Genomic DNA, 72,089 nt, shown 5'->3' with positions numbered 1-72,089 from the left:
GAGACAGAAAAATAACAAAGCAGCGCTTCAACATGAATTCCTGTGTTTGGAGATTTCTCACATGTACTCCTATGTCTGTAAGAGTGTAACTACTACCCGTGCGGTAGTCAGGCGCAACGTCAACCAGCGACACATTTGAGGAAGAAACCAAACGGTTGAATTTCTCGTTGGAGAGAAAGTTGAGCAGAATATTTACGTTCGTGTCGCTAGCTATAAAATACTTGTTCTTCGATTCGAGACTTAAGAGGACAGTTTAGAAGATCGCCAACATGCTTACTTTTAAGGTGTTTGTTGTGGACATAAATTAGTCACTTTTAGTAAAGCGATTTCTCTCTATGAACACACATTGCACTTGATTATCTTCACTATTGTTGGATGTAAGTACCAAGGTTATGTTGTTGTTGTTGTTATTGTTGTTGTGGTCTTCAGTCCAGAGACTGGTTTGATGCTTCATCTCCCTGTACCTACTACAACATACATCCATCGGAATCTGTTTAGTGTATTCATCTCTTGGCCTCCCTATAAGATTTTTGCCCACCACTACTAAATTGGTGATCCCTTGATGCCTCAGAACATGTCCTACCAACCGATCCCTTCTTCTAGTCAAGTTGTGCGACAAATTTCTCTTCTCCCCAATTCAATTCAATACCTCCTCATTAGTTATGTGATCTACCCTTCTAATCTTCAGCATTCTTCTGTAGCACCACATTTCGAAAGCTTCTATTCTATTCTTGTCTAAATTATATTTCATCCACGTTTCACTTCGATACATGACTACACTCCATACAAATACTTTCAGAATCGACTTCTTGACACTTAAATCTATACTCGATATTAACTAATTTCTCTTCTTCAGAAACGATTTCCTTTCCGATCCCAGTCTACATATTATATCCTCTCTACTTCGACCATCTTCAGTTAGTTTGTTCCCCAAACAGCAAAACTCATTTACTACTTTAAGTGTCTCACCTCCTAATCCAATTCCCTCAGCATCACCCGACGTAATTCGACCACATTCCGTTATCCTTGTTTTGCTTTTGTTGATGTTCATCTTATATCCTCCTTTCAAGACACTGTCCATTCCGTTCAACTGCTCCTCCAAGTCCTTTGCTGTCTCTAACACAATTACAATGTCATTGGCGAACCTCAAAGTTTATATTTCTTCTCCATGGATTTTAATACCTACTCCGAATTTTTCTTTTGTTTCCTTTACTGCTTGCTCAATGTACAGATTGATTAACATCTGGGGAGGCTACAACCATGTTTCACTTTATACCCAACCACTGATTCCCTTTCATGCCCCTCGACCCTCTTAACTGTCATCTGGTTTCTGTAAAAATTGTAAATAGTCTTTCGTTCCCTGTACTTTAACTCTGAATTTACCTTCAGAATTTGAAAAAGAGTATTCCAGTCAACATGTCGAAAGGTAGTCTACAAATGCTAGAAACGTAGGTTTGCCTTTCCTTAATCTACCTCCTAAGATAAGTCGTAGGGTCAGTATTGCCTCACGTGTTCCGATATTTCTACGGAATCCAAACTGATCATCCCCGAGTTCGGCTTCTACCAGTTTTTCGATTCGCCTGTAAAGAATTCGCAATAGTATTTTGCTGCCGTGACTTATTAAACTGATAGTTCGGTTGTTTTCACATCTGTCAACACCTGCTTTCTTTGAGATTCTAATTATGATACTCTTCTTGAAGTCTGAGGGTATTTTGCATGTCTCATACATCTTGCTCACCAGATAGTAGAGTTTTGTCAGGGCTGGCTCTCCCAAGGCTTTCAGTAGTTCTAATGGAACATTGTCCACTCCCGGGACCTTGTTTCGACTTAGGCCTTTAGTGCTCTGTCAATCTCTTCACGCAGTATCGTATCTCCTAATTCATCTCCATCTACATCCTCTTCCATTTCCATAATATTGTCCTCAAATACGTCCCCCTTGTACGGAACCTCTGTTTACTCCCCCCACCTTTTGCTTTCCCTTCTTTGCTGAGAACTGGGTTTCCATCTGAGCTCTTGATATTCATACAAGTGGTACTCCTTTCTCTAAAGGTCTCTTTAATCTTCCTATAGGCAGTATCTACCTTACCCTTAGTGAGATATGCCTCCACATCCTTACATTTGTCCTCTAGAAATCCCTGCTTAGTCATTTTGCACTTCGTTTCGATCTTGTTTTTGAGACATTTGTGTTCCTTTTAGGCTGCTTCATTTACTGCATTTTTATTTTTTCTCCTTTCATCAATTAAATTCAATATTTGTTGTGTTATACAAGGATTTATACTAGCCTTCGTCTTTTTACCTACTTGATCCACTGTTGCCTTCACTATTTAATCCCTATATGCAACCTATTCTTCCTCTACTGTATCCCCCCCCCCCTTTCCATTCCTGTCAATCTTTCCGTTATACTCTCCCTGAATCTCTCTACAACCTCTGGTTCTGTCAGTTTATCCAGGTCCCATCTCCTTAAATTCCCACCGTTTTGGATTATTTTCAGTTCTAATCTACAGTTCACAATCAATAGATTGTGGTCAGAGTTCACAGCTGCCCCTGGATATGTCTTACAATTTAAAACGTGGTTCCAAAATCTCTGTCTCACCGTTATATAGTGTATCTGAAACCTTCCAGTATCTCCAGGCTTGTTTCACGTATACAACTTTCTTTCGTGATTTTTAAACCAAGTGTTAGCTATGATTAAGTTATACTCTGAACAAAATTCCAGGAGCCTTTCCCTTTCATTCCTTACCCCCAGTGCATCTTCACCTACTACTTTTCCTTCTCTTCCTTTGCCCTACTGTCGAATTCCAGTATCCCATGACTATTAAATTTTCGTCTCCCTTCATTATCTGAATAATTTCTTTTATCTCATCATACATCAATCCCTTCGACATCTGGGGAGCCAGTTGGCATATAAACTTGTACTACTGTGGTAGGCGTGGGCTTCGTGTCTGTCTTGGCCGCATTAATGTGTTCACTATGCTGTTTGTAGTAGCTTACCCGCACTCTAATTTTTTTATTCATTATTAAACCTACTCTAGCGTTACCCCTATCTGATTTTGTACTTATAACCCTGTATACACCTCCAGAAGTCTTGTTCCTCGTGCCTCCGAACTTCACTAATTATCACTATATCTAACTTAAACCTACCCATTTTCCTTTTTAAATTTTCTAACCTACCTGACAAATTAAGGGATCTGGCAGTCCATGCTCCGATTCGTAGAATGCCAGGTTTCTTTCTCCTGATAATGACGTCCTCTTGAGTATTCCGCTCCCGGACATCCAAATGGGGGACTATTTTATCTCCGGAATACTTTACACGAGAGGACGCCACCGTCATTTAACCATACAGTAAAGCTAAGCTGTATGCCCTCCGGAAAAATGACGGCTGTAGTTTCCTCTTGCTTTCAGCTGTTCGCAGTAACAGCACAGAAAGGCAGTTTTGGTTAGTGTCACAAAGCCAGATCAGTCAATGATCCAGACTGTTGCCCCTACAACTACTGAAAAGGCTGCTGCCCCTCTTTAGGAACCACACGTTTGTCTGGCCCCTCAACAGATACCCCTCCGTTGTGGTTGCACCTATGGTACGGATATCTGTATCGCAGAGGCACGCAAGCCTCCCAACCAACGGCGCGGTCCATGGGTCTTGCGGACGGGGGGTAGACATTATATCAGACCGTGTTTATGCTTCCACTCTATCACATCATTTGTTATATCTATTGTGTCTTATACTTACGGAACTGGTGATAGTGCTTCGTTTGAGCCAAACCTCCGAAAGGAGGGAGGTATTGCAGCCAAGGTAAGCTGGTCGTCAGATACCGGAGTGGTGAGAGGAAACACAATCCCCTTAAGCAGAGTTATAATAATCGGCACGTAACAGTACCAAATGCATGATAAAATGAGTAATAGTGTGCACTATTAATGGAGCTTATGATGACTAACACCAATGAAACTTAATTGCTTACGTACTACGTTCGCCACGCAAACCGCAGTCGGTTTTCGGCCACCAAATTCTTCGGTCCATGTACTCTTATCCATCCAGTCCCGTGATACAAATATATGTCACCTCTCATCCCGTCAGTCTGTCGCTGCCGAGGTCTTCCCCTAGGAGTCTTGTCTCCGTGATCTGGCATTCTCGACACATTACGTGACCGCACCACCTAAGTATCCTCTCTCTAATCACAGCCACAGTGCCCAAAAGCTGTCGTACCAGCTCAGTCTTCTCGCTCTATTCGCAGCCACAGTGCACAGTAACTTGTACAACTCCCGCAATTCACGGTTTTTTTTCTCTCCAGCGGTCTACATCCCTCATTAGCCCAAAAATGTCTCTCAGAACAGCATTCTCAAATTTCAGGGGACCTCTTCCTACTTTTGTGTCATAGCCCAGTTCTCTGCTCGGTGTAGGATGACAGATTGTGTTAATTTCCTGTACATCCTCATCTCCGTATATCTTTATAGAAGCCGGGACTTCGTCAGCTTTCCGAGTGGAAACTTGCTGTTTCCTGTGTTATCTCCACTATTTCTTGGTCTATCTCATTACTTTCTCTGAGCACTGTCTCAAGGTATCTGAACTCATTTAACCCTTTCAAGGATTCTATAATCCACATATAAATGTCTGTCACCGTTCTTTTTGCTCTGTAAGAAGTATTTATTCGTATCCATGTCCATTACCAAGCCTGCTTTCATTTTCTTTTCCATTAACGCTTTGCATTCTGACTAGATATAGCACATTCTGCGCCATTAAAATTACGTCATCCGCATACCCCAGAGTGTTGACTCTTCTGCCAAGCTATATTTCTGTCTCCAAGTTTGTTACCTTTCATATCGTTCCTTTCCAGTCTTCACTTCGAATTTTTTTGACATCTTTCCACCAATTTCCACTGGGCATGTTGTATCCTGTGTACATGCTGTGTTAGTTTTATTTTTTTCTGGGTATCTGTGCCCTTTCCAGTTCTTGCGATACTGCTTTCCTCTTCACATTACCCTATCCTTTTCGCAGGTCCACAAAAAGACAGTGAACATCTCTGGGAAGTTCCCAGCTCTTTAACTGCTTTTTCGTCAATGTATGTAGTTGGCCTACGGTTGATTCTTCCGTTCTAAGCCCTGCTTGTTGCAATCCAAGTACCTAATCGATGTATATTGTTAGAGGCTTCAGTAACACTATCGCCATAATCTTAGAAGTCATGCGTAATAGGGAAATTTCTCCGTAGTTGCAGCATCTCATTGTGTTTCCTTTCTTCAGTATTGGGGAGATGACAATGATATGACACTAAAATGCTAAAAAAATTTAAATAGTATTATGATACTGCAGAAATTGCTCGCGTAAATAAGAAACAAAGAAGGTAAATAGCATCAAACAAGAAATTAATAATAATGTGACGTGAAACACCAAAGTTGTTGGTAAGTTATAACACCAACGATGTGATAATTAATTACTAAATAAAAATGGAAGTAAGAGTAAATTACTACAGAAATGTAAAATGTAAATAAGAACTAAAAACAGTTATTATTAAGACAAAGTAAAACAATTAACATATTATTAAATTATGGCTAACTATGTTCTACAGTAACAAAATAAACACATAGACAGAAGAATAGCAGCAAGAGAAATTATCGTTACCAAAGGCCAAGCAAATTCTGACAGCTATACCTGGGGACAGGGATCTTACACCCCACGACCTCAGCAGATGCTCTGTTTCAGATATCATCAGGGCATCTTTGTATAATGGGATGAAATTACAGCAAACAACCACTGAAATGATCGTGGGCAAAACAGAGCATATGGACATACGGCCGGAAAATGATGGTGTCTGTGTTACAGCCTACTTGTTAAGTCGTCATGTCTTTACAGCAAAATACAGTGCTCGACACGCAGTGATGAGACCACCGTAAGACAATGTGTTCGAAGTTACCCCCATTGGTTTCTGAGAATGCTTGAACACGACATAACATCCACCGACATACACATTCAAATGTGCCAAGAAGCGATTTAAAATCGTCAAAAGTGGCATGTGTAGGTTGTTCCAGTGTCTGTAGCTCAGAGAAGTTCTCCAAATACAGGGCTTATTTCCGATGCCACGACAGGTATAAATCTGAAGGTCCTGCGACCAGGTGGCCGTGCGACTGCACCACCTCCTCTGTTCCATCCGCTGAGGTAGATTCTGTGGAGATGCCGCCGCAAGGAAATGTGGATGTCAGCTGGAGCACTACTTGTAGTAGCCACACTACCCTTCTTACTACCAAAGGCACGTCTTCGAGCAGGGAAGGCCGAGTTATCAGCAGGATGTGCAGATATGTCTCGCTCCTGAGGCGTTGTGGAAGATCGTAAGAGGCCCGTCTGCATATGGAGGCTGAAGCGGTGCTCATTTTTCTCGATAGCTTTGGCTACGATGTCATAAAGTTTGACGATACCATCCCTTGTGCCGGTAGGCTCACCTGGGGGATGACAGATATTCCAACCTGGTGATGGCCTGTGAACAACCAGCTACAAAACCGTCCTCACGGGAGGAATTCGGTGAGTAATAAAGGCCTGCATGTGTTGTGATGCAGACAGTGGCAGTTGTCAGGGAGAGAGCCTCACGTGGTCAATCTGCGTGCTACTGATACCGGGGTCACATTCTCCAAGATCAATGTTGGTCCCCGGTGCATTCGACTTTCTTGGGTACCCATACTTTTAAACAAACATGTCACACAAACGCTGTTGCTAACACCTTGCGGTGCCATGCAGGCGGCAGGGATACTTTTCGCAGAACAGCCGTTCCCATGTAAAGACTATCTCGGCCTTTTCTTGATTAGTATACCGAGTCATCGTCTTGTAACGCATCTGAGTGGACTTAGACATTTCGTTAGAAGATGGTTTATGAATACTGCATCGGTCAATGATAATTACTACTTTCACCATTTTTCCTAGCACGACTTCTAATTCTATGAAAATCAAAGGAAGGATGTGATTGATCTAGTATTAGTGAGCTCTATAATATCTTTGAAAGAAAGTAAAAAGCGATCACCGACTCTTGTTATCTTCCCTTCAGAGTCTTGAGCCAAGCACGTAAGTATCTGCTTTAATGCACTGCTCTAATTCCTTTAGTTGAATAATAATTAATTCATGTAATGACTTGTTTTATTTCAAGGAGTGTGACGTTGTATGCTATTGATAAATATTACCAAGAACCTCTTTGTAGCTCAGCAGTATTCGGTAGCATTAAGTTGCACAGAACATTCGATCAGGTGCCAACAGCCACAGATCGATTCTTATGATAGTATAAGTCATGTTCAGAAGGTAAATACACTTTTTATGCAGGAGATAATAATCAGATCTTCTCTAAGTCAATGTTCAAACAGCGCGGCTGTTTAAATTTACCGCGCGTGATTAATTATTGACCTACTGCTTACGATGTGTTTTACGCCCAGGCAGGCCTAGCTGGATAGAAAGTACAGAGACTTTTCACTTCAACTTTCAATGAATGTAATCAGTAGATGAATCATATTAAATTTTAGCAGATCTGTGTCTAAGAGAGGCCAAATTAGGTACTTTGAACATACGTTACGAGATTGCTAATTATAACGTCCGCCTTCCCGTAAGTTAGATACAAATTCAAACGTTCCTTAAAGAAACGTTTGTTTCCCTATTGCTTTACTTGCGAATCGTTGTAAGAGGCGCCCAAAGTAGGACGCGATTCACATAGGTAATTTTATGTAAATATATAAGGATAAAATTTTATCTTGTCTTCGTACTATAGCTTCGTCACATTTTTCATACTCTACGATTGTAAACACTGCCGGAGAAATTATTCACAGTATAGTTGTAGAAATGGAGTGTCGATAAGAAGCTGGTATAATTTTGCTGATTTTTAAGAGTTTGTCTCAAATAAGGATTTTATCGGGGTCCAACTTCGCGGCACAGCGCGAATGTAATAATAACTTGTATTCTGGTTTTTCTTTGCTGTCCGCGTGTGGTGCTTCTCCCTTCAGGAGAATACGTACGGGACATAATTTTTTAATGCTCGTAGTAACCGTATACGAATTTATATGTTTGTTTTCCACAACATTGGGGAAATAGTGGTCAGAGATATTCTTGTTGTGTTGAGCCAGAGCGTGTAATTCAGTTGATTTTCATCATGGAGGTAAAGAAAGAAGCGAGATGGCACCACAGACTTACGCTGTAGGCTATTTTGAAGCTAGAGTGGATACTATTTTACACAACATTAGCAGACTAGTGTTTACGAATGCTGCTTGTATATTATTTCTGTTGTACGCGCGTAACAACTGTTTTAAATACTAAACATTATAGAGCATACAAGGATAACCTAGTGTCAGGAAGGCAATTTTAAACATTTTTGTTTCCTTGGAAGCATATTTGCTCAAGTTATACGACACAGTCAGAGTGACGTCACGGGAAAATATCACCGCTGTGAACTATGGGGGTATGAATGCGGTGAACCAAATATTTAGCGCTAGTTACGATGGCGGACATCGGCTTCAGGTTTGTGACGTAATGCCACCTCCCTTTTTGTACCTATATGATTTACATGTTAATAGTAAGGTAAACCTCTGAAACTGTTGACATACTAAACACGAAACCTAAAGTGATAAATGTTTGTATACTGGTGTTGCATTTATTAGCATGCAATGGACGCATTGGCAGTTAATAGCGACGATGTCTCAAGTATCGAATGGTAATAATTATGAGGTAGCAGATGGCGAATTCGCCGAAGATAGAAACGAAAACATGAACGCTACCGTAGATGAATATGAATCACTCGCGGATTGCTATCACGTTGCAATAGCAAACACAGATCTCTGTTACGGTTTACCTGAAAATACTTTCAAAGGCCGAACAGGCGTCACCTTTGGTAACTCTCATGAAAACGGTAAGATAGCGGTCGGATCACAGAAGACTGCAGCTGGATCAATTCAGAAGTGATAATTAATAGCTGTTGGATCATTTTATAATCGAAATCTGTACACGTTTTGACTCTCAATTGAAACAAATAAAAGATGAACCTACCGAACGTGTAGCTACCCAGTTTACTGAATATGTACTTTGGGAACTTTCTCCGTTAACAGCCGCACAGTCGCGTAGAAAGTCATGGCACCTCAATTAGCCAAAATGAACAAGGAACAACAAGAGAGTAAGTCAGCACAAATGAAGATGTTAGCGTCAGAACTGGTCAGGTTCATAATCATGCAAAATATAGTGGAAACAGTGATGTGCAACTTCGAGGTTGCTTACCGTGATTTCCGGAAACAGCTAGAAAACTTTCCGAAGAGGTACTACTACACAAACTGAACAACGGTCGATGAAAACTAATATGCAGTAACGTAGCGAGACCTAGAAAGGCTTTCTGCTAATCAAGAACAAAAGTTTATTGAGTTCTTGAAGCGGAAAGAAACAAACTCAACGAAGTAGTTACTTCAGAGGGAAAGTAAGATGTACGCAGTTCTGTTGATGGCATATCTACAGAAAAGACAGAAGAGCAGAAGTCACTTAGGACTGATCTCAGTCACATTGGGGAAACTCTAAGCAAAGAGATTTCCGGAATGGAGAGACAGAATTAATACCCAGCTGGATAATTTACAAAAGGAACTTTTTGGCGTTAGTAAAGTAGGTAATGATAGGCCTACTTTCGCAAACACATGGGAATTGTTCCGGAGAAACGAAAGCGCCGGCTGCGAAGGTGAAGAATGCAAAAGTAGAGTAGGCTGTGAGACGATGTCAGCCAATAGCCACGACAAGAGCCGCCTCCACAAGAAGAGAATATAAGCGCCGCTCCTGACAACCTCTGCCGTCCATTATTAGGGCACTTTTAGCACAGTTAGCAGAACGTACAGTAATAGACTGTCACTATGATAGCAGTTATTAGTGATCCATGTCAATTGCTTTCATGGACTCTGTATACAGCAAAAGACTTTGATTATTTCTGTGTCGCCAATCGCTTGCAACACGTTCCAGTAAATCCCATGTTAAGTGTTGTCAATGTTTTTATTGTAATGAGAACTATTAATGACATTTGCTTGAATTGTTGCATAGCTTCCCGAGAATGCAGCATCCTTATGCACCCTATAAACGACGAGTTGGCTGGACCCCACATTTGGCGACGAGGACTTACAAAAGAACCAAATACCTGGCGACCACGAAATTTTATGTGTTCTTTGCTGGTGCCCTAACTTTCTCTTGTCTTTACTTTGGAGGGGCGCTTATTTGCTTTAACAGTTTCTTGTCGTTTTTGCTAACCAGTGTTTTCAGGTGGGCGTTGCAGAGATTTTCCTTTGTAATTTTACTGCTTGCTTGCCTTATCTGTTTGTTGCATTTGTGTCTACCAAAATGCTCATCTCATCCCCTACTCATGCGCCAATGCCGCAAGGATTAGATGCCACACAGCTAACGCAGATGTATCAGTTCCAGACACAGCACGTATGTGCCCTAATGAACACGGTGCAGCAACTACTGACCGACGCTGCGCGCCCGACGAACAAGCTCCACCTACAGCAACACTTAACTGCTATACCAGCTTTTGAACAGTTTCGTGAACGAGAGAAGGAGTGGCTCGAGTGGTTGTCGCAGTTCGAAGCGCACCGCCTTTCTCATAATGTATCAGGTACTGTGAAACTTCTATATCGATTATCAACAGTAGGAAGTGCCGTGTTCAGGCTCCTACAAGTACTTTTTCCTAACGCCACTCCAAGAGAACTTGCTTACGACCAAGTGGTCGCCTCATTAGTAAACTATTATGACCAACAAGTGAATGTGGTAGCGGCTAGGTATCAATTCTTTAATTGCAAAAAACGGTCAAAACAAGCTTATCACAAGTGGGTAACGGATTTTCAGGGTATGAAAAGGGAATGCAGATTCAAATATCCTTGCGGTGCTTTATATTCAGATGTTATGTTGCGTGATGCGATCATGTACAATGTGCCTAATGTCAAACACAGAGAACTGATTTTGAATGTGTCCGATCGATCATTTGAGCACGTAATGGAAATACTAGATAAGTACGATTCTGGTGCCTTCTCAGCTCATACATTTGAGCAGGCAGATATTTTTCGGGTAGAGTCCCTTGTTTCCGATTGTCCCATTCGGCGGTTTCAACAGCTCACCACGCCGAGTAAACACCTCTCCACGTCGCATAAGCAATTTGCTAAACAGGCGACTACAAAGGAGAACTGAATTAAGTCTTGCCCTAGGTGTTATTCACGGCACAGAAGCCAAGAATACCCTTCCTGACAAGCTCAGTGTTACGCGTGTGGCAGGAAAGCACATGTACAATCAGTATGTTTGCAACGGAACAAACACAAGAATTCAGCCCACTCACAAAAATCTAGTCACAAGGCCCTTGTCATTGACGCAGTATATTATAAATCGGCAACAGGCGTTTGGAAACCTAGCAAGCGAGCAGTTTCTACAGTGATACACCAAGCAAAAAAAAATTTTTTTCATTTACTTATTTGTGGGAAACGTGGAAAATTTCAGTTGAACATGGGTGCCACTATCACACTGCTAAATCGTCACAAAGATGAACTACTAGGTTCCCCACGCCTGTCTAAAACTAGCACTAAACTGAGAGCTTATAGTAGACAAGACATTCCCGTTCTCGGAAAATGTACATTGCCTGCCATGTAACGTTCACATACGTGAACAGTGACATTTACAGTGCAACAATCAGGCGATTGTGAGAACGTATTTAGTCTTGATTCTTTTGATCTCTTTGGCTTTTACATTCAGGAAAATGTGTTGTCAGTGTCTGCAAAAAATGACTCTGAGCACTATGGGACTCAACTGCTGTGGTTATAAGTCCCCTAGAACTTAGAACTACTTAAACCTAACTAACCTAAGGACATCACGCACATCCATGCCCGAGGCAGGATTCGAACCTGCGACCGTAGCGGTCGCTCGGCTCCAGACTGTAGCGCCTAGAACCGCACAGCCACTCCGGCCATGTCAGTATCTGCATTCTATACCAAAGACACTGTAGCTATCCTGTTAAAAGAATTCCCGGAACTCTTTTCTGAAGGCTTAGGTAAAGCTAACAATTTTGTTAGACATAATACGCTGAAAGACAATCCTCAAGCAACATTTTGCCGAGCCTCAACTGTTCCCATTGCATTGTGGGACAAAGTCGCCACTGAACTTAAAGAATTGCAAGATAGCTGAGTTATTGCGCCGATATCAATGAGTAAGTCCGCTGGTTTTCCTCCCCAAACCTTAAGGTCGAATTCGCCTCTACGTTGACTTTCAGTCTACAGTCAACCAACAAACTGTCACTGATACTGTATGTAGGCTGTTTAGGTTTTTATGTTGGCAACGCCACGTAGCGCTCTATATGAAAATCACTGACTGTGCTGTGTGAAGTCTGTGGCTGGTTTGCATTGTTGGAATATTCGCTATTACAGTGTTGGGCAGCTGTATGTGAACAGCGCGTACCATTGCGCAGTTGCAGGTGAGCCTCCGGCACTGGTGGATATGCGGAGAGAGAGAGCAGAATTTTGAGAGTGGACGATGTGGACGTGTGTCCATCAGGAAGAGTATATTTGTAAAGTTGGATATCATGAACTGATATATATATATATATATATATATATATATATATATATATATATATGTATATGTATATATATGATGACTTTTGAGCATTATTAAGGTAAATACATTGTTTGTTCTCTATCAAAATCTTTCATTTGCTTACTACGCCCATCAGTAGTTAGTGCCTTGAGTAGTTAGAATCTTTCATTCAGCTGGCAGTATTGGCGCAGGCTGTATTGCAGTAGTTTGAGTAACGAAGATTTTTGTGAGGTAAGTGACTCATGAAAGGTATAGGTTATTGTTAGTCAGGGCCAATCTCTTGTAGGGATTATTGAAAGTCAGATTGCGTTGCGCTAAAAAAATATTGTGTGTCAGTTTAGTGATGGTCAGAATAAGTAAAGAGAGAAATGTCTGAGTACATTCAGTTTTGCTCAGCTGTTTGAAAATCAAATAACGCAAGAGGTTTATCAGCACAGTGATTCATAAATGTTTCAAAGGGTACGTTTGAATCTATTGCCATGCCCAGAGGATCTCATCGACAGATTGGGCGAAGGACGCTGCTTCTCAAAAATCGATTTGCGAGACACATTTCTTCAAAAACCGCTCAATGAAAAATCTCAAAAACTGTGTGTAGTCAATTCTCATTTGGCCTTGTTTAAATATTTGCATTTGCATTTTATCAGAGCTCCTCTACCCGCGATTTTCCAGTGGTATTTGGAACAGCTAACTGCACATGTGCCAAACTGTTCAAACTATTTGAACGCTATTGTTGTAGCAGGTCGTACACCTGTAGAACATATTGCAAATTTGCATGTTTTGTTTTGTATGTTGTCTGATGCATGACTAAAATGTAGATTTGAAAAGTGTGATTTTTCTAAACCTGAGTTGCAGTATCTTGGTCATGTCATAAACTGTCAAGGTTTACACCCTCTTCAGTCGCATTTGTTAGCCGTACGAGATCTGCCAGTTCCTCGCAATGTCACTAAATTTCAGTCAGTCTTAGGGAAGATGAACTATTATATTCAGTTCATACCGTATGCTGCAGAAATAGCGGCTCCACTGCATCGCTTGCGCCGCAAGACTGTCCCTTTGTTTGGACAGACAAGTGCCAACTAGCTTTTCAAAAATTTAAAGATGTATTGCCCAGTGATCGATGCTTATTTCACTTTGATCCTGACAAGGCAGCTGGATTGCAATTTGACGATTCCTCTTACGGAATCGGTGCAGTGCTTTCGCACAGAATTGATGATAACGACACACCTACTGCTGTCACATCAAAAATGTAGTCATAACTGTTATAACTATTCGCAAATTGAAAAAGAAGCTTTGGCTATTGTGTATGGTGTCGCCAAATTCCACCACTATTTGTATGGCAGAAAATTCTGCTTAGTAACGGATCAGAAACCTTTGCAGTCCTTGTTTCATCCGACGAAACCGGTTCTTGTACGAACTGCCCAAAAATTGCAAATATGGGCTTTGTTGTTGTCTCAATACCAGTACGAGATTGTGTATCTTCCAATAGCTCAACATGGTAGCGTGGACGCCCTTCCACTCCTTCCGATTGGTGCTGATACAGACTTTGACGCTTCTGCTGCATCTTGTTGTCACATCGGTGATTATGGTTCGGAAAAAATGCACAGGCTACGGAAGCTGCTATTTGGGGAGCAAAATAATTGATGATGGTCGAAGTAAAGAGGATATAAAATGTAGACTGGCAATGGCAAGGAAAGCGTATCTTAAGAAGAGAAATTTGTTAACATCGAGTATTGATTTAAGTGTCAGGAAATTTCTGAAAGTTTTTGTGTGGAGTATAGCCATGTATGGAAGTGAAACGTGGACGATAAATAACTTAGACAAGAAGAGAATAGAAGCTTTCGAAATGTGGTGCTACAGAAGAATTAGATCACATAACTAAAGAGGAGGTATTGAATAGAATTGGGGAGAAGAGGAGCTTGTGGCACAACTTGACTAGAAGAAGGGATCGGTTGGTAGGACATGTTCTGAGACATCGAGGAATCACCAATTTAGTATTGGAGGGCAGCATGGACGGTAAAAATCGTAGAGGGAGACCAAGAGATGAATACACTAAGCAGATTCAGAAGGATGTAGGTTGCAGCAGGTACTGGGAGATGAAGAAGCTTGCACAGGATAGAGTAGCATGGAGAGCTGCATCAAACCAGTCTCAGGACTGAAGACCACAACAACAACAACGGAAGCTGCTTCAGATTTGAACATTTTGTTAACATACATTCGCACATCTTGGCCTTCTTCCTTACATAGCATAAATACGTCTGTAGTGCGCCGATATTTCGCCCGTCGGCATAGCCTTGCTGTACAGGAAGATGTGATTCTTGTTCAAAGTGACAATGTCCAGCCCCGTGTTTTGATCCCTAAAGCTTCGTAGAAAGAAGTGTTGTAGTTACTTCACCAAGGACACAGGAGATTGTTCTCACGAACCAGTTAGCGCGTCGACTCTGTACTTGGAAGGGTGCGGGCACCCAAATTGAACAGATGACATCACAGTGTCACGCATGTGCAGAAAATAAGGCTGCTCTATGCTTGGCCTAAGTTGCAATCGCCATGGCAAATTGTGCACATAGAGCTAGTGGGACGGATCTTTTTGGATCACTCGCCTGTTGATCGTGGTTGATTCATATAGCAAGTTTCCTTTTGTTGTGCCAATAAACTCGACAACGTCACTTATCACAATTCAGGTGCCGTCATCGATTTTTTGCCTCGAACGTTTACTTGGAGTCATAATGTGACACAGTGGCCCCCAGTTCACGTCAAATGAATTAAAAACATTCTGTGAATGCAATGGCATATAGAAGAATCTAAATAGTTCACAGTTCCATCCACAGTCAAACGGCGAAGCGGAAGGTTTTGTCAGAAGCTTCAAGTTGCAAATGGCCAAATTTCGTTCCACACACCAGGGATCAAGCATTGCAACTGTTTCTCGCCTTATATCGTTCGCACCCATGAGATGGACCATCGCCGGCGGAATTGCTTCTCGGATGCCGCCATCGGAATCTGCTCCAGTTGCTCCACCCTCCTCAGGATCCAGGGACGAAAATAGGCCGTAATTATCGCATCTCGCCGCGTGATATTGTCTTCTACCGGGTTTTAGCGGCAGCAGATGATGGGCGCGAGGCCAGATCGTCCACCAGCTTGGCGCTACCATGTATCCTATTTCAGGTCCAGATGGCTTACAGTGCCGGCATCAAAATCAACTTCGCCTCTGTCATGTGTACGATGTTCTTCCAGTGTCTCCTCCCCCAGATTCACCGATTCAGAGGATATGAAGCCCACAGCAGCCGCCAAAGGGTGTCATCACAACACTCGCGGGACGAGCCCATGGAGATGGAGCCTTCGTCTCGTCTGCCTCTTCTCGTCCTACCGATGGAACTCGACCCGCCCATACCGCAGCAGTCGATGCCTTCTTCATTTGGTTTATGGCATCAACAGGTGGATGCGTACCCTTCTGGTCGTTTTCCGGGGGACGTTTGCGGCAGAGCAAAGACCGGATGGTGGGGTACGACCGGAAGCTTGAGATCCCTTGCAACCACAGCTTCCGGTATTGCTATGCGCCCACCCTCCTGCCTCCTCCGCCGTGGTCGCACGCCCTACACGACGACGGGCCGTCTCTTTGGGGGGGGGGGGGGGGAGGAATGTTCCGACACAACTAAAGTACCGGCACGAAGATGAAGAACGCAAGGTTAGAGAAGGCTGTGAGACGACGTCAGCCAATAGGCCGCTGACTAGGACCGCACCACGGCAGGTGCGGCCTCTACAAAAAGAGATTATAAGCGCCGCTCGCCGGCCGCGGTGGTCTAGCGGTACTAGGCTCTCAGTCCGGAACCGCGCGACTGCTATGGTCGCAGGTTCGAATCCTGCCTCGGGCATGGATGTGTGTGATGTCCTTAGGTTAGTTAGGTTTAAGTAGTTCTAAGTTCTAGGGGACTAATGACCACAGATGTTAAGTCCCATAGTGCTCAGAGCCATTTTTAAGCGCCGCTTCTGCCTGACTCGGCCGCACAATATTAGGACAGTATTAGCAAAGTTAGTAAACCGCACAGTATTAGACCGTCACTGCGATAGCAGTTATTAATGATCTATATCAATTGCTTACACAGACGTTGTATAAAGCAAAAGACTTTTATTATTTGGTTGTCCCCATCGCTTGCGACTCGTTCTCTTATATCCCAACTTAAGTATTGTCAATGATCTTTATTGTAATAAAAACATTTAATGCGATTAGATTGAATTGTTGTATAGCTAGCCGCTATACAGTCTAGCGCATGGTTTCCCTGCATACAATGTGGGGGGGGGGGGGGGGAGAGCCAACATTATCTTCATTGCTACTGGAAGAAAGTCTTTTAAGAATCGACAGTCACGAATTTTCATTTCTGAAAAACGTAAATTACATCCTGCAGTTTTTGTTCTACCCTTCATGGGTGTTTTACAAATTCACGCTCAGTGACAGAAAATACAATACGTGGCAGATGTGGCAGGTGACTGGGTTCTCTGGGCAATTGAAGCTACAGAATACTGTCAAGCATTTGAACAATCTGAGTAAGTGGTCGCTATGTATTGTTCTCAAGTTATTCAGGAGCGATTGCGACAACAGGTGTGCAGCCCTGAGAGGTATAATAGCAAGAATAGTTATTTACGGAAATATTTTGCGAAGTATGTGAGCAAGATAAAGTATTAAAGTGAGCCAATTTGACCACGAGATGTATTGAGGATACTACAACTGAATTATCTTTCGATACCAGGTGAACGTACATCCTTTAACCAATGCACAACATTTACTTTTTGTGCTTGACTCCTTTGGTAAGTAGTATGTAAATATCAAACGTGTGTGAAATGATGAGTATGCTAATGGCAATAGTTAAAGTTACTGATAAGTTCCGTGTCCACCAGATAACAAGCAAGACAGCCAGTGTGAATGGTGGTGAACCGGTTTTTAATTCTGCATGGCAAAATTTATTCCCCGCGAGTTAATGGAAGGAATCCTAGTAAAGATATATATCTGACAATAAGGTTCAACAAGGATATCACAAGACTTGGGGAGGGTTCATGGTGTAGCAGTAGTAACAATGGTAATTATGGTCAAAAATGGGCCCCCTGGAGGAAATCTAACACGTCATAACAGTAACAATACTGAAATTCACTTGGTACATTAAACAGAGGCGAGCAACAATTACAGTCACCACTGGGAATCGCTCAGTGAGTCCGTGAACACAACTGAAGTGGCTAAGGGGTCACGTCCTCAGGTGAACAATTCGAAAAACTAAGCTTGGTCACCTCTTGCCCTCACATGTTGCTCAAGGAATGGGACAAGGGCGAAATTATTAAAGAGTTTAATATTTTGCTATACAATGTCAATTCTGATACGAGACAACAATTATTGGGAGGATATAACAACGGTGTAGACAGACCCAAACGCATTACGCTAGCAAAAATGAAATCAGTGGTAATCAATATCCCTACAGTTGTCGTTCCCGGTACAGGTGCGGCTGTCAGTGTGGTTTCCCAGCACTTATTTGAGTAAATAAAAGATACTAATAAAGTCCCCTGTAGAGTTGTTGGTACTTTTGGCACAGGTCACAACCTGTAAAGTGGCATGCCTAGATAAAAGTAGAACTTGGAAACGGTGAAATTGAATTACTATTCATTATAGTAGATAAAATGATTACAGGCTGTATTTTTAGGCTTGATTTTCTTAGAGAAGGTGCTGCAAAGACTGACCTTTCTTTGAGTGAAAGCTACCTGTTGGCTAAGGCCAAGAAATTGTTGTAGATTTTTTACGTACTCAGGCTTTGCATGGGAAATATTGTGAGGAATAAAGATTAAACTTGCAATGAGGTAGAGGTCTAAAAAATGACAGTTGCAGAGAAAGTATCAGAGTCTTTAGGGATCGACTGGACCAAACAGAATGACCTAGAGGAAGTATTGTTGAAATATCGGCACGTGTTTGAGGAAAGTAAACAGGTATTATCAAAACGTCTGTAAATAATATGGATGTAGTTCCATATCAGACCTATTGAAAAACACACTGCTCAGTTACTCGGTCGAAACGTGTAAGGAAAAAAAGGGCTTATCCCTCTCAGGGTCTTAAGATATGTTACTCATAATGTAGTACTAAAGAATCAATACTTCTTAATCATATGTATCATAAGAGTATTTTTTTGTGATTTACGTAATTCTATGTGAACTGTTTATCGAACATAGTAAGGAATGGTATAGCACAAATATGCCGTAGTATGTAAACAGTCCTTGTGGGATAGGTTTTTTTAATTATGCATATAATACCATCCTCTTTATTTTAATGTTTTTTTTTTGGATAACAGTAGATGAATATTCAAGGTAATTATGGTCCTCGCGGGACATTGTACAGTAATTATAAGAAGAAGCCATAGATTTGACCTTAACTTAAACTGTGTCACAGATATTATTGTTCCATAGAAAGTAGGAAATAAGAGGTTGTTGTGTTTGCTTGGGCTTGCCTCTTAGATATTCAGTAAAAGATACGCACTTGAGAGACTTAGACAGAGAAGACTATATTACAGACATATAGTTCTAGATATCTGTAAATATGTGTACATTACCAGGTGATTACTTTCTTTAGTTCTTAATGAATATGATTTAGATCAAGGAATGTTTCTTTTCCAAAGACCTTCCACATAATGCTGTGTGTAGAGATTTGCATTTATTTCCCATAATTGAAATTTACAGAGGGGACAGCATTATGGGCACTAACGAATTTAGGCATCCTTGGTCCACACGTAGCACAGCTGTGGTAAGGAGAATTACTTTATGTCACAGTGCCTTTACTTGTGATAGGCAGTTTATGTTTCTACGTAAATATCTGAGGGTAAACCGCCGCAGGCGAATGGGTGCATTCCCTTGGGGATACTACGACATAGTTATCATGCCTTCCGCCAGTACAGCCCATGACTAACATTACATTAATTAAATGTAAATCTGGAGTAAAAAATACCGATGAAGTTGATGAGTTTGATGATAAATAATTTGCTGTGTGAATCAGATGAGACAGAGAAAAATTAATCTGCACTGATGTCTATACATAGCGCGAAATTGTATGTAATTATTGTAAGTACTGTTAATACGTAGGCTTTTGCTCACCGCTGGTCACAATTAATAAGACAGTAAACTAGAAAGATATTGAAAAGCAAACAATCTGTACCAGACTGTAAGGTGACTAAAGTGGAACACTGTAAACATGGAAAACAGAAAGTAATATACGCGTAGCGGACGTGTACTGTTACCCTGACACGAGATAAAGTTATTGCTTGTAGTGTGAGAATTGCGGGAAGGATATTTTTCGTTCTGATATCACTGAGCGTGTTATCTGTAACGGTGATTACGGTGACACGCCCTGTGGTTGATATAAGCAGATTGTGGCGAAGCTAAAAGAAGTTAAATTGGAGTGATAGTTGGCAGACTGTTTCTGGATTACTCCAGCGAGAATAATTCAAGCTACACAGACAGCCTGCTGGGGGCCGACTCACAAGGTCTCATATAGCCTGAACAATGAACATGCCTCGATGAACATGTATGGTAGCATCAAATAAACTTTTCTTAATGTATTATTATATGTGTGATGCAGTCTACAATATAGATAACTAAAAACCTAATGGTAGTATAGACTATGCCAGGAATTATATATATTAACGAAGTTGTGTGTTGTTTCTAAGGGTCTTAATGTGATAGCCCACGTTCTCTTCCAGACCACAATATACTGGCTCTCAGCACTATGTGACTTAACTTCTGAGGTCATCAGTCACCTAGAACATAGAACTAATTTATCCTAACTAACCTAAGGACATCACACACATCCATGCCCGAGGCAAGATTCGAACCTGCGACCGTAGCGGTCGCTCGGCTCCAGACTGTAGCGCCTATAACCGCATGGCCACTCCGGCCGGGAACACAATATACTGTAAGAATGCTGTACACGTCAATGCCCTTGTGTGATCGTACATGTACTGTATGGCTGTTGGCAAGCGGTGACGGCAACTAGCCATAACGTAGATAAATCTGCAAAGACGGCGTAAATTATTGGTGGGAGGAAAACCCGTCATTGTCCGTGCTATGAGCAGATGGCTGAGCCTCTACCTCACATGACTTCGGATGCCAGTATCCACGGCGCACAGCTCCAAGTGACTATCCACCTGCTCCATTCGTTTTCCTGCGGAGTCTTCCGTTAAATGCAACCCATTTCATAAACGTAAGCAGTTGCACTTAATATGTTACAATTATCTACCCATCATTGTACACACTTGAACAGAAAGTGTAAGAGTATATTTAAAATCACACAGCTTTTGGCGAAAACCTTGTGAATACCCTACTATAATGTAAATTTGATGAGTTTGTTGAACGAAATTGTTAAACATCTGTGGTAAATATGGTCTCGCATAACTATGTTATCAAGGTAAATTACTGAATATAGAATTTCAGAATGTTCTGATCACAACAGACCAATGAGGTAAATTCAAATTACTTTACCTTTATCAAAGTAAATTAATGAATGTGTAACAATTGAAATTAGTACTATCAAATGTGGAAGAAAACCTGTCCGTTCCGATGACTTGGATTTCTTCTAAAATGTCAAGGAACCTGTAATTAATTTTAGTTTATTTTATTGCTTTTAAATATCAGTTGAAATTATGTCCTACTGTAGAATGTTGTGACCAATGAATTGGAAAAAAAAGATACCTGACTGGTCAGCGCTACGGAATGCCGCGCAAAGGGGCTCATGTTCGATTCCCGGCTGGGTCGGGAATTTTTTTCCGTTCAGGGGCTGGGTGTTGTGTTGTCCTCGTCCTCGTCATTGTGTTGTGTTGTATTCATCGTCATCTCATCCGCCGGGTTGGTGACAGCAAGGGCATCCGGCCACCCCTTAAATTGACCTTGCCAAAACAAACCATAACCAAGCCGACGCTGCGACAGAGCGGGACTAAGGCTCAAGGAAAGAGAGAGAGAGATGAAGAAGCTCTATAAAAAAATCTGTAAATCTACCTGTCTTTATTGGTAAAAACTCAATCTGTAAAATATTTATGAAACGTACAGTCACAGTTACTGCATAAGAAAGCCGTCCCTCTGCAGGCCACAAGAGGCCCATCGGGACCATTCGACCACCGTGTCATCCTCATGTCAGGATGCAGATAGGTGGGACGTGTGGTCAGCACACCGCTCTCCGGGTCGTTATGATGGTTTTCTTTGACCGGAGCCGCTACTATTCGGTCGAGTATTTCCGCAATTGGCACCACGAGGCTGGGTGCACCCCGAATACTATATATAACTAGGCTATTATTCTCTGATTTCTCTATGTTGTGTTTATTGTAAGTGCACCGACTTACTCTGCGTAATCTAATAATTGGTGATAAATAATTTCTTACTTGGAGAAAGGAACAACCTAATGGGATAAAAACCTTGTTGATTTTGCATATAATTTTGGATAACGAAGGTATTAGTTTGTAAAACTGAGCCAAAATTACATTTAGAGTATAGTACATAACATTACTTTCAGCTCAGTTGTAAGAGACTATACCTCCGTATAAATCCACAGTACTGATATTTCTATACTGGTTTGAGCAAACGTATAGGCAAGTTATAGTAACTGTTGTAAGTAGGCTGTTTAGGTTTTTATGTGGGTAACTCCACGTAGCGCTCTGTATGAAAATCACTGACTGTGCTGTGTGCAGTATGTGGCTGGTTGGCTGGTTTGCATTGTTGGAGTTTTCGCTATTGTAGGGCTGGGCAGATGAATGTGAACAGCGCGTAGCGTTGCGCAGTTGGAAGTGAGCCGCTAGCAGTGGTGGATAGTGGGGAGAGCGATGGCAGAGTTTTGAGCGGACGGTCTGGACGTGTGTCCATCAGAAAAAGGAAATATGTTTAGTTGGATGTCACAAAATTTGAACGCTATTAAGGTAAATACATTGTTTGTTCTCTACCAAAATCTTTCATTTGCTAACTATGCCTATCAGTAGTTAGTGCCTTCAGTAGTTAGAATATTTTATTTAGCTGACAGTATCGGCGCTCGCTGTATTGCGGTAATTCGGGTAACGAAGATTTTTGTGAGGTAAGTGATTCATGAAAGGTATAGGTTATTGTCAGTCAGGGCCATTCTCTTGTAGGGATTATTGAAAGTCAGATTGCGTTGCGCTAAAAATATTGTGTGTCAGTTTTGTGATGATCAGAATAAGTAAAGAGAGAAATGCCTGAGTAAGTTTAGTTTTGCTCAGCAGTTTGAAAATAAAATAACGTAAGAGGTTTTCCAGCACTGTCATTTTTAATTTTTTCTAAGGGGGGGGGGCGACGTTTCACTGTCACTTGCAAAAGTGTACTAAGTGTTACGGTAACTTTTATGTCTTCAAACACTAGCTGAGAACTGATGGTATGTGTAATGATGTACTGAACTGGTATCACAGTGTGATTATGAAGCTGTTATCAAATTGTTACGTGTACAATGAGAGTCATACAAACGGAACAAGTGAATGACAGTATAAAAGAGACACAATGCCGTGTCTAACGCTTCCAAAATGTCTTTTATCATTTTCCCTAATATGAATTGTAATTCCATGAAAATCAAAGGAAAGCTGTGATTGATCTAGTATCAGTAATACCATAATATCTTTGATGGACGACGAAAAGCGAACACCGACTGCGTTTCTCATGTCTTTGGTACCCTGAGCCAAACATGTAAGCACCTGCTTTAATCCACTAGTGTAAATCATTAGCTGAACAATTATTAATTCATATAATAACTAATTTTATTTCAAGGAGGTTGATACCGTTTTCTCTTGATAAATGATAGCAAGAATCTCTGTGTAGGTCATCAGTATTTGCTATCTTCATGTTAACTAGAACATTCGGTCAGACGCCAACAGCCAGCGCGGCAGTTCAATTTCCCGTGCATAGTCGGCACAGTTGGATACAAAGTACAGAGCATTTGTCCTAACTTTCAATAAATTGATTAGTTGAGGTACCATTTTAATTCTTAGCTGTTCTGTGTCCAACCGAAGCCATATTAGTAACTTTGAACTTACGTAACGGGCTTGATAATTATAGCGCTTCTGTCCTCCAATATCTTAAATAGAAATTCAAAAGAGAAGGTTGTTTCCCCATACGTATGCTCACGAAAACGTTATGGTGTGCCAGCGATTCAGCGACGCAGTATACTACACACGTCAATACCAGAGTCAGTCTGCACAGGCAGAGAATCGGATACCACCTAGTTTCCATGCGTGGTCGCACTGCCGTCATAGACAAAATTACTTTCCTATTGATTCTAGTTCTAAGATACTACCACAGAGGGAATATTCCCTCTGGCCTCGTGTGTTCTCTTGCGTCATTCAAACCTAAACTACCAAAGATCTGTTATCTGCAAACTGGTTGCATGTTCCTCGGAGGGCATTTACGGCCACAAGTCCATACGGCCAATCGGCTCATCGTCTCACAGAATTTTTGCCCATTTAGCTAAATGACCTCTTATACGCCACAGCTAAGAGTGCACGGATTTATCAGGAGAGGGCATCCTATCTGCTACAGTGATTGTATCTGTTGTATTAATGTCGATAGATTAGTTCATGAGATTAGCAGCAGAAGACACTTCAGGCATATTATTGGGCGATAAGCGAACATGCGATACTTCAAGCACGAGCTGATGACGCCTGTAGTTACCCGGCACAGAACTCATAATCATCTCAACCACACATAGCATTTACACTCAGATTACGGCCTACTGTTATAGACAATCAGTTTACAGATGTGGTGCATTGACGAAGTTCGCTAGTGAGTATAGGTTTCTGTGGATACCTAGTCGACAGAATCACGGTGGCTTACGGAGACCACACCAGATCGTGGATGGTATTCTGCATAACTTGTGAACTATTTCCCTTCAACAGTGTATACCGTTACGCACTATGTTACATAGCCCATAGAACTAGGTGTTTATGAAGATATCATCCACAACAATTACATTTGCAACCGACGACAATAGCAAAATATGAATGGAATGTGAAATCAAAACTAGACAAGTAGGGAAAAAGGTACGTAAACTCTTTATGGTTTCAAAAGTAATTGCAATAACTGTTAATACGTTTATCCCATTGAGGGACACGATGAGTAATCCCTTGGTGGAGAAAAGATTTACCTTTCCCTACTGAACCATGATTCTACCCAAGAGTACACATCTTTTCCCGTAGCAAACCAATAGTCTCGACGGTTTTCTTCATATAGAAATCGCATAGGATGAGATCGGGACAATATAGATAACACGGGGAAAAGTCATGATGTTTTCCTTCAAACGCTAGAGCCATCTGGAACACTGCAACACCATTAACGTAAAGCCGCAGTGGAAAGCTTGCAGAAAGTTAAGCTCCTCATACAGTACAAACGCCCAGGGAAGTTGAAAGGCGACTTCATACCGCTACAGGAAAATGCCCTTCCACGTGTTGAATGGGTTATTTCGACTATGCTTTCTCTCAGAACTCTTACACATCATCCATACAATCTCACCCTCTGATTCTACCTCATGGTCTCTTCGCGAGATATACGTGGGAGGGAGCAATATACTGCGTGACACTTCGGTGAAGGTATGCTCTCGAAACTTTAACAAAAGCCCGTACCGAACTACTGAGCGTCTCTCCAGCAGAGTCTTCCACTGGAGTTTATCTATCATCTCCGTAACGCTTTCACGATTACTAAATGATCCTGTAACGAAGCGCGCTGCTCTCCGTTGGATCTTCTCTATCTCTTCTATCAACCCTATCTGGTACGGATCCCACACTGCTGAGCAGTATTCAAGCAGTGGGCGAACAAGCGTACTGTAACCTATTTCCTTTGTTTTCGGATTGCATTCCCTTAGGATTCTTCCAATGAATCTCAGTCTGCCACTTGCTTTACCAACGCTCAGCTTTATATGATCATTCCATTTTAAAACACTCCTAATGCGTACTCCCACATAACTTATGGAATTAATTGCTTCCAATTGCTGACCAGCTACTTTGTAGCTAAATGATAAAGGATCTATCTCTCTATGTATTCGCAGCACATTACACATGTCTACATTGAGATTTAATTGCCATTCCCTGCAGCCATGCAGTTTCCAGTCACAGTAGGATGGCTGTGTCAACAGCTGTGGCAATTCCTTTCGAAATTATAAACACTTTACAGACTTAATTTCCATATGTCTCGATTTCGTTTGACTGTGTCTTATATATCTCCCTGTATGACATGGCTACTGTAAAAAGGAGTGTGATTTAATATATCCCTGAGCACGAAGCACATTTTCTGTGGTAGAGTATTTTATTTCACGTCATTGCCATCAGTACTGTAGTAATTATTGGTAATCAAACAACGGTCTTGTAGAACACAGTGCCTATTTGTCATGCATATTAACGTTAATATCAATTCGTTCATTGGTGTTATTCATACGTTTTTATTCTCTGAAATTATCTTTTCCATGTTGTTTGTGTGGGATGATGGTAGATCTACGAAGATCACTGTGTTGAGTAAGAGTGACATTTGATAATGAATAGCCCTCTGAGGCTCATGCAGAGAAAAAGAAAGAAATCAAGTTCTCTTAACGTATGTGGTTCCATTGTCAGAGTTATATTGAATCATAATCCGTGCACGTAGTTGCTACAACATCGCGCACAGCGATAAGGAAAAAATAACTTCTATTCTGGTTTTCCTTAGCTGTTAGCGTGTGGTGCTTTCCCATCAGGACCATATGTTAGTAAAATTATTTCTCAGGGTTCATAGTGACCGTTTACAAAATTTTAACATTTCAATCTTTTGATGCCTTTTCTCACAACTTGGCGGAAATAGTAATACGCAGAGAGAGATCAGGGTTATTCTATCTGTGTCCAGCCCGAAAGACTATATAATTTGTGATTTCCATGTTAATAGTGCTGTAAACGTCTACGACGTTGTTGGGATATCAAACACAAAACAGGAAGCGACAAATATTTGAGTACTGGTGTTGTGTTTATGAGTATGGTAAGGACACCAAGATAGTCAATAGAAATCATGTCCCCAGTGTCGAATGGTGATAATCTAGAAGCAACAGATGGCGAATTCGCCGAAGATAAAAACGAAAACATGTTCGTTGAATATGAATCACTCGCGGACAGCTGTCACGTTGCAATAGCAAACACAGATCTCAGTTGTGATTTATATTAGGATACTTCGGGGGCTGAAACGGCTTCTCCTTTGGTAACTCTCAAAGAATAATGTGACAGTAGTTGGATCAAGTAAGACAACAGCTGGACCATTGAAGGAATGAAAACAAACAGCAGGTGGATCATTTTCGAACCGAACTCTCTACACATCTGGATTCCCAATCGAAACAAGTAAAATATGAGCTGAGAATATGCACCTAAATAGGTTACTGAAGAAGTACTTTCTGAACTATATACTTTAACACACGTACAGAAAGGCATCACGTATTAGTTACCGAAAATTAACCAAAAACAACAGATTATGTCAGTAGAAATGGCGACCATAGTGTCAGATATAGCTGAAAGTAATATGTGTAATTTCCAAGTAGCTTACCGTGAAGTTCCGATTACAGTTACAAAGCTTTCTGAAAATGTGACTACTATAAGAAAAGAAGAACAGTCGATGAAAACTAATATTCACGAATGTAGCGACACACTGGTACGGCTTTCTTCTGACGAAGAACAAATATTCTGGTATTCTGGTAGCAAAAGGAAACACAACTAAACGAGCTAGTTGCTTCAGAGATAATGCAAGCTGTAAGCAGCTCTGTTGATGACATACCCTTAGAACAGACAGAAGTACAAAGTTAATTACGACGGATCTGATTTTAGATTACGGAAACTCTAAATAAAGAGATACTGCAATGCAGAGTTAGAGCTAGTACCCAACTCGGTAACTAAAAAAGGGATTATCAGTGGTTAGAGAAGTAGGTAACAACACTCACAGTTTAGGAAACAGAACGTGGAATTTGAATGATCATGTGATGCCAAGTAGGCGTTTCCGTATGGTAACAGTAAATGATTCCAACCTAGACCTTCTTTCTGTTGTTGTCGTGGTCTTTAGTCCTGAGACGGGTTTGATGCAACTCTCCATGCTACTCTATCCTATGCAAGCTTCTTCATCTCCCAGTATCTACTGCAACCTATATCCTTCTTAATCTGCTTAGAGTATTCATCTCTTGGTCTCCCTCTACGATTTTTACCCTCCACGCTGCCCTCCAATACTAAATTGGTGATCCCTTGATGCCTCAGAACATGTCCTACCAACTGATCCCTTCTTCTGGTCAAGTTGTGCCACAAACGTCTCTTCCCCCCAACCGCATTCAGTACCTCCTCATTAGTTATGTGATCCACCCATCTTATCTGCAGCATCCTTCTGTAGCACCACATTTCGAAAGCTTCTATTCTCTTCTTGTCCAAACCATTTATCGTCCATGATTCACTTCCATACATGGCTACACTCCATACAAATACTTTCAGAAACGAATTCCTGACACTTAAATCTATACTCGATGTTAACAAATTTCTCTTCTTCAGAAACGCTTTCCTTGCCATTGCCAGTCTACATTTTATATCTTCTCTACTTCGACCATCATCAGTTATTTTGCTCCCTAATAGCGAAACTCCTCAGCATCACCCGACTTAATTCGACTACATTCCATTATTCTCGTTTTGCTTTTGATGATGCTCATCTTATATCCTCCCTTGAAGACAGCTTCCATTCCGTTCAACTGCTCTTCCAAGTCCTTTGATGTCTGTGACAGAATTACAATGTCATCGGCGAACCTAAAAATTTATATTTCTTCTCCATGGATTTTAATACCTACTCCGAATTTTTCTTTTGTTTCCTTCACTGCTTGCTCAATATATAGATTGAATAACGTCGGGCAGAGGCTACAACCCTGTCTCACTCCCTTTCCAACCACTGCTTCCCTTTGATGTCCCTCGACTCTTATAACTGCCATCTGGTTTCTGTACAAATTGTAAATAGCCTTTCGCTCCCGGTATTTTCCCCCTGCCATCTTCAGAATTTGATAGAGAGTATTCCAGTCAACATTTTCAAAAGCTTTCTTTAAGTCTAGAATTGCTAGAAACGTAGGTTGGCCTTTCCTTAATATAGCTTCTAAGATAAGGTCGGAGGGTCAGTATTACCTCACGTGTTCCGATATTTATACGGAATCAAAACCGATCTTCCCCAAGTTTGGCTTTTTCCATTCGTCTGTAATGAATTCGTGTTAGTATTTTGCAGTCGTGAATTATTAAACTCATAGTTCGGTAATTTTCACATCTGTCAACACCTACTTTCTTAGGGATTGGAATTATTATATTCTTCTTGATGTCTGAGGGTATTTCGCCTGTCTCATACATCTTGCTCACCAGATGGTAGAGTTTTGTCAGGACTGGCTCTCCCAAGGCTGTCAGTAGTTCTAATGGAATGTTGTCTACTCCCGGGGCCTTGTTTCCACTCAGGTCTTTCATTGCTTTGTCGCTTTGTCAAACTCTTCACGCAGTATCATATCTTCCTCTTCCATTTCCATAATATTTTCCTCATCTACAACACCCTTGTATAGACCCTCTATATACTCCTTGCACCTTTCTGCTTTCCCTTCTTTGCTTAGAACTGGGTATCCATCTGAGCTCTTGATATTCATACAACTGATTCTCTTTTCTCCAAAGGTCTCTTTAATTTTCCTTTAGGCAGTATCTATGTTACCCCTAGTGAGATAAGCCTCCACATCCTTACATTTGTCCTCTAGCCTCCCAGCTTAGCCATTTTTCACTTCCTGTCGATCTCATTTTTGAGACGTTTGTATTCCTTTTCGCCTGCTTCATTTACTGCATTTTTATATTTTCTCCTTTTATCAATTAAATTCAATATTTCTTCTGTTACCCAAGGATTTCTATTAGCCCTCGTCTTTTACCTACTTGATCCTCTGCTGCCTTCACTACTTCATCCCTCAAAACTACCCATTCCTCTTCTGTTGTATTTCATTCCCCCATTTCTGTCAATGGTTCCCTTATGCTGTCCCTGAAACACTGTACAACCCGTGGTTTAATCAGTTTATCCAGGTCCCATCTCCTTAAATTCCCACCTTTTTGCAGCTTCTTCAGTTTTAATCTACATTTCATAACCAACAGATTGTGGTAAGAGTCCACATCTGCCCCTGGAAATGTCTTACAATTTAAAACCTGGTTTCTAAATCTCTGTCTTACCATTATATAATTTATCTGAAACCTGTCAGTGTCTCCAGGCTTCTTCCATGTATACAACCTTCTCCTATGATTCTTGAACCAAGTGTTAGCTATGATTAAACTGTGCTCTGTGCAAAATTCTATCAGGCGGCTTCCTCTTTCATTTCTTACCCTCAATCCATATTCACCTACTATATTTCTTTCTCTCCATTTTCCTACTGCAGAATTCCAGTCACCCATGACTATTAAACTTTAGTTTCCCTTCGCTATCTGAGTAATTTCTTTTATCTCATCATACATTTCTTCAATTTCTTCGTCATCTGCAGAGCTAGTTGGCATATAAACTTGTACTACTGTAGTACGTGTGGGTTTCGTGTCTATCTTGGCCACAATAATGCGTTCACTATGCTGTTTGTAGTAGCTTACCCGCACTCCTATTTTTTAATTCATTATTAAACCAACTCTTGCATTACCCCTATTTACTTTTGTATTTATAACGCTGTATTCGCTTGACCATAGGTCTTGTTCCTCCTGCCACCGAACTTCAATGATTCCCACTGTATTTAACTTTAAGCTATCCATTTCCCTTTTTAAATTTTCTAACATACCTGCCCGATTAAGGGATCTGACATTGCACGCTCTGATCCGTAGAACGCCAGTTTTCTTTCTCCTGATAACGACATCCCGCCCGGAGATCCGAATGAGGGACTATTTTACCTCCGGAATATTTTACCCAAGAGGACGCCATCATCATTTAACCATACAGTAAAGCTGCATGCCTTCGTTCTATACATATAACATGTGAGCAGAGTCAACACTTCCGTCTTTGCTGTGGGAAGAAAATCTTTTATAGAATCCACAGTCACCAATTTTGATTCCGGATAAAAAGTAATTTACATCCTGCAATGTTTGTACTGAAGGTTTTCTTTTTAACCCATTAATCTTCTGACTCGTTTGATGTGGCCCGTTACAAAATCCTCTCCTGTGCCAACCTCTTCATCATGGAACTGCACATGCAGCCTACGTCCTTAATAATTTGCTGGATATAATTCAATCTCTGTCTTCCTCTACACTTTTTGCCCTCTAATTTTTGCCTTCCTCTAGTAACATGGAAGTCATTCCCTGGTGTCTTAGCATATGTCCTATCGTCTGGTCCACATAGTTCTTTCCACTCCGATTCTGCGCAGAACCTCCTCACTCCTTATCTTATCAGTCAACCTAAGTTTAAACATTATTCTGTAGCTCTACATCTCAAATGCTTCGATTCTCCACGATTCCGGTTTCCCCTCAAGCCATGTTTTACTACCACACACTGCTATGCTCCAAACGTAAATTTTTAGAAATTTCCTCCTCAAATTATGTCTTATGGTCACTACTATTAGAATTCTCTTCGCTAGGAATGCCTGTTTTGTCTGTACTAGTGTGCTTTTGAAGTTCTCCTTGCTCGAACGCCATCAGTTATTTTTCTGCCTAGGTAACAGAATTCCTAAACTTCATCTACTTCGTGATCATCAACCCTGATGTTAAGTATCTCACTGTTATCGTTTCTTCTACCTGTCATTACTTTCGTCTTTCTTCGATATATTCTCAGTCCGTACTCTGAACTTATTAGACTGTTCATTTCATTCAGCAGATCACGTAATTCTTCTTCACTTCCACTCATGAAAGCAATGTCATCAGCGAATCGTGTCATTGTTACCCTTTCACCATGAATTTTAGTGCCACTCCTGAACCTTCTTTTTATTTCCATCATTGCTTCTTCGATGTACAGATAGAACTGTAGAGGCGAAAGACTACATACCTGTTTTACACCATTTTTACCCGAGCACTTCGTTCTTGGTTGTCCACTCATATTATTCCGTCTCGAATCTTGTACATATTGTATATTATCCGTCTGCACCTATAGCTTACCCTTATTCTTCTCAGAATTCCGAAAATCCTGCATCAGTTTACATTGTCGAATGCTGTCTCCACGTCACCAAATCCAATGACTGTGTCTTTATTCTTCTGTAGTATTGCTTGCATTGTCGTCCGCAATGACATAACTGCCTCTCTAGTCCCTTTTATCACATCCAAAGTTGCCTTTTCCATTCTCCTGCATATTATAATTGTCGTTGGAGGCATGAGCTGTTAAGCTAATTGTGCGGTAATTCCCGCACTTGTCCGCTGTTGCAGTTTTCGGAATTTTTCGGATGATAATTTCGCGAAAGGCAGATCGTCTGACGCCGACTGACACATTGTACACTCCAACGTGAATAATCGTTTTGTTGTCACTTCCCCCAATGATTTTAGAAATGTTATTTATGCCTTCTATCTTACATCGTCTTAAGACCTCTTCTTCTATCACATCAGACAAATCTTCCCCCTCATAGAGACCTCTCCACCAATTCGCTTTACATTTCCATTTAGCAGTGGCGCTCACGTTGCACCCTTAATGTTACCACTCTTCCTTTAATTACCCCGAAATTTTTTGTGACTTTCCTATATTCTGTGGCAGTTTTTGCGACATTCATTTCTTTTTCGAATTCTTCACATTTTTCATGCAGCCATTTCGTCTTAGCTTTCCTGCACTTCCTAATTATTTCATTCCTCAGTAGCTTGTATTTTAGTTCGCTTTGTTTCCCTGCACATTTTTGTTCTTTGCTTCTTTCATCGATTAATTGAAATATTTCTTCTGTTACCCAGGGCTTCTTCACAGTTGGTTTCAACGTAAGTCCTTTTTATCTTGAAACATATGTCATTATGCTCCTTAGAGATCTCTATTCCATTTCAACTGTGCTGCCTACTGAGTTATTAATGATTGCTGTATCCGCAGCCTCAGAGAACGTCAATCGTATCTCGTCATTCCGTAGTACTTACATATCCAACGTTTTTGCATATTGATTCTTCCTGACTAATCTCTTAAACTTCAGGGCTACTCTTCAACACTATTATCTGAGTCTATATTTGCTTCTTGGTACCCCTTACAATCCACTATCTGATTTCGGAATCTCTGTCTGACACTGATGTAAAAATGGCTCAAATGACTCAGAGCACTATGGGACTTAACACCTGAGGTCATCAGTCCCCTAGAACTCAGAACTACTTAAACACAACTAACCTAAGGACATCACACACATCCATGCCCGAGGCAGGATTCGAACCTGCAGCCATAGCTGTCGCGTGGTTCCGGTCTGAAGCGCCTAGAACCGCTCTACCACCGCTGCCGGCGAAGCTGATGTAATTCAAGTGAAATGTTCCCGTATCACCCGGACTTTTCCAAGTATACGTCCTCCCTCCTCTTATGATTCTCGAACAGAATATTCACTATTACTAGCTGAAATTTATTACAGAACTCAATTAGTCTTTCTCCTCTCTCGTTCCTTGTCCAGGGCCCATATTCTCACGTAACCTATTCTTCTAATCCTCTCCCTACAACTGCATTCTTGTCACCCACGACTACAAGAAGTTCGTCTCCATCTAGATACTGCATTACCTTTTCAGTATCCTCATATATTTTCCATATCTCTTCATCTTGAGCTTGCGGCGTCGGCATGTGTACCTGAACTATCGTTGTCGGTGTTCGTAAGCTGTCGATTCTGAAAAGAACATCTCTGACTCTGAACTGTTCACAGTAAGAAACTCTCTGCCCTACCTTCTTATTCATAACGAATCCTACTTCTGTTATACACTTGTATGCAACTGTTGATGTTACCCTGTATGTTGATATGATCAGAAATCCTTCTTTTCTTTCCATTCAGTGACCATCACTGTATGTAGCTTCAGCCTTTGGATTTCTCTTTTCAACATCCCCACCACGTTCTAGCTGCTGGCATTCCACGCCCCTACTCGTATAATGTTATCGTTTCCTTGGTTATTCAAGCTTTTTCTCGTGATCACTTCCCCTAGGCAGTCCACTCCCGAACATCCGAATGGGGGGACTATTCCAGAATCTTTTAGTCAATGGAGAGATCATCATGACACATTTCAATTACAGGCCACCATTCCCTGTGTATATAAGTACGTGTTTTTAATGTAGTGGTTTCCATTGCTTTCGGCATCCTCATGCCACTGATCATTGCTGGTTCTCCTATCTTTAGTGACATTTTCCCGCTCTGTGGAAAACTGAGTGTCCTGAATCGCTCTCTGCTCTTCCGCCCTCTTTCATTAGGCCGTTGGCAGATCGAGAGTGATTTTTTAGTTGGAAGTCGTCAGGGGAATTTTTCCAAATTCATGGTCAGTGGCCGGCCGCAGTGGCCGATCAGTTCTGGGCGCTTCAGTCTGGAACAGTGTTACCACTACTGTCGCAGGTTCGAATCCTGCCTCGGCCATGGATGTGTGTGATGTCCTAAGGTTAGTTAGGTTTAAGTAGTTCTAAGTTCTAGGGGACTAATGACCTCAGTTTTTAAGTCCCATAGTGCTCAGAGTCATTTGAACCATGGTCACTGTGACAGAAAATTCAATACATGGCAGGACCTTCCAAGGTGATAAATCCCTCTGGGTAACTGAAGCTATTAAATACTGTCAAATATTTCAACAATTTGAGCAAGCTTACTTGCTATGTACTGGTCACAAGGTATTCAGGAATGACAGAGGCTTTCAACAGTGAGAGGTGCAATAGCAAGAATGAAAATTTACGGAGATATTTTGAGAAGTATCCGGTTAAGATTGGAGTGAACAAATTTCGCAACGAGGGTATTGAGGACACTAGTAACTAATTTATCTTTTGATATCAATAAAAAGCTCATCTATGTACCGAAAACAGATGTAACACATTTTCTTTCTGTGCTTGACTTCCGTGAAGGGTATTATGAACACAACCAACGTCTTCTAAATGGTGATTATGTAAATGGAGATTGTTCAGGTTACGAAAATGTTCAATGTCCACCACTTAAGACAGCCCACCTTTCCTCAGTGAGAGCGGTGGTGGACAGGATAATAATCCTGTAGGGCAAAATTCAGACCACCTTCAATTTAATGCAGCGAATCCTAGTCAAAACATAGATCTAACAACAGATTTCGACCAAGAAATCACAAAACTGGGGGCGATTCCTGGTACAGCAGTAGCAACAGTGGTAATCACAATCAGAATTTGGATCCTCCTGGAGGAAGTCCACCACGTAACAACAATAACGGTGGTAATGTTCAGCCAGTGCATAACCCAATGACGAGCAACTGTCAGAGTCACCACTGGCAACCTCCCGACAGGCCCGTGAATGTAACTGAAGTGGCTGAGAAGGCACATCGTTAAGTGAGTAATTCGACAAACTGAGGTCGGCATCAACTTGCCCACATGTGTTTGCCGACGAATGGAGCGAGGGATACATGCTTAAAGAGGTTAATCTTTTGCAGTACAGTGATGATACCGTTATGAGGCAAGAATTGTTGGAACTATATTGTAACTGTGTAGACTAACCCAAAAGAACTGTTCGAGCAAAAATCAATGCAGCCTTAGGCAATATCCCGAAAATGTCATTCTCTATCCAGGTGCAGCTATCATTGTGGTTTCCCACGACATATTTAACCAAATAAAAAAAAGTAATGAAGTCCCCAGTTATCTGATATAGAACTAGCGAGCCGTTGGTGATTTTGGCAACAGGTCACGGCCTGTAAAGGTGTAGACGTGGATCGAAGTAGAACTTTGAAGTGGAGTAATGGAATGCCTGTCCCTTGTAATAGAGAAATTGACTACAGACTCCGTTCTCTGGCTGATTCTCTTACAGAAAGGGACACAAAGTTTTATCTTTTTTCTGGTAAATGTTACCTCTTCACTAAGGTCGAAGGGGTTATAATAGATCTTTTACGTGCTGAAGCTTTACGTGGGCAATATTGTCGAGGAATATAGATTAAATTTGTAGAAGCGGAAACGATATCCGTTGGGAATATAACTGGGAGCACCTATGAGGTAGAGGACTTGAATATGAAAGTTCAAGAAAAAATATCAGAAGCTGTAGGGATTGATAGGACCTGACAGAATGGTGTAGAGGAATTATAGTTGCAATATGTACACGTTTTCGAGAAAGAAAAGTAGCTATCATTAAAACTTTTTGCTAACCATATGGAATTAATTGCATATCAGACCTATTGCAATATACAGTAATCCATTTCTTGGTCGAAACGTGAAGAGAAATTAAAAGGAATGTATCTCTTTCAGCTTCTTAAGAGATATTACTCATAGTGTAGTGCTATGAACTGTGTATCTACTCTAGTGAGGTATGGTGAAACGCAAATATACCTTAGTACGTAAACATTCCTTGCAGAGTAGATACTTTTAATAGCATCCTCTTTAGTTTTAAGACTTTTTTCTAATAATAGCATATGACTATTCAAGTAAATCATGGTCCCAACTGAACGCTGTATTGTCAATTTAAAAGGAATTCATAGATTTGACCATAACTTAAACCATGTCACCGAAATGTTCCATCGAATGCAGGAGATAACAGGTTATGGTCTATGCTTGGACTTGGCTGTTAGGTATTCAGAAAAAGGTACAAGTCTGAGAGACGTAGATAAAGGAAAGTATCATAATAAAGAGATACAATTGTAGATATCTTGCAAATATATACAGGGTGAGTCACCTAACATTGCCGCTGGATATATTTCGTAAACCACATCAAATACCGACGAATCGATTCCACAGACCGAACGTGAGGAGAGGGGCTAGTGTAAATGGTTAATACAAACCATAAACAAATGCACGGAAGTATGTTTTTTAACACAAACCTACGATTTTTTAAATGGAACCCCGTTAGTTTTGTTATCAGATCTGAACATATAAACAAATACGTAATGGGTGCCGTTTGTTGCATTGTAAAATGTTAATTACATCCGGACATATCGTAACCTAATGTTGACGCTTGAGTACCACTCCTCCGCTGTTCGATCGTGTGTATCGGAGAGCACCGAATTACGTAGTGATCCAAAGGGAACGGTGATGGACCTTAGGTACAGAAGAGACTGGAACAGCACATTACGTTCACATGCTAACACCTTTTTATTGGTCTTTTTCACTGACGCACATGTACATTGCCATGAGGGGTGAGGTACACGTACACACGTGGTTTCCGTTTTCAATTACGGAGTGGAATAGAGTGTGTCCCGACATGTCAGGCCAATAGATGTTCAATGTGGTGGCCATCATTTGCTGCACACAGAATTGCAATTTCTGGCGTAATGAATGTCGTACACGCCGCAGTACATCTGGTGTAATGTCGCCGCAGGCTGCCACAATACGTTGTTTCATATCCTCTTGGTTGTAGGCACATCACGGTACACATTCTCCTTTAACGTACCCCACAGAAAGAAGTCCAGAGGTGTAAGATCAGGAGAACGGGCTGGCCAATTTATGCGTCCTCCACGTCCTATGAAACGCCCGTCGAACATCCTGTCAAGGGTCACCCTAGTGTCAATTGCGGAATGTGCAGGTGCACCATTATGCTGATACCACATACGTTGACGCGTTTTCAGTGGGACATTTTCGAGCAACATCGGCAGATCATTCTGTAGAAACGCAATGTATGTTGCAGCTGTTTAGGCCCCTGCAATGAAGTGAGGACCAATGAGGTGGTCGCCAATGATTCCGCACCATACATTTACAGTCCACGGTCGCTGTCGCTCTAACTGTGTGAGCCAGCGAGGATTGTCCACGGACCAGTAATGCATGTTCCGTAGACTCACTGCCCCGTGGTTTGTGAAACCCGCTTCATCGGTAAAGAGGTAGAACTGCAACGCATTCTCTGTTAATGCCCATTGACAGAAATGCACTCGATGATTAAAGTCATCACCATGTAATTGCTGATGTAGCGACACATGAAACGGGTGAAAGCGGTGACGATGCAGTATGCGCATGACACTTTGACTCAGTCCACCGGCTCTCGCAATGTCCCGTGTACTCATGTGTTGGCTTATGGCAACAACAGCTAACACACCAACTGCCCCCGCTTCTCCTGTGACGGGCCTGTTACGGACCCGTTTGCGTGCTACGACCATACCTGTTGCATACAGTTGGCGGTAGATGTTTTGCAATCTGCGGCACGTTGGATGCTCTCTGTCCGGGTACGGTTCTGCATACATCCTGCAGGCTTCAGCTGCATTTCGTCGACACTCGCCATAGATGAGTATCATTTCCGCCTTTTCAGAGTTCGAATACACCATGGTCATAGTTCCTATAACACTACACTATCACAGACGTCTGGTGACACGGTATACTACAGTTGGTCTGCGTGCGGAGACGAATGAAGAATAACAATAGCAGCAAGCGCTACATGCGGGCACTGCGGCAACTAGACCAAACAACAACAGTGCACTACAGCCACACTCGTAAACACGGTCGTCATCGTAAACATGTCCCTGCAGATGCTGCTCGCCGACCGTGGCCCGTGTTTGTTACAACATGCAACTGAACGTCGGAGGTTTCAAGCGTCAACTTTAGGTTACAATATCTCCGGATGTAATTAACATTTTACAATGCAACAAACGGCACTGATTATGTATTTGTTTATATGTTCAGATGTGCTAACAAAACTAACGTGTTTCCTTTAAAAAAACGTAGGTTTGTGTTAAAAAACATACTTCCGTGCATTTTTGTATGGTTTGTATTAACCAATTACACTAGCCCCTCTCCTCACGTTCGGTCTGTGGAATCGGTTCGTCAGTATTTGACGTGGTTTACGAAATATATCCAGCGGTAACGTTAGGTGACTCACCCTGTATAATGTCCGGGTGATCAAATTGTCAATAAAAATTGGAAAACTGAATAAATCACAGAATAATGTAGATAGAGACGTACAAATTGACACACATACTTGGAATGACATGGTGTTTTATTAGAACCAAAAAAATACAAAAGTTCAAAAATTGTCCGACAGATTGCGCTTCATCTGATCAGAATAGCAATAATTAGCATAACAAGGCAAAGATGATGTTCTTTACAGGAAATGCTCAATATGTCCACCATAATTCCTCAACAATAGCTGTGGTCGAGGAATAATCTTGTGAACAGCACTGTAAAGCATGTTCGGAGTTATGGTGAGGCATTGGCGTCGGATGTTGTCTTTCAGCATCCCTAGAGATGTCGGTCGATCACTATACACTTGCGACGTCAGGTAACCCCAAAGCCAATAATCGCAAGGACTGAGGTCTGGGGACCTGGGAGGCCAAGCATGACGAAAGTGGCAGCTCAGCACACGATCATCACCAAACGACGCGCGCAAGAGATCTTTCACGCGTCTAGCAATATGGGGTGGAGCGCCATCCTGCATAAACATCGTACGTTCCAGCAGGTGTTTATTAGACAGGCTGGGGATGATGTGATTCTGTAACATGTCGGCGTACCTCTCACCCGTCACGGTAGCAGTTAAAAAATCAGAATGACTCATTTCCTCGAAGGAAACAGGCCCGATAACGGTAGATGTGGTAAGTCCAACCCATACCGTGACTTTCTCGTCGTGCAGTGGAGTTTCCACGACAGTTCTTGGATTTTCTGTAGCCCAAATTCTGCAGTTGTGGGCGTGACATGAGCTTCGTCGGTCCACAACACGTTACTGAACCAATCGTCATCTTCCGCCATCTTTTGAAACGCCCACACCGCAAATTCCCTCCGCTTCACTAAATCGCCAGGTAACAGTTCATGATTCCGATGCCGATGGATTTTGTACGAATGTCATCGGAGGGTACGCCCAAGTGCCAACCAAACAGTAGTGTATGGAATGTCTCTGAGCGCTATGGAACTTAACTTCTGAGGTCATCAGTCCCCTAGAACTTAGAACTACTTAAATCTAAGTAACCTAAGGACGTCACACACATCCATGCCCGAGACAGGATTCGAACCTGCCACCGTAGCGGTCGCACGGTTCCAGACTGTAGCACCTAGAACCGCTCGGTCGGCTAGTGTATGGAATGCCGGTGCGACGTGCGACTGCACAGCGCTCACTTCCCCGTGCATAGACGAACACACTACAGTCTCCATTTCTTCCTGAACTGTCTCAGTAGCATTACGCCTTGTGCTCGGTCGGCCACTTCTGGATCTATCGTCTAAACAACCCTTGGCTTCGAACTTCGAAATCATTCTCGCAACAGCTGCATTTGTCAACGGACCTTTATCCGTTAGAATCCCCTTCCAGTGGCGATAGGATCGTAACGCTGAACTAGCACATTTCCCATTCCGATAATACAGCTTCACTAAAAGCGCCTTTTCAGATAACGTCAACATGCCGCGACTGCTGGCGCATCTGATTCTCTCTCTCATAATAGCTCCTTCTGTACACGATTGTCAGGTGCAGTCACAGACGTTTTGCTGTTCAACACCATCTGTCGGACACTTTGTGAACTTTGGTTTTTTTTGTTCTAATAAAACCCCATGTCATTCCAAGAATGTGTGTCAATTTTTACCTCTCTATCTACATTATTTCGTGGTTTATTAAGTTTTCAAATTTATACTTACTTTTTGATCACCCAATATATATATATATATATATATATATATATATATATATATATGTGTGTGTGTCTCTGAGCGCTATGGAACTATATATATATATATATATATATATATATATATATATATATATATATATGAGACCAGGTTATTATTTTCTGTAGTTCTTAAATGAATGTGATGTAGATGAAGAGGTGTGTCCTCTTCCATCGAACTGCCACGATATGCTGTGTTTAGAGGTGTGCAGTGATTTCTCGTAATTGAAAATTGAAGAGGGGCAGCATTACGGTTATTGTTGAATTTAACGATTTGTTGTCCATACTTACCACGTTTGTGAAAAGAGGAATACTTTTGCTTGTGACAGGCAGTTTACGTTTGTATGTAAATATCTGAAGGTAAAAGTATCACACACAAATGGGTGTATACTCTTGGAGATACCAAGATGAAATTATTCTGACCTTCGATTAGCACAGCCCCTGATTAATACTGCATTAATTAAATGTTATCTTCACGTGAAATGTACCTAGAAAACTGATGAATTTGACGATCATTAATATCCTCTGTGAATTACATGTAATAGAGAAAAATCACTCAGCACTTATTGCTATATATAGAGCATAAATTGTATTTTGAACACAGTGTTAATATGTTCTTTTTATTTACCGCTTGGCCGCAAGTGTAAAGACAGTAATCTAGAAAGATGCCGAACAGTAAACAATCTGCACTAGTTTAAAAGGATGGCTGAAGTGGAACATTGTAAGCGGCTAAATAGTAAGTAATAGATGAGTAGCGGACACATACAGTTAGTCTGACACGAGAAAACGTTACTGCTGCAGGCGTGAGAATTGCTGGAACGATATTTTTCATTCAGATATCACTGAGAGTGTTATCAATAGCGGTATTTACGGTGCCCTACGCTTTTTAGTGAACCTTCCTACTGACATTAGCAAATAGTGGCAAAGCGCAGCGAAGATACATTAAAGTAATAGTTGCCAGACTGTTTTCGGAGAGCTCCAAGGCGGATAATTCAAACATCACCGCCATCCCGCTGTGGGTCTTCTCACAATGTCATATAAACTGAACTCAAAACATGTCTCGATCAGCATGCATGTTAGCGTGAAATGAACTTTTCTTAATGTATAATTACAGGTGTGATGCAGTCTAAAATATAGATAACTAAAATTGTCACGTTAGTATAGACTATGTCAGGAATTACGTAAATTAATGATGTCGAGTGTTGAGTCCATGGGACTTCCCGCACGACTTCGGATGCCAGTTTCCACGGCGCACAGCTCCAAGTAACCATTCACCTGCTCCATTTATTTGCCATCAAATGCAACCTGTTCCATAAACGTTAACTGTTGAACTTAATATGTTGCAATTACTACTGATAACTGTATATACTTCAGTATAAACTATTAGAGGATTGTTAAAATCACACAGCATTTTGCGGAAACCATGTAGTCTGATCTGTTTGTTGAACGAAAATGTTAAGCATCTGTGGTAAATGTGGTCTTGCATTATCATGTTACGAAAGTTAATTATTGAATACTTAATTTTTTAGAAACATCTCATCAAAACACACCAATTACTGAACTTAACTTTATCTTCACCAAAGTAAATTAATGGCTGTGGAACGAATGAATATGTCGAAGAAACTTATTCCTCTATGTAAGAACATCTGTAAAGCTATCTATCTTAATCGGTAAAAATGCCAAACTGGAAAATATTTCTGGAATGTATAAGCTCAATTACTGCATAAAACCAGGCTAAAGTTCTGTCATTTCTGTATGTTGCATTTATTATAAATGCCCCAACTTATCTACGAAATCTAATGATTGGTGACTAATGATCTCTCACTTGGAGATAGAAACACACTAACTGTATAAAAACCTTGTTAATTTTGTAAAGAATTTTGGATAACGAAGATATTAGCGTATAAAACTGAGCACAATTACATTTTCAGTATAGTATTGTACATGACTTTCATCTCAGTTGTAAGGGACAGTACCTCTATATAAAACCAAATTACTGATATTTCTATACTGGTTTGAGAAACCTATCGGCAAGTTTGAGTAACGGCCGCTTGTAAAGTAGGACTAAGTGTTACCGTAACCTTTATACTTCAAACCTCTAGCAGAGAAGTGATGGTATGTGTATTGATGTATTCAAATGGTGTTTTACACTGTGATTATGAAGCAGTTATCAATTTGTGACTTGTACAATGACAGTCACGCAACCGGACGCAGGTGAATGGCAGCGCAAAAGAGACTAAGGTCGTGCATACACGTTGCGATTCAGGAGTGTGTCGAACGCCTCCAAATGTAATTAGAAATTTCTCTACAAAATCATGGTTTATGAGTACTGCATTGGACCCCAATAATTGTTAAGTTTATCATTTTTCCAAACATGAATTGTAATTCTATGAAAATTAAACGAGAAATGTGACTGATCTAGTATCAATAAAAATATCTTTGATGGACTTTACACTATTGTTCTCTACCCTTCAGTATCTTAAGCTGGTGTAAATCAGTAGTGAATAATAATTAATTCATGTAGTTACTTGTCTTATGTCAAGCAGTATGACATTGTATCCTTTAGTTAAATGTTAACAGGAGTCTCTTTATAGCTCATCAATATTTGGTATCATCCCACTGACTAAAGCATTCGGTCAGGCGCCAACAGTTGCAGATCGAATCTTCTTTAAATATGAACCTTGTCAAAGAGTAATTTGCTTTTTATGCAGGTGATAATAATCAAATATTTCCTAAGTCAATGTTCATGAAGCGCGGAAATTTGTGATTTCTGGCACGTAATCAATTATTGACGTACTGCTAACGAGGTATTTTAAGCACAGCCAGGCACGGCTGGATAAAAAGTATAGAGAATTTGTTCTAACTTCCAAAGAAAATGACCAGTTCAGGAGCCACTTTAAATTATAGCAGTTCTGTGACAAATTGAAGCCAAATTTGGATCTTTCTACTTACATAGCAGAGCTGTTAATTGTACCGTTTCCGTCCTCCAATATCTTAAACAGAAATTCAAACATTTCTTAAAGAGAAGTTCGTTTCCGCATACTTATACTTACGATAACGTTATGGTGTGTCAGCGATTTAGCGATGCAATATCCGACACACGTCAGTACCGGAGTCAGTCTGCAACAACAGATAAGCGGAGACCCCCTAGTTACCATTCGTGGGCACACGGCCTTCATGGACTAAATTACTTTCCTCTTGAGCGTAGGTCTTAAACACTGCTACAGAGACAACATTCCCACTTGCCTCGTGTGTTCTCTTGCGTCATCTCAACCAGGACTATCTAAGATCTGCTATCACCAAGTGGTTGCACGGTCCTCGGCGGCATTTACGCCCATATGTCCATACGACCGATTGGCTCTTTGTCTTCCTTTCCCCTTTTAGCAAACTGACTCCTTATATGCCACACCTAAGAGTGCGCGGATTTATCACGAGAGGGCATCTCAGGAGAGGGCATCCTGTCTCCCAAAGTGATAGCATCTTCTGAGGTGATGTCGATATATTAGTTCACACGGTTAGCAGTAGAAGACAATTCACGCATATCAATTGGGCGTTGAGTAAATATGCAATACCTGAAGCGCCAGATGACGACGCAATTATTCGCACGGCACAGAACAGATAACCATCTCGTCAAGGCACAACATTCGTACTCGGATTACGGTCTACTGTTATAGGTTATAGACAATGGGATTCAATATTTTGTGCATTTTGAAAGTTTTGTTGACTAACTTCGGTTGTGAGTATAGGTCTCTGTCGGAACCTAGTCGACAGAAACACGTTGGCGTACGGCGATCGCACCAGTTCGCGGACCGTTTTCTGCATAATTCGTGAACTCTTTCACTTCAATAGTGTAAACGTTACGCACTACGCTACATAGCCCATAGATTTGGGTATTTATGAAGATATCATCCACAACTATTACATTTGCAACCAAAGTGGAAGGCCAAATATGAGGGACTGTAATATGAAAACTAGACACGTAGGAAAAAAAGTGAGTAAATTCTTCATGATTTCAAAATAATCACCATAACGTTTAACATATTTATCCACTGAGAGCCACGAAGATCAGTGCCTACATGGAGAAAGATTTACCTGTTCCTACTGAAACATGATTCTACCCCAGAGTGCACCTCTTTACCTGTAGCAAATCAACGGCCTCGAACGTTTTCTTTAGTGCTACAGAAATACAGGGTGTTACAAAAAGGTACGGCCAAACTTTCAGGAAACATTCCTCACACACAAAGAAAGAAAATATGTTATGTGGACATGTGTCCGGAAACGCTTACTTTCCATGTTACAGCTCATTTTATTACTTCTCTTCAAATCACATTAATCATGGAACGGAAACACACAGCAACAGAACGTACCAGCGTGACTTCAAACACTATGTTACAGGAAATGTTCAAAATGTCCTCCGTTAGCGAGGATACATGCATCCACTCTCCGTCGCATGGAATCCCTGATGCGCTGATGCAGCCCTGGAGAATGGCGTATTGTATCACAGCCGTCCACAATACGAGCACGAAGCGTCTCTACATTTGGTACCTGGGTTGCGTAGACAAGAGCTTTCAAATGCCCCCTTAAACGAAAGTCAAGAGCGTTGAGGTCAGGAGTGAGTGGAGGCCGTGGAATTGGTCCGCCTCTACCAATCCATCGGTCACCGAATCTGTTGTTGAGAAGCGTACGAACACTTCGACTGAAATGTGCAGGAGCTCCATCGTGCATGAACCACATGTTATGTCGTACTTGTAAAGGCACATGTTCTAGCAGCACAGGTAGAGTATCCCGTACGAAATCATGATAGCGTGCTCCATTGAGCGTAGGTGGAAGAACATGGGGCCCAATCAAGACATCACCAACAATGCCTGCCCAAACGTTCACAGAAAATCTGTGTTGATGACGTGATTGCACAATTGCGTGCGGATTCTCGTCAGCCCACAAATGTTGATTGTGAAAACCTACAATTTGATCACGAGGAAGTACAGTACATACTGACGAAACTAAAATGAGCTGTAACAAGGAAATTAAGCGTTTCCTGACACATGTCCACATAACATGTTTTCTTTATTTGTGTGTGAGGAATGTTTCCTGAAAGTTTGGCCGTACCTTTTTGTAACACTCTGTACAGAGATTGCGTGGAGAGAAAACGAGACTAAATGGCGAACGTGTGGAAAAGTGATGATCTTTTTCTTCGAATGCTACACCGCACTGAAACACCGCACACAGTTAACGCACGGTAGTAGCTCCTCATGAAGTTCAAACGCCCACGATAGTTACAGGCGACTCCATAACGCTCCAGGAAAATGCCCATCCACGTGTTGCCTAGGTTATTAAGACAATTTTGCAGAACTTTCTCTCGGAACTCTTACCCATCATCCCTACAATCTCAGCCCCCCCCCCCACGCAGTTTCCAATTTTTTTTTTTTTTTAATTTGAAGAGAGCTATTAGTTGTTGAAAATTAGGTCCAGACGCAAAGGTGCATGGCAGGAAACTGTCAGGGTTCCATCAGCCACCGCAAACATTTTCTCACGAAGGCATTGAGCACCTTGTTTCAGAGTAGGATAAATGTGCTAACAGCAATGGCAATTATATTTGTAATAATAAACTGTTTACATACATCATTTCCGTGTGTCCCTTTTTTTCTGACTGCCCCTTTATATATCTTCCTGTATGATATGGCTACTGTTAAAAGGAGTATGACTAAATATATCACTAAGGACAAAGCACATTTTATGTTTTAGAGTGTTTTGTTTCACGACGTCGCAATTAGTATTGTAGTAACTATTGGTAATCAAACAACAGTTTCGTAGCACCAATGATCATTTGGTATGTATAGTAACACAGTACATTCATAGGGTTCATTGATACGTTTGTACTGTCTGAAACATTCTTTTCCATGTTGTTTATATGGGATGGTCGTACATCTACGAATACCATTGTGTTGAACAAGATACTGAATGGCCCTGCTAGACCCATGCAGAGAAAAAGAAACAAAGGGAACTCTCTTAACGTATGTGTTTCCATTGTGAGAGTTTTATTGAATCATAATCTATGCAGGTAGTTGCGTCGGACACGACTTGCGAGCACTGCAGCGGATGGCTGTAAAAATTGAATGGAATCGCCGAAGGAATGAGTTGTGAGATCTAAACTGGTACCAGAGGGGCAGCTAACAGAAACAATGTGATTTTGGAGTTTAAACAGAAAAGCAGTACAGCGATAGAGCAACTCCCCATTAGCTAAAAAATCTGTATTTAATTCTAAGCGCTGTGGTAGACGGTGTAAAGACCGACGCTATTGGACTGGGGATGACTGGAAAATAGTGATTTGCGTCCATGAATCGCGCTATACCCAATGACAGTGCGACGAAGCTTTAGTTAAAGAAAAGTTTTGTTTCCTCATTCTTCTACTTTTTTTTTTTTTTTTTTGTTCATCAGTCTACTGACTGGTTTGATGCGGCCCGCCACGAATTCCTTTCCTGTGCTAACCTCATCATCTCAGAGTAGCACTTGCAACCTACGTCCTCAATTATTTGCTTGACGTATTCCAATCTCTGTCTTCCTCTACAGTTTTTGCCCCCTACAGCTCCCTCTAGTACCATGGAAGTCATTCCCTCATGTCTTAGCAGATGTCCTATCATCCTGTCCCTTCTCCTTATCAGTGTTTTCCACATATTCCTTTCCTCTCCGATTCTGCGTAGAACCTCCTCATTCTTTACCTTATCAGTCCACCTAATTTTCAACATTCGTCTATAGCACCACATCTCAAATGCTCCGATTCTCTTCTGTTCCGGTTTTCCCACGGTCCATGTTTCACTACCATACAATGCTGTACTCCAGACGTACATCCTCAGAAATTTCTTCCTCAAATTAAGGCCGGTATTTGATATTAGTATACTACTCTTGGCCAGAAATGCCTTTTTTGCCATAGCGAGTCTGCTTTTGATGTCCTCCTTGCTCCGTCCGTCATTGGTTATTTTACTGCCTAGGTAGCAGAATTCCTTAACTTCATTGACTTCGTGACCATCAATCCTGATGTTAAGTTTCTCGCTGTTCTCATTTCTACTACATCTCATTACCTTTGTCTTTCTCCGATTTACTCTCAGACCATACTGTGTACTCATTAGACTGTTCATTCTGTTCAGCAGATCATTTAATTCTTCTTCACTTTCACTCAGGGTAGCAATGTCATCAGCGAATCGTATCATTGATATCCTTTCACCTTGTACTTTAATTCCACTCCTGAACCTTTCTTTTATTTCCATAATTGCTTCCTCGATGTACAGATTGAAGAGTAGCGGCGAAAGGCTACAGCCTTGTCTTACACCCTTCTTCATGCGAGCACTTCGTTCTTGATCGTCTACTCTTATTATTCTCTCTTGGTTGTTGTACATATTGTATATGACCCGTCTCTCCCTATAGCTTACCTCTACTTTTTTCAGAATCTCGAACAGCTTGCACCGTTTTATATTGTCGAACGCTTTTTCCAGGTCGACAAATCCTATGAAAGGGTCCTGATTTTTCTTTAGCTTTGCTTCCATTATTAGCTGTAACGTCAGAATTGCCTCCCTCGTCCCTTTACTCTTCCTAAAGCCAAACTGATCGTCACCTAGCGCATTCTCAATTTTCTTTTCCATTCTTCTTTATATTATTGTTGTAAGCAGCTTCGATGCATGAGCTGTTGAGCCGATTGTGCGATAATTCTCACACTTGTCAGCTCTTGCCGTCTTCGGAATTGTGTGGATGATGCTTTTCCGAAAGTCAGATGGTATGTCGCCAGACTCATACACTCTACACACCAACGTGATTAGTCGTTTTGTTGCCACTTCCCCCAATGATTTTAGAAATTCTGATGGAATGTTATCTATCCCTTCTGCCTTATTTGACCGTAAGTCCTCCAAAGCTCTTTTAAATTCCGATTCTAATACTGGATCCCCTATTTCTTCTAAATCGACTCTTGTTTCTTCTTCTATCACATCAGGCAAATCTTCACCCCCATAGGGGCCTTCAATGTATTCTTTCCACCTATCTGCTCTCTCCTCTGCATTGAACAGTGGAATTCCCGTTGCACTCTTAATGTTACCATCGTTGCTTTCAATGTCACCAAAGGTTGTTTTGACTTTCCTGTATGCTGAGCCTGTCCTTCCGACAATCATATCTTTTTCGATGACTTCACATTTTTCCTGCAGCCATTTCGTCTTAGCTTCCGTGCACTTCCTATTTATTTCATTCCTCAGCGACTTGTATTTCTGTATTCCTGATTTTCCCGGAATATGTTTGTACTTCCTCCTTTCATCAATCAAGTGAGGTATTTCTTCTGTTACCCATGGTTTCTTCGCAGCTACGTTCTTTGTACTTATGTTTTCCTTCCCAACTTATGTGAGGGCCCTTTTTAGAGATGTCCATTCCTCTTCAACTGTACTGCCTACTGCGCTATTTCTTAATGCTGTATCTATAGCGTTAGAGAACTTCAAACGTATCTCGTCATTCCTTAGTACTTCCATATCCCACTTCTTTGCGTACTGATTCTTCCTGACTAATGTCTTGAACTTCAGCCTACTCTTCATCACTACCATATTGTGATCAGAGTCTATATCTGCTCCTGGGTACGCCTTACAATCCAGTATCTGATTTCGGAATCTCTGTCTGACCATGATGTAATCTAATTGAAATCTTCCCGTATCTCCCGGCATTTTCCAAGTATACCTCCTCCTCTTGTGATTCTTGAACAAGGTATTCACTATTACTAGTTGAAACTTGTTACAGAACTCAATTCGTCTTTCCTCTCTTTCATTCTTTGTCCCTAGCCCATATTCTCCTGTAACCTCTTCTACTCCTTCCCCTACAACTGCATTCCAGTCGCCCATGACTATTAGATTTTCGTCCCCCTTTACGTACTGCATTACCCTTTCAATATTCTCATACACTTTCTCTACCTGTTCAAAATGGCTCTGAGCACTATGGGACTTAACATCTGTGGTCATCAGTCCCCTAGAACTTAGAACTACTTAAACCTAACTAAGCTAATGACATCACACACATCCATGTCTGGGGCAGGATTCGAACCTGCGACCGTAGCAGTCTACCTGTTCATCTTCAGCTTGCGACGTAGGCATGTATACCTGAACTATCGTTGTCGGTGTTGGTCTGCTGTCGATTCAGATTAAAACAACCCGGTCACTGAACTGTCCACAGTAACACACCCTCTGCCCTACCTTCCTATTCATAACGAATCCTACACCTGTTATACCATTTTCTGCTGCTGTTGATATTACCCGATACTCATCTGACCAGAGATCCTTGTCTTCCTTCCACTTCACTTCACTGACCCCTACTATATCTAGGTTGAGCCTTTGCATTTCCCTTTTCAGATTTTCTAGTTTCCCTACCACGTTCATGCTTCTGACATTCCACGCCCCGACTCGTAGAACGTTATCCTTTCGTTGATTATTCAATCTTTTTGTCATGATAACCTCCCCCTTGGCAGTCCCCTCCCGGCGATCCCAATGGGGGACTATTCCGGAATCTTTTGCCAATGGAGGGATCATCATGACACTTCTTCAATTACAGGCCGCATGTCCTGTGGATGCACGTTACGTGTCTTTAACGCAGTGGTTTCCATTGCCTTCTGCATCCTCATGTCGTTGATCATTGCTGATTCTTCCGCCTTTAGGGGCAATATCCCACCCCTAGGGCAAGAGAGTGCCCTGAACCTCTATCCGCTCCTCCGCCCTCTTTGACAAGGCCGTTGGCAGAATGAGGCTGACTTCTTATGCCGGAAGTCTTCGGCCGCCAATGCTGATTATTCATCAAAATTTTGGCAGTAGTGGGGATCGAACCCGGGACCGAAGACGTTTTGATTATGAATCAAAGACGCTACTCCTAGACCACGGGTACCCTTCTTCTACTTACAGGAACATTATAAATGTTGCCCAATGTGTGACTTCATTCATGTACGTAGTGTTTTGTGATTATTTGTGTTAGAAATTCTTTCTTGTGTCTGTACTACGACTTGGGCCCATTTTTCATGCTCTACGATTGTAACCGAAATCTACATCTACATCCATACTCCGCAAACCACCATACGGTGCGTGGCGGAGGGTACCTCGCACCACAACTAGCATCTTCTCTCCCTTTTCAACTCCCAAACAGAATGAGGGAAAAATGACTGCCTATATGCCTCTGTACGAGCCCTAATCTCTCTTATCATATCTTTGTGGTCTTTCCGCGAAATATAAGTTGGCGGCAGTAAAATTGTACTGCAGTCAGCCTCAAATGCTGGTTCTCTAAATTTCCTCAGTAGCGATTCACGAAAAGAACGCTTCCCTTCCTCCAGAGTCTCTCACCCGAGTTCCTGAAGCATTTCCGTAACACTCGCATGATGATCAAACCTACCAGTAACAAATCTAGCAGCCCGCCTCTGAATTGCTTCTATGTCCTCCCTCAATCTGACCTTGTATGGATCCCAAACGCTCGAGCAGTACTCAAGAATAGGTCGTATTAGTGTTTTATAAGCGGTGTCCTTTACAGATGTACCACATCTTCTCAAATTTATACCAATGAACCGAAGACGACTATCCGTCTTCCCCACAACTGCCATTAGATGCTTGTGCCACTTCATGTCGCTCTGCAATGTTACGCCCAAATATTTAATCGACGTGATTGTGTCAAGCGCTACACTACTAATGGAGTATTCATACAATACGCGATTCTTTTTCCTATTCGTCTGCTTTAATTTACATTTATCTACATTGAGAGTTAGCTGCCATTCTTTACACCAATCACAAATCTTGTCCAAGTCATCTTGTATCTTCCTACATTCACTCAACAACGTCACTTTCACGTACACCACAGCATCATTAGCAAACAGCCGCACTTTGCTATCCACCCTATCCCAAAGATCATTTAAGTAGATAGAAAACAGCTGAGGACCCACCACACTTCCCTGAGGCACTCCAGATGATACGCTCACCTCCGATTAACACTCACCATCGAGGACTTAACTTCTGAGGTCATCAGTCCCCTAGAACTAAGAACTATTAAAACCTAACTAACCTAAGGACATCACACACAACCATGGCCGAGTCAGGATTCGAACCTGCGACCGTAGCGGTCGCGCGGTTCCAGACTGTAGCGTCTAGAACCGCTCGGCCACCCTGGCCGGCATTTCGATGGTTTCTCAGCGTTTGTCTCAATCAAAAAATGTATTGTGCTGCAACATCGCTCACAGGGCGAAGGTAAATATAATTTCTATTCGGGTTTTTCTTTACTGTTTCCGTGTGGTGCTTTTCAAATCAGAAGCATATGTTATAAATAATTTGTCGGGGCTCTTAGAGGCCATGTACAAAATTTTAAGATTTTCAGATTTTGATGTTTATTGTCCACAATATTTCGGGAATAGTATTGTACATAAGGCTGTCGGAATTATTCTGGTTCTGTCCAGCCCTACAGTGAATTTCAGTTGTGATTTCTAGATTAATAGTAAGGTGAACGCGTGTACAATAGTTGAAGTTACACACGCAACCGGAAGTGATCTCAGTTCTGATTTAAATGAAGATACTTCGGAGGCCGAACAGGCTCCTCCTTTCGTAGCTCTCATGGAAATAATGAGTCTGCAGTTTGATCAGATAAGGCAGCCGTCGGATCAGATAAGACAGCAGCTGGACATTTCATAATTGAAAATGAACAGCCGCTGTATAAAATTCAAACCAAATTCTCTACACGTTTGCATTCTCAATTGAAACAAATTCAAGATGAGCTGACCGAACATGCAGCTATCCATGTTACTGAACATGTACTATCTGATCTATCCCCGTTAACAACTGCGCAGAGAGCCATGACGTATCAGTTACCGAAAAGTTACCAGAAACAACAGATTATGTCAACAGAAATGGTGTAATTAGCTTCTGAGTTGGCCAGACTCACGATCACGCTAGATAGAGCTGATTCTAATATGTGTGATTTTCAAGTTCCTTAATGTGAAGTTCCGATAACAGTTACAGATTTTTCTGAAATGGTTACTTCTGTTCGAGAGAAAAATAATCGATCAAAACTAATATTCACGAATGTAGCGACGCACAAGTACGGCTTTCATCTCATGAGAAGAAAAATGTAATAAATCCTTGTGGCACAAAGAAACGCCACTCAACGAGATAGTTGCTTCAAAGATGAAGCAAGCTGTACGCAGCTCTGTTGATGACATACGCTTAGAACAAAGCATAAAGTTAGTTACGACGAATCTGAATCAGATTACAGAAACTCTAAATAAAGTGATACCCCAATGGAGAGCTAGAGTTAATATCCAACTCTGTAGTCTACAAAAGTAATTATCTGGAGTCAGAGAAATAAGTAACGATAGTCCAAGATTAGCAAACAAGACGTGGGATTTGAATGATCATGTGAGACCAAGTGAGAGTATCCCTATGGGAACAGTAAATAATTACAATCAGGCACTTTCTTTCCATACATATAATATGGGAGCAGAGCACACAGTTTCTTCTTTGCTACGGGAATGAAATCATCAGAGAACTGATAAACACTAATTTACATTCCCCAAAACGTAATTCCCATCCTGAAATCTTCTTACGATGGTTTACAGCTTTTTTATGAGTCATCAGTCTTCTCACTGGTTTGATGTGGTCCCTCATGAAATCCTGTCCTTTACCAATCCCTTAATCGCAGAACAGCACCTGCAGTCTAAGTCCTTAATTATTTGCTGGATGTAATCCAATCTTTGGCTTCCTATACAGTTTTTGCCCTCTAGTTTTTCCGTTCCCCTAGTACCATTGAAGTCATTCCCTAATGTCTTAACAGATGTCCTGTCATCCTGTCCCTTCTATTTATCAGTGATTTTCCCATTTTTTTTTCCTCTTCGACTCTGTACAGAATCATCTTGTTCCTTACCTTAGAGTCCGCAAAATTTTAAATTATATTCTGCAGCACTACGTCTCAAATGCTTCGATTCTCTTCTGTTCCTGTTTTCCCACATTCCATGTTTTACGACCACACCGTGTAAATTTATTTCACATATTAAAACGTGCGGTTGGTACTAGTAGACTTCTATTCACCAGGAATGCCGTTTTGGCCTGTGCTAGCATGCTTTTGATGTCCTTCTTGTTCCATCCGTCATTGATTATTTTTTTTATTTAGGTAGTAGAATACCTTAGCTTCACCTTCTTTGGTAACATCAATTCTGATGTTAAGTTTCTAGCTGTTCTCGTTTTGGCTACTTCTCACTATTTTCGCCTATCTTCGTTTTACTCTCAATCCATAATCTGCACTCATTAGACTCTTCATTCCATTCACCAGATCACTTAATTCTTCTTCACTTTCACTCATGATAGCAATGTCACTGCTAATCGTGTCATTGTTATCCTTCCATCTTGAATTTTAATTCAACTCCTGAACTTTACTTTTATTCCATTCGTGCTTCTTCGATGTACAGATTGAACAGTAGAGGCGGAAGACTACATTAGTGTTTTGAACACTTTTTATTCCTATCACTTCGTTCTTGGTCGTCCCTCTTGGCTCTTGTAGATATTGTATATTATACGTATGTCCCTCTTGTTTACCCTTATTTTTCTCAGAATTTCGAACGTCTTGTACTATTTTACATGTCCAACCCTTTCTCCAGGTCGACAAATCCTGTGATCGCGCTTATTTTTCTGTAGTCTTCCTTGTATTATCAACCGCAACGACCTGATTGCCTCTCTTCTGCCTTTACCATTCTTAAAGCCAAACTGGTTGACATCTCAGACTTCCTTTGTTTTCTTTCCATTCTTCTGTACCTTATATTTATTAGTAATTTGGCTGCATGTGCTGTTAAGCTGATTGAGCGATAATTCCCGCACTTGTCAGCTCTTGCATTCTTCGGAATTTTGCGGATGATACATTTCCGAAAGGCAGATAGTACGCCGCTCACTGATGCATTCTACACACTACCGTGAATGGTTGTTCTGTTGTCACTTCCCAAATGACTTTAGGCATTCTGATGCAATGTAATTAATGCTTTCCCCCTTATATGATCTTATGTCCTCCAAAGGTCTCTTAAATTCTGATTCTAGTACTTTATCGCCTATCTCTTCTAAATCGACTGCTGTTTCTTCTTCTATTACATTAGTCAAATCTTCCCCCTCATAGAGGCCTTCATTGTCCTCTTTCCATCTATCCGCTCTCTCGACTGAATTTAACAGTGGAATTCCCGTTCCAAACTAATTGTTACCATCCTTGCTTTTAATTTCACCCCAAATTTATTTTCACTTTCCTACATGCTGAGTCACTTCTTCCGACTATTATTTCTTTTTCGATTTCCTCACATTTTTCCAGCAGCCGTTTCGTCTTAGCTTTCCTGCTCTTGCTGTTTATTTCATTCCTCAGTAGATCGTATTTCTGTATTCCTAAGTTTCCCTAAACATTTTTGTACTTGCTTTTTTCATATATTAATTGAAGTAATTCTTCTGTTACCCATGGTTCCTTCTGAGTTGTCTTCAGTGTACTTATGTTCTTCCTTCAAACTTCTGTCATTGCGCTTCGTAGATATGTCAATTCCATTCAAACTGTGCTGCCTGCTGAACTAGTCGTTATTCCCGTATCTGTACCGTCAGAGAACGTCTAGCATATATCGTCATTTATTGGTACATCGATATCACACTTCTTTGAATATTGATTCTTCCTGGCTAATCTCTTAAAGTTCATCCTACTCTTCATCACTATCTGCTCCTAGGTACGCCTTACAATACATTATCTGATTTCGGAGTCTCTGTCTGACCTTGATGTAATCTAACTGAAATCTTCCCGTATCATCCGGACTTTCCCAAGTATACCTCCTCCTCTCAAGATTCTTGAACAGCTAATTCGATATTACTAGCTGAAATTTATTACAGAACTCAATTTGTCATTCACCTCCCTCATTCCTTGTCCCAAGCCCATATTCTCCTGTATTGTTTTCTTCTACTCCTCCGCCTAGAACAGCATTCTTGTCACGCACGACTATGAGAGCTTCGTATCCGTTTAGATACTGCATTACCTTTTCAATATCCTCATATATTTTCTCTACCTCTTCAACTTCAGTTTGCAACGACGGGCATGTATTCCTCAGCTATCGTTGTCGGTGTTCGTTAGCTGTCGATTTTGATTACAACCAACCTGTCATTGAACTGTTCACAGAAACAAACTCTCTGCTGTCCCTTCCTATTCATAACATATCCTACTCCCGTTATAACTTTTCCTGCTGCTGTTGATATTACCCTATACTCACATGACCAGAAAGCCTTGTCTTTTTTCCATTTCACTTCACTGAGCCCTACTATATCGAGCTTGAGGCATTGCATTTTTCTTTTCAACTTCCCCACCACGTTCACGTTTCTGACACTTCACACATCTATTCGCAGAATGTTATTCTTTCGTTGGTTATTCAATCCTTTTCTCGTGGTCACCTCCATCTTGGCTGTCCACTCCCAGAAATCCGAATAGGGGACTATTCCGGAATCTTTTGTGAATGGAGAGATCAGCATGACACTTTTCAATTATAGGCAACATGTTTTGTGGATGCAAGTTACGTGTCTTTAATGTGGTGGTTTCCATTGCCTTCAGCATCCTCATGCCTTCCATCATTGCTGGTTTTTCTGTAGTGGCAGTTTTCCTCCCCAAGAACAAGAGAGTGTTTGGAATCTTTGTCTGGTCCTCCGTCCTCTTTGATAGGGCGGTTTGCGGAAAGAAGGTGACTTCTTGTGGTGGAGGTCTCCAGGGATACTTTACCATAGTCTAGGTCACAGTGACGGAAAATACAATAAGTGTCAGGACTTATCCAACGTGATGGTGCCGTCTTGGCAACTGAAGCTATTGGATACTGTCAAATATTTCAACAATTTGAGGAAACTTTCCTTGCTATGTACTGGCCGCAAGGATTCAGGAGCGATAGCGGCAACAGGTTTCCAACCCTGAGAGGTTGAATACCAAGAATAGTAGTTTACGGAAATATTTTGAGAAGTATCTGGGTTAGGTGTAATAAGGATACTAGTAACTAATTCATCTTTAGATTTCAAGGACAAGCAAATACATGTACGGGAAACAGATGTGGAACATTTCATTGTGTGTTTGACTTCTTTGAAGGGTATTATGAAGACATCAAACGTGTTTGGAATGGTGATTATGTTAATCGCAATTGTTCAGGTTACCAAAACGTTCAATTTCTACTACATAACAATGAAGGCCGGTCACCTTTCCTCAGTGAGAACGGTGGTGGACAGGTTCATAATCCTGCAAGGCAAAAATCGGGCCCACTTCAATCTAATTCAGAGAATCCTAGATCTAACAGCAGATTTCAACCAGTGTATGGCAAAACTTGGGGCGGTTCCTGGTATAGCAGTAGCAACAGTGGTATTTACTATACAAATTTGGATCCTCCTGTAGGAAAACCGACATTCAACAACTACAACAATAGTAGTAATGATCAGCCAGTGCATAACCCAATGACGAGCAACAGTAACAGTCACCACTGGCAGACACGGGACAGGCCCGTATATATATATATAACTGAAGTGGCTGAGGAGGCACGTCCTTAGGTGAGTAAATCGACGAACTGAGGTCGGCCCACACATGTTTTCCGACGAAAGGAGCGAGGGAGTACAGTGATGATACCGCTATGAGGCAGAATTGTTGGAAGGATATTGTAACTGTGTAGACTAACCCAAAAGTATTGTTCAAGCAAAAATTAAAGCAATGTTAGACTGTATCCCAAAAATGTCACCCTCGAAACAGGTGCAGCTGTCACTGTGATTTCCCAGGACATATTTAACCAAACAAACAAAAGTAATGAAGTCTCTAAGTATCTGATACAGAACCATTGAGCAGTGGGTGCTTTTGGCAACAGGTCACGGCCTGTATAGTGGCAAACCTGGATCAAAGTAAAACTTATAAATGGAGTAATCGAATGCTTGTCCCCTGTACTATATAGATTGGGAACAGACTGCGTTCTCTGGTCTGATTCTCTTACGGAAAGGGAAGCAAAGATCAATTTTTTTCGGGTAAATGCCAACTGTTGGCTAGGGCCAAAAAAGTCCAGTAGAACTTTTACGTACTGATGCTTGACTTGAGAAGTATTGTCGTGGAATAAAGATTAAATTTGTAAAAGGTAAAACAATATACCAACTGAGGTATAACTGGGGAACATCTGTGAGGTAGAGGACTTAGAAATGAAAGTTAAACCTAAAATATCAGATGCTGTAGGGATTGGTGCAACTCAACGGGACGATCTACAACAAGTATTGTTGAAATATATGCACGTGTTTGATAATGAAAAACAGATATCATCACAACATTTGTTAATCATATGGATTTAATTCCATACAAAATCTATTGCAAAACACTCTGTTACTCGCACAGACAAAGTTGAGACTCGACGCGATGGCTGAAGGTAGCTACTGTAAATGGGAAATTCCTTTACGGTCGTCTCATCAGCCATTGTGCCGAGTGTCAACTTTGTTTGCGCTTCTATAATCCATTCCTTTATCTAAATGAGGAGAGAAAATGAAAGTATCTCCCTTTCAGCATCTTAAGAGATATTACACCTAATGTTGAGTTACCCAATCAAGGCTTCTTAATCTTATGTCTCATATGTGTATTTTTTCAGGGATTTACATTATTTCATATGAACTGTTTATCGACTTCAGCAAGGAAGGGTGTAGCAAAATATGCCTTAGTATCTAAATATTCCTTGTGGAATAGATATTTTTAATAACATTCACTTAAGTCTTAAGACTTCCTTCTCATAATATTTGAGGAATATTCAAGCAAATCATGGTCCTAACTGAACGATTTATGGTAATCTTAAGAGGAAGTCATAGATTTGACCAGAACCTGAGTCAAGTCGCAGGAATCAATGTTCCATCGAACGTAGGAAATAACATGTTATTGTGTATCCTTGGACTTGACTGTTAAGAATTCATTAAATCATACACACTGGAGCGTCTTAGAGAAAGAACAGTGTAATATTATAAAGATGCAATTAACATATCTTATAAAGTATACATATGACCTGGTGATTACTTCCTTTAGCTCTTAAACGAAAGTGATTTGGATGAAGAGATGTGTCTTGTTCCAAAGAACTGCCACATAATGTTGTGTTTAGACGTTTGCAGCTATTTCTCGTAACTGAAAATTACAGAGGGGACAGCATTATGGGCATTGATGAATTTAGACATGCGCTGTCCATACTTAGCACATTTGTGATAAGAAAAATTACTTTATGTTACAGTACTTTTTCTTGTAATAGTTTCTGTTTATATGTAAAGATCTGAGTTTAAAAATGTTACAGGCAAAAGTGTGCATACTGTTGGTGATACCAAGATTAAATTATTCTTGCCTTCGACCAGCTCAGCCTTTGATTAAATACTGCATAAATTAAATGTAAACTTGGAGTAAAATATAATTTGTAGAGTGATTAACTTGGAGACCCCTAATGTCCTCTGTGAATACACATGTAATAGAGAACAATGACTCATCGGCGATCACTATATGTAGAGCGAAATTTTATATATTGTATATAGTAAATTTTGTAAATATGTAGGATTCTGCTTACTGCTTTGTCGCAAGTGCAAAGACAGTAATCATGAAAGATGTTGAACAGTAAACAATGTGGACTACCTTAAAAGGGTTGCTGAAGTAAGAAATTGTAAACGTGCTAAACAGTAAGTTACAGATCAGTAGCGGACACTAACTGTTAGTGTGACGTAAGATAACGTTACTACTGCAGGTGTGAGAATTCCTGGAACGCTACTTTTCGTCCTTATATCAGTGAGTGTCTTATCGATAGCGGTAATTACGGCTCCCCACGCTTTTTGACACACCCTGCTACTGACATAAGTAAATGGTGGCGAAACGCAGCAAAGTTACATTAAAGTAATTGTTGGCAGACTGTTTCCAGAAAGCTCCAGCGAGAATAATTCAGATTTCACGAACAGCCCGTTGGGGCCTACACACAATATATCATACAGTTTGAACTGTGAACATGTCTCAATGAGAATGTATGTTAGCATCATATGAACTTCTCTTAATGCGTAATTATTGTTTGATGTTGTCTAAAATATAGATAATTAAAAACCTCAGGCTACTATAGACTATGCAAGTAATTACATAAATTAATGATGTTGTGTGTTGTGTCAAGGGACTTACAAGTGGCAGCATACATCCTCTATCAGACCATATTATACTGTGAGAATGCCGCACATTTATTAATGCACTTCTATAATCTTACAAGTCCTGTAAGGCTGATAGCAAGCGGTGACAGCAACCAGTCATCATTTGGATAAATCTGCCGAGGTGAGGTAAATCATCGGTGGGAGCAAAACCCGTCATAGCCCGTGGTACGTGCAAATTGCTGAACTTTTCCCCACACGACTTCAGATGCCAGTTTCTACGGCACACACATCCAAGTGACCATCCACCTGCTCCTTTTATTTACCTGAGGAACCATCCATCTAATGGAACACGTTTGATAAACGTAAAAAGTTGAATTTAATATGTTACAATTATTTACTCATAACTTTATATAACTGAATACAAACTATTAGAGGATAGCTAAAATTACACGGTTTTTGGCGGAAACTATATAATTTGATCTGTGGCAGATGTGGTCTTACATTATCATGTTATTAAAGTAAATTACTTAATACTTATTTTCAGAAATGTCTGATCAAAACAGTACGATAAGGTAAACTTCCATAATTTATTTTTACCAAAGTAAATTAATGACTAACAAATGAAATGAGTGCTATCATATGTAGAAGAAACATTACTGCTCTATAAAAATCGATCAGTAAATCAACCTATCTTTATTGGTAGAAGCCCGATCTGTAAAATGTTTCTGGAATGTATAACAACAATTAATGCATAAAATCAACCAAAAAATCTTTGATTTATGAATGTTGTGCCTATAATAAATGAACTAGCCTGCTCTACGTCATATAATAATATAATAATTGGTGATAAATAATTTCTTATTTCAAGACAGAAACAAGCTAACAGGACAAAACCCTTTTTGAGTTTGTACATAATTTTGTATAATGAAGATATTAGCTTACAAAAGTGATCCGCAAATACGTTTTCAGTATAGTATTATACATGACTTAAATTCAGTTGTGACTATATTCCTATATAAATCTACTGTACTGATATTTTTGCGCTGCTTCGAGCAAATCTATCGGCAAATTGGAGTAACTGTCCCTTGTAAAAATGTACCATGTGTTACACTAACATTTATGCCTTCAAACACTTGCTAAGAAGACATGCTATGTGTAATGATGTACCATACTGGTGTTTCACACTGCGATTATGAAGCTGTTATCACATTGTGACTTGTACAGTGACAGTCATACAACGAGACGCAAGTGAATGGCAGCATAAAAGACAGTAAGGCCTTAAAAGAATGGTTCAAATGGCTCTGAGCACAATGGGACTTAACTGCTGAGGTCATCAGTCCCCTAGAACTTAGAACTGCTTAAACCTAACTAACCTAAGGACATCACACACATCCATGCCCGAGGATTCGAACCTGCAACTGTAGCGGTCACGCGGGTAAGGCTTTAAGTTGTTGCTGTCATTTAGTCGTGTGTCTATTGCCTCCAAATGAAATTAGAAATTTCTCTACAGAGAGAACATTCCCACTTGCCTCGTGTATTCTCTTCAATCATTTCAACGTGCAGTATCAAAGGTCTGTTATCTGCAAGAGGTGGCATTGACGGCCATTAGTCCATACAATCTATTGGCTCATCGTCTCAGGCAATTTTCCCCCATTTAGCAAAATGGCACCTGATATGCTACAGCTAAGAGTGCCAGGAGGTATCAGCAGAGGGCATCGTATCTCCTACAGGGATAGCATCTCTTGTGCTGATGTCGATGTATTAGTTCACACGGTTAGCAGTAGAAGACACTTGACGCATATCACTAATGCGATAAGCAAACATGCTATAATTGAAGCGCTAGCTGATGACGCCTTTACTCACCGGCACAGAATAGAAAACCGTTTCAACAAGGCACGACTGTCGTACTGAGATTACGCCCTAGTGTTATTTACAACGAGATCATGGATTTGGTGCATTTTAAAAGTGTTGTTTACGAACTTCGCTGGTGAGTATGGGTTTCTGTGGAAACCTAGTCTAAAGTATTACGTTGGCTTATGCAGACCACAACAGTTCGTGGACTGTATTCTGCATAACTGTTGAACTCTTTCCCTTCAATAGCGTAAACGTTACGCATTACGATACATTGCCCATAGATTTAGATTCTTATGAAGATATTATCCACAACGAATACCTTTGCAATCACTGTGGAAGGTAAAATATGAGGGGTTGTGAAATGAAAATTATACATGTAGTAAATCAGTGGCTTCGAACGCTTTTCTTCATGACTCCAGAAATATTGAAATCGCTTGGGGAGAGATCAGGACAATATTAAGAACTTGTATAAAGGTGGTGATCTTTTTGTTCGAATGCCAGAGCCCACTGGAACACTGCAACACCATTAACGCAAAGCCGCGGGTGGACAGCTTGCAGGAAGTTATGCTCCTCATACAGTACAAACGCCTAGGACAGTTGACAGGCGACCTCATTCAGATGCAGGAAAATACCCGCCCACATGTTTCCTAGGTTATTTCGACTATGCTGTGAACTTTCTCTCGGAACTCTTACACATCATCCATACAATTTCAGCCACATACTATGAAATTTCCAAATTTTAATTTTAAAATGGCTGAAGACCCATGATTTAAAAACACAACTACAATAAAGTGTCAAAGACAGACAGCCCACAGCTTAATCCTTAAATAATTTTAAAAAAGGAGGCTGAAGGCCCCAACAATTTATGGCTTAAGAATAAGGAATTTTACTTTTAAAACGGCTGTATGCCCATGATTCAAAACACAACTACAATAAATATTTACAAGATAGAAACACCAAGGCTTTATCCCTAAATAACATTTTTTTTTATGAGGCTGAGGACGGAAATAATCTAAGACTTGACAAGTAAGGAATTTTAATTTTAAGATGCCTGAAAGCCCATGTTTGAAAAACACAACTGTAATGATTTTTCAAAAGTCAGAAGGCCTAAAACTTTATCCCAAACAATATTTTGAATTAGGTTGAAGGCCCAACCAATCCAAGATATGACAAGTAATGAACTTTCAGTTTTAAAGTGGCTGAAGGCCCATTGTTTGAAACCCAACTAAAAGCATACAAATTCAAACCATCGGCTATTAGCCATTAAAATACACAATCAAACACCAATAAAAAAGCAGGACAGCCAGTGGCGCGCAAAGGTTTCTGTTGGTCAGTCTGCACTTGAAATTTAAATGTTTGCTTAGGGGAGACAGGTGGTCAACCAAACTATATCCAATCCGCCGGCATCGCAACGAAGAGACAGTCAACGGACCCACCAGCAAGAAGATTTGCCTTCCACCCGACCAGTATACCAACCAGGAACTCCAAAGCCAAAACGTAAAAGGATATCCAAAATATAGTGAAACTACACTGGAGTGGTGGCCAATGTTCCTCCTACTCGAGCACTCGCTGTTGCTCACGGGAATACCCCCAACAGCCAACCATGAAAACCAATGGCACAATGTGAACAGACTGGCACTCTACTTTGATGTCCTGGGTTAGTGAGCCACGAACCCGTTGCAATCATAACAGCTCCCAAACACTCCGACACTGCGTAGAGACTACCAACGGGTCCGGCCCACTGCACTGTGTGGAGATTTCCTGGCTGTTCCGCACCAACAGACCGACTGGAGGAACACCAGCTAGCCAGAAACTATAAGCATCAGATAAAAGATAGTGCCAGGTGCGAATATCGATACACACTGCTACTGTCACACGTGGAAAGAAGAGGAATCAGGGCATAACCACAATAACCGCAGTGAACCCAACGCAGAGTAACAGACAACGTTGAAACCAACGTATAAGGTGGTGGCAGCACTTCTCAGCCTCACCACTTCAAACTTAACCTAGGGAGGTGTAATCCAAACCCTGAGCTACTTGAAATTAATTTGACTAAGGTGAACCCTATATTGTTAACTGAGCTGTTTTCCTTGACCAACAGATTTAGTGGGTCCAATATACACATGATAGTGCTAGGCCCCAAAAAATGAGGAGTAAATTTACTAAGATTCCCACCGCATACCTGCCTCCCCTGGAGATAGCGGACATAAATTTGGTCCCGCAGCCTGTCCTTGAATAATTCCAGATTACGATTATAATGCTCCGCTTGCTTATTATAGGCTCTAAGTATATTACACCTGGCCCGGTTCAAGTTTTCCTTGATAACACACGGATTAATATTGGCTGGAATAAGATCTTTAATTCCCCACAAGTTCGAAAGAGAGTAATTAATTGGATAGGAAATGTTCAAGGATGCAGGCGTAGCTCGCAAGGCTTCATGACTGGCGGTGTTAAAGGCAAAACAAAGCCAGGGAAGAATGGAGTCCCATTTATATGGGGTTTTCTGATGATAAATAATCAAAGCGGACTTAAGATATCGGTTAACCCTCTCTGCAAAGGAACCCTGGGGATAAAATGGGGTGGTAGTGACGCGCTTGACACATTTCTGAAAACAGAAGGCCTTGAAATGGGCTGAAAGAAAGGGAGGGGCGCTTTCTCTAACTAGGTGCTTGGGTGGTCCAAAAACACTGAAGACACTAGTTAAATGATTAATAGTGGTGGCAACAGTAATGTTCTGGCTGGGAAGGAGCCAAGTAAATCTGAAGAACGCATCAATCACAACTAGTACATATCGATGACCCATTCTAGTACGAGGTAAAGGCGCCAAATAATCAATGAAGCGCTTTTGCATTGGACATGACTCCTGTTCCGAACTCAACCAACGTTGTTGAAGAGCATTTCTGGGCTACATTACACAAGCGGCATTAGGATATCACTCTCTCACATCCCGGTTCATGGAGGGCCAAGTTAAATGCTCCTCGAATTTTTGGAGAGTCTTATAAGTCCCTAAATGCCCACCCACCAACGAGTCATGAAAATACCGAAAGACCGGACGCAACAAGGTTGCACATAAACAGATATTAGACTGCTTAGCATTTCCCGCCTTCCTGCAAAGAATACCCCTCTAAATGACATACACGTCCGACAGCTGTCTTGTCAACTTGCTTAATACCGGCCCAAACAGTGCCCTGATCCTGATGCTGAGCAACGTCTTTGAACAAAAGGGGAATTTCACAAAACACCATACAATTAAGGTTGTCGCCCTCTACCTGCTGCCTTCTCTCACTATATGTAGCTTCGGTGAACATCTGGCTGAGGACATCCGCAAGGACATTTTCAGAGCACTTCACATATTTGACTTTAAACTGAAATGCCCAAATACGTACTGCCCACTTAGCAATACGGCCAGATTTACGCAGCCTAGTCAACACCTAGCTCAAAGCTTGATTGTCGGTTTCCAAACCCGATGTTCAGTGTCGAAGCACTACTTCTCTAAGGCACGTAAAACGACCAAGGCCTCCCAATCGTAGACAGAGTACTTAAGCTCAGCGTCAAAAATGGCTCTGAGCAGTATGGGACTTACCATCTGAGGTCATCTGTCCCCTAGAAATTAGAACTACTTAAACCTAACTAACCTAAGAACATCACATACATCCATGCCTGAGGCAGGATTAGAACCTGCGACCGTAGCGGTCATGCAGTTCCAGACTGAAGCGCGTAGAATCGCTCGGCCACACCGGCCAGCACTCAGCGTCAGTTAACCGACGAGACGCTCAGGCTAATGGCTGCTTGTGCCCCTCAAACTCCTGGAGGAGAACAGCTGAAATACTGGCATTAGAACCGTCTGTTTCAACAATAAACCTTTTATTAAAGTCGGGTACCCTAAGAACCGGCGGGTTGGCTATCGCGCTCATTATGTGCTCAAAGGCATCCCCCTGGGTCGGTCCACATTCAAAACGCACGCCCTCTCGGCGTAACTGATCTAAGGGTGCCACCAACTGAGCTAAATTGGGAACAAAACGCCTAAAGTAATTTGCCATGCCTATAAATTTTGAATTCCGCGTTTATCAGTAGGGGAACGCAATGATCACATGGCCTTAGACCGCTCTTGGTCAACGCGAATACTTTGACCCGACACTATATGGCCTAACAAAGATACCTCCTGCTTAACCAGCGTGATTTTGCTAGGCTTAACAGTTAGATCGGCTCGCTGTAACCTCAACATGACTTGTGGGATATTTTCGAATGATCCTCGAACAGACGACTGTATATAACCCAGTCGTCCAAATAATTTTAGTCACATACTAACTTTAAGTCGCTAAGGATATTATCCAACAAATGAGTAAGCACCGCTGCTCCGGTTGGTAGCCCAAAGGGAACTCTGTTAAACTCAAACAAGTTCCTATCAGTACAAAACGCAGTAACATGGTTACATTCGTCACCCAAAGGAATATGTTAAAAGGCCTGATTCAAATCAAGGACCGTAAACCAGTTAGCACCAGCAAACCAAGTAAAGGAATTATACATATCCGGCAGAGGTACTGATTCAAGTACAACCTTGGCGTTCAAACGGCGGTAGTCAACCATAGGTCTGAAATCGCGCCCCTGACCTTTACGTACAACAAATATTGGGGAACCATAAGCAGAAGTAGAGGGCCTAATCACTCCTTGTTGGAGCATCTGAGATATCTTAGCCTTGAGTCTCTTCACCTTTGAGGGGTGAGAGGTGGTATGGAGATTGCCTAACAGGAATATCATCGGACAGACGGATATGAAACTCGAGAACGCTAGTGACACCCAGGTTATCACTAAGGAGTTGGGGAAAACTGTGCCAAAAATCGAGCAAATGAGAAGCCTGATGGGGCAAGAGATGGGCCAACTCGAATTCATTACCTGCGGCCTCAACGGCCAAGGCTCCGGCATTTTGCCATAAACTAGGTTTAGAGCACTCGCAAAGGCCAAACCTCTCCCTAGGAGTAAACGTAAAGGAAAAGGTGTGTCCGGAATAATCCAAGATCAACCCAGTTTTATTGATGAAATCGCACCCCATAATTAGGTTAACAGGCAGTCGCTTAATCAAGGCGAGAGACATAGGCCAGGAAAAATCACTGACCGATATACTCCGCTGGACCCAACCCTGCAGAGGTAACACTTGGCCATTGGCCACCCCACAACCCTGCATCGGGGAGGGGACCGAACGAAGTTTCGTAAAATGCCTAAATTCCAAAAACCACTCAAAACTGGTCTAAGCAGCCCAGTCAGGACTTGCTGATACTACACTCAATTTATAAAACTGCACAGCGAATGTAGAAATTGCTAAGAAAAATGATCACACTGTACTGTAGATGTATTCGTCAGTAGGCACAGCTACCTCAATTGGAAAGAGAAAATATTACTTTTCTGTGATAGTAGTGGGGGAAAATTTACGAAAAATCGAGGTCTTGGATCTCTCTACTTCACGAAATAAAGAAATTGGACTAAACGCCAACCCATGCAACACAGGACGAAATGAAGCCATGGAATTACTGATTCAGCTCTCCAGTTGCCATGACTATGCAATAACTGTAAAACTGGTGGAGGGGGCGTTAGGTGGAAGGCATGGCTCATGTGTGTGGATTGTACTTGGCTAATGTGATTTTGAAAACAAATTTTGTAAAGTTTCAGTTATGAGTGTGAACTTTGAAAATAGATGGCACACAAATAATGTCACAAGTTGATTAACATTATGAGGTGTCACCTTCATTTTTGCAGTGTTATCGACGGTGTAAGTGGAAAAAGCATTTTTAGTATTTAATTTCTGTTCCTTCACTTTCAGGAGTATTAATCTAACTTCAGTTCTTTATGGTTAGTTTTGTAAATAATCCATTGTCATTTCTCAGCTTTTATTATACGAAAATGACGATTCTAGATTCTTGCTTCTTCTTGTATATATTTCTATGTCCGCGCATCATCCGTAGTCTAAGATATTAGCTGCTAACAGCATAGACTGTTGAGATATCATCCACGACAAAGTTCCTCCACTGACAGAAATCATAAATAGGAAACCTACTGCGATGGGTAGTTTATTCGTGTAGAAATATATAATCAGTTACAAATTCATTTGTATCGGTTGTCACTTAAACTATGGTGGAAATATCGAACTGTTCTCACTGCAAAGTGCAGTTTAACAAGTAAGTAAGATAAGAAGGGCTAATATGCATGCCATGTGCATATTTTACTGTTATTGAACCGTCCCGTGTTTATTTGTTAGGGTTATACAAGATATCTTTATCTACTTTGATAAATACTACATACAACTGTCTTCCGCGAAAGATCGTATTTTCGTTCACAATCAGAGATCTGTTTGGAACCTTGGCCATCACTGTTTTGACCAAGCAGTTTTCGTGAAACTAATACATAATAAAATGGTTCTGAGCACAATGGGACTCAACTGCTGAGGTCATCAGTCCCCTAGAACTTAGAACTACTTAAACCTAACTAACCTAAGGACATCACACACATCCATGCCCGAGGCAGGATTCGAACCTGCGACCGTAGCGGTCGTGCGGTTCCAGACTGCAGCGCCTTTAACCACTCGTCCACTGCGGCCGGCTAATACATCATACAGAAGGTGTTTCAAAGTTACGGTTGCGTATTATGACAGCATGCTTATTACTGATATGGTGCACGCTGATGATGAGAATGCTCCTTATCACTGACGCACATCCCTACGCTGTATTGAATAAAGAAGAGTCAGTTAAGTTAAATATTAAGACCTCATATATCACACAGAAATTTTTGTAAAGAAGAGCATTTCGAATATTCTATTATATTTTAAAAAAGACTGACCAGCTGAGAATTGGACTCGAGCACTGAGGGTTCGATGCGATCTTCATTATGTATACAGAGAGTTCTTCCATTCTGGGAATAGAGAATCTCTACAGTTTTTGCTCGGTATCACCATTGATACAGGAAAGATGTCACTACCAGGGTTTCCAAGATTTTCAATAATTTTTTAACTTCAGTAATATGTGTAGTAACCACAACCAACAGCGGGAACGCCTTGGGCTGCGGATCGAAGCCGCCAGGCGGGGAAGTCGCCGGCGGTGGAGCACGCACCACCGTGTAAACACAGGACGAGTCGGACGAGAGTCCTACGACAACTGACAACAACCGACCACGACCGACTATGAGCGACACAACAAGGAAGAGATAAACAACGGAGACTTGTGGAAGCCACAACACCAAACACCAAACGTAAATCCACTCGGAACCAGAGCCAGCCAATTGTCAACAACGAGCAACGACCAGAACGCAATACCGCCGAGATAGAAACGAAATCCAGAGTTAGTACCAGACTGACGGGACTAGGTTCTTTTTTTTTTCTTTATTGTGATTTCATTCCCCTGCCCCATATGGGCAGGGGAGGGCTGTCAGCAGCACAATCCGCCGCTCTTCAGCCGAGTGACATGACAACTAAAACAAGAATAAAATAAGACATACATAAGGAGGTAAGAAAGGGGAACATAAAACAGAGTAAGGGGAGGAAATGGAGGTAAAAATACACTGACATGTAGACGTTCATTGGGGACAGTTAAAAAAGTCACCAGAAAGTTAAAAAAACGCAGTTGGCGGTTCTTAAAACACAGAGAAGACACTGGATGCGCATGCACAGGTTAAAAGTTGGCCACAGTATTAAAAACACTCCGAAACAACACACTTAAAACCCACTTGGAGCACACACGACGAAGAATAAACCTACCAGGTGGGACCTGCCGAGGGAAAGGTCAGAGAGGATGGAAAAGGAGGGGAGAGCATGGGGCAGCTGGGGAAGCGGCGGGATGAAGAGAGGAGGGGCAACCGTGGGTTCACGAAGAGGTAGGAGACACATGGGGCGGGAGAGGAAAAGGGAAGACAGGGCAGGAGGGAGCGCAGAGACCCTGAAAGAAGGCACAAGAGATGGAGGGGGAGTAGGAGGGGAAATCCGCTCAGAAGGAGGGAGGGGGAAGAGAGGGAGCCCTGAGGAGGAGGCAGGAAGAGGGGGTTAGAGTTGGTAGGAAGGGTAGATGTCAGGGCGACGCTCATCATCCGGGAGTGGTAGACGGTGGAAGTTGTGTTGGGAAAGGAGATGGAGGGTGTGGAGATGGAGAGAGGGAGGGACACAACGGTAAAGGCGCGGCAACTGGTTGGGAGTGGAGAGGAAGGGAGACACCAGGGGGTGAGGGGGTTCAAGGCGGCGGACAATATATAGTGTGCGGATGTGCTCAAGGAAAAGGAGAAGGTGGGGGAAGGGGATGAGGTCATAGAGGATGCGCATGGGGGTCGGAAGGCGGACGCGGAAGGCGAGGCGGAGTGCATGGCGTTCGAGGATTTGGAGGGCGTTATAGAACCGGGGAGGGGCAGAAATCCAAGCGATGCTGGCATAACCAAGGATGGGGCTGATCATGGATTTGTGGGTGTGGAGGATGGTGGAAGGATGCAGACCCCATGTCCGGCCGGACAGGAGTTTCAGGAGGCGGAGGCGGTTATGAGCTTTGTTTTGGATGGTAAGGAGATGGGGAGTCCAGGTGGGGTGGCGGTCGAGGATGAGGCCAAGGTATTTGAGGGTGGGAGTGAGGTGGATAGGACGGCCATAAATGGTGAGGTAGAAATCATGGAGGCGGAAGGAGTGGGTGGCGCGGCCTATGATGATCGCCTGGGTCTTGGAGGGATTAACACGGAGGAACCACTGGTTGTACCAAGCGGTGAATTGGTCAAGGTGGGGTTGGAGGGTACGTTGGGACCGTTGAAGGGTAGGATAAAGGGCTAGGAAGGCGGTGTCATCAGCGAACTGGAGAAGATCAACAGGAGGGGGAGGTTTGGGCATATCAGTAGTGTACAGGAGATAGAGGAGAGGGGAAAGGACAGAACCTTGGGGCACGCCGGCAGAGGGGTAGAAAGTACGGGAGCTGGAATTGTGGATAGTCACATAAGAGGGACGATGGGAGAGGAAGGAAGCAACGAGACGGACGAAGTTGATGGGGAGAGCATAGGTCTGGAGTTTGAAAAGGAGCCCGGGATGCCAGACACGGTCATAGGCGTTCTGGAGATCAAAGGCAACAAAGATAGCAGAGCGACGGGAGTTAAGTTGGAGGGAAAGAAGATAAGGACTAGGGCAGAGCGGGGCCTTATATACGAAACCGGAGGGAGCGGCTATTGGCCGCTGTCTGCACGTGGCTTAGCGGTGGCGCCCTCGCTGCGCGAGAGCCGCTGTGCGGAATAGCCGCCGCGGAGGCGGAGCCCTCTATGGGCTGACCACGTCCATTTGTTCTGGCGGTTGTTGGACTTCCGCGGCGGAAGGTACTACAATATGTGATATACAATCCTGTAGGAAGCAGGCGACCATTATTACACTGTTCCGCAGCACAGTATTCAGGCTGCCTGTATCGCAGTGATTAAAGTCAATCATACGACAAGGAATGCAGAAGTACTGATCCATGTCTTAAAGATACAAATTAAAAGTTTTAGGGTTTTTCGCCTCACTTGTACTTTGAAACATTGCTTCTGGCAAAATTTCATGATTCTACGCCAACGGGAACTACCGTATACGTTTTGATGAGTGAGTTTGTGAGTACCAAATTATGTCACGTAAATGGCCCTAGCTTTTAGTTGTATTGACTTATAAGGTTACATTTATTACGCCGCCAAGGGTCTATAGACTTCAGTATCTGACGTATATTTCAACTTAGTACATTACCCTTTACTGATAAAATGGGGTCTGAACAGAATGGCGAACAAAGTCAGATAAGAAATGACTAACACTTTTTTTCTCTCGACTGATATAACCACAAATTTATATTTTTCGTATTTTTTCTTTTGTTGTACTGCAAAGCCTTGTTTCTTGACAAATTTCGTGATTCAGCATTGGCATTTACCTATATCTTTTGAAGAGTGTTTTGTGTGGGTCAAGAAATTGTTTTGTTAACAGACTCACTGTGTCACCCTATTTCCTCTACGCACATTATCAGAACTAACGAACTGCTTGGTACGCTGCAGGCGGCCAGTCCTCTCCCCATCGGTGGCAACACACAGGTTGTGGGTCTCCCTGCCGACGGCTACGACCCACCAGGCGGCCTCGCAGTCACCATCACCGGCTGGGGTCTCACAGCCACCACGAACCAGTCGCCACCGTTCATGCTGATGAAGGTGGACATCACCGTCATTGACCGCGCCAGCTGCGTGGCCAGGTTTGGCGCCACAGACCGCATGATCTGCGCCGGGGAGGCTGGCAGGAGCACCTGCTACGGCGACTCTGGTGGTCCGCTCGTCAGTGGTGGCACTCAGGTCGGCATTGTCTCATTGGGCAGGGAGTACTGTGATACCGATGGCGGCGTCTATACTACCGTCGGCAACCTCCGTTCCTGGATCACGGCTGCCGCTGGCGTCTGACCAAGTTCTCTCATTCTATCTGCATTAATGTAAAACCAGTTGCAGTCTCAGCAATTTTCTAACACACTCAGAGCTTCTTAAATTTCAGTCTTTTGCCAAGTTTAGCGTGATCATGTATGTCATACGTTATTATCATCAAATAAAGGATATTATCTCGTAACTGGCATACATTATATTTTCGCACATCGTTTTCTGGCAGTCTGTGGCAGGCGAATTATTGTGGTAAAACGTGATTCGTCAATGTTATATTACTGTAATAACTTGCAAGATATATGAAAAGGGGTATATAATTTTCCGACATCGGATTCCGAGGAAACAACTGGACATACATCGCCTTACAACTGTTTTCGTTATATTATTAGAGTTTGAAAAGCGCGTAACATACACTACTGTCCATTAAAATTGCTACACGAAGAATAAATGCAGATGATAAACAGGTATTCATTGGACAAATATATTTTACTACAGCTGACATGTGATTACATTTACACGCAATTTATATGCATAGAT

At 41.7% G+C, this 72,089-nt stretch overlaps 1 protein-coding gene across 1 annotated transcript; it reads left to right on the top strand.

The window, feature by feature from the left end:
• The first annotated feature begins 18,394 nt into the window (after positions 1-18,394).
• On the top strand, positions 18,395-71,579 carry LOC124798865 (trypsin-like). The gene is made up of 2 exons (XM_047262397.1): positions 18,395-18,505; positions 71,187-71,579. Exons 1-2 carry the CDS (start codon positions 18,395-18,397, stop codon positions 71,577-71,579), a joined length of 504 nt encoding a protein of 167 aa, XP_047118353.1.
• The last annotated feature ends 510 nt before the right edge of the window (positions 71,580-72,089 follow it).

Source organism: Schistocerca piceifrons, chromosome 5 (genome assembly GCF_021461385.2).
Source record: "Schistocerca piceifrons isolate TAMUIC-IGC-003096 chromosome 5, iqSchPice1.1, whole genome shotgun sequence".
Lineage (NCBI taxonomy): Eukaryota > Metazoa > Arthropoda > Insecta > Orthoptera > Acrididae > Schistocerca > Schistocerca piceifrons.
The sequence above is the reverse complement of the archived record's forward strand: the minus strand, read 5'-3'. Positions and strand labels throughout refer to the sequence as shown.

Coding starts and splice junctions, on each gene's coding strand:
- LOC124798865 (XM_047262397.1), top strand. CDS start 18,395: ATGACAGTTGCAGAGAAAGTATCAGAGTCTTTAGGGATCGACTGGACC. Junction 18,506..71,186: donor TGTTTGAGGAAAGTAAACAG/GTATTATCAAAA, acceptor GGTACGCTGCAG/GCGGCCAGTCCTCTCCCCAT.